At 53.5% G+C, this 63,165-nt stretch overlaps 2 protein-coding genes across 17 annotated transcripts; one reads left to right on the top strand and one right to left on the bottom strand.

The window, feature by feature from the left end:
• Window positions 1–5,085: 5,085 nt before the first annotated feature.
• CD300LG (CD300 molecule like family member g) lies at window positions 5,086–16,850 on the top strand. 8 transcript variants are annotated; one of them, XM_040497715.1, is made up of 8 exons: window positions 5,090–5,334; window positions 6,249–6,584; window positions 9,292–9,393; window positions 9,954–10,206; window positions 10,893–11,005; window positions 12,907–12,998; window positions 15,707–15,808; window positions 16,299–16,850. In XM_040497715.1, the coding sequence occupies exons 1-8, from the start codon at window positions 5,286–5,288 to the stop codon at window positions 16,410–16,412; spliced, it is 1,161 nt and encodes a 386-aa protein (XP_040353649.1). In that variant the 5' UTR covers window positions 5,090–5,285; the 3' UTR covers window positions 16,413–16,850. The 8 variants fall into 8 exon arrangements, with proteins under 8 accessions (XP_040353650.1, XP_040353649.1, XP_040353653.1 ...); XM_040497720.1 differs by having other exon boundaries at window positions 5,101–5,334; window positions 10,125–10,206; XM_040497717.1 differs by having other exon boundaries at window positions 5,169–5,334; window positions 12,907–12,959.
• Window positions 16,851–24,463: 7,613 nt separating this feature from the next.
• Window positions 24,464–53,048, bottom strand: MPP2 (MAGUK p55 scaffold protein 2). Of its 9 annotated transcripts, none has more exons than XM_040497725.1 (14): window positions 52,849–53,047; window positions 51,352–51,415; window positions 50,372–50,435; window positions 45,269–45,387; window positions 32,201–32,353; window positions 31,925–32,074; window positions 31,306–31,533; window positions 30,476–30,607; window positions 30,264–30,369; window positions 30,099–30,167; window positions 29,704–29,865; window positions 28,824–29,026; window positions 28,353–28,481; window positions 26,896–27,072 (listed from the first exon to the last, which is right to left on the bottom strand). In XM_040497725.1, the coding sequence occupies exons 3-14, from the start codon at window positions 50,400–50,402 to the stop codon at window positions 26,896–26,898; spliced, it is 1,659 nt and encodes a 552-aa protein (XP_040353659.1). In that variant the 5' UTR covers window positions 50,403–50,435; window positions 51,352–51,415; window positions 52,849–53,047. The 9 variants fall into 9 exon arrangements, with proteins under 9 accessions (XP_040353657.1, XP_040353659.1, XP_040353660.1 ...); XM_040497726.1 differs by having other exon boundaries at window positions 52,910–53,046; XM_040497728.1 differs by lacking the exon at window positions 52,849–53,047 and adding an exon at window positions 52,578–52,778.
• Between the last annotated feature and the right edge of the window lie 10,117 nt (window positions 53,049–63,165).

Consider the following 63,165-nt stretch of genomic DNA (forward strand, 5'->3'; position numbering starts at 1 on the left):
TTTAATTAATTTTTTTTTAATGTTTACTTTTGAGAGAGAGAGAGAGAGAGAGAGAGCAGGGGAGGGGCAGACACACACACACACACACACACACACACACACACACGATCCAAAGCAGGCTCCAGGCTCTGAGCTGTCAGCACAGAGCCCTACTCGGGGCTCAAACCCACCACCTGAGAGATCATGACCTGAGGCCAAAGTCAGATGCCCAACTAGCTGAGCCATCCAGGTGCCCCAAAGCTTGAAGATTCCTAAGACACCTAAATGACAGAGGAAGCTGAGTGAAAGTCCATGGTGGCCTCATTTATTTGCAGTTCACCCTTCTCCCAAAATGCAGCCCTTAGGAGTTCTAGCCTAATGTGATATTATGTATAGCTATGTATGATACCTAAGGGTGGGCAATCTGGTGGATACATATTGAGAGAGAGGGCCACAGACTCCTAGCTCATCTTCTTAGCTGCTTCTTCTGAATCAGTACATACTCTCAAGGACAAAAGCACCTTGAACACTCAGCTCATCTTTCTGGGTTTCGACTTGTAGACCTCGTCATAGTAATAACCCCTCACACTCTTATTTATTAGCTCTTCCCTGCTTGCTCTAAAACAAAAAACAAACAAACAAAACTTGTATTGTGAAACAATCTTAGATTTACAGAAAAGTTGCAAAGATAGCCCAGAAAGTGCCTGGATATCCCTCACTCCGTTTCCCCTCATATTAACATCTTACATAACCTGGTACATTTGTCACAACGAAGCAATTAACATGGGTACGTTACTATTAGCGGAACTCTAGACTCTATTAGCATTTCACTAATTTTCTTCCACTAACAGCCTTTCTCTGTTCTGGGATCCAATCCAAGCGACCACACTACTGCATTTAACTTCCAAAGTTTTTTGAGGTTTTAAAATCTATGTCTGTTTCATCCAGCTTCTGAGGGAGGGTGGTCCTCATCAGCTCATGTGCTTTGCTGCCCTCCCCCCAGGATTTCACAGCTACTCCTGGAAGTCAGATGTGTTTCGGAGGTGTTTCAGTGGAAGGGATTGAAAACTTCAGTTTGCGACTGGCTGGGGGTGGGGGAGCCACCGGAGGGCCAGAGAATGGGGTGTGTGTGAGGGAAGCAGACTTTGTGGTGGTTTAGGCTATGTAGCCTCTCTTTGTTGTAGCAAAAAACAAATTGAAGGGCTCAGTGGCTAAACACATCAAAGCCTGCCTCTCGCTCACGCCTAGTCCGCTGCAGGCTTGGAAACTAGGCAGGGGGGCGGGTGGGGGCAGCTTTCTTCCAAGCGGTGACTCAGGGATGCAGACTTTTTCCAGCCTGTGGCTCATCCATCTCAGTTGGGGGACCCCTCTTCCCTCTTCCTGATGTTTCTTTCCTTCCAAGAGGAGAGACCCCCAGTGGTGTTAACACCCTTGGTCTCTCTCCACGCCTTTATTTATTTGATTTGAATTTGGAAGGAGAAACAAGGCGTGTATCAGGCAGCGTGCTTTTCTACTCTTTCTCCTGGGAGCTGGCTCGCCTGCGGAGGGTGTGTTAGGCGCTGCCACTCCCCGGCTAGGGTGTGACAGGGACAGCCCGGCCCTCGGTGGGGGGAGGGCTGCAGTTTTCTAGCACAGTCTAGGACGGTAGAAAGTCGGTCTGATTCTGGGGTTCAGATGAGGAAGCCCACTCTGCTCTACCCAAAGCCTTGTGTGTGCACCTGTGCAAACACAACTTACACAATTTACACTTTTTTTGAAGAATTTCCTCTTTTTTTTAATTTTTAACGTTTTTATTTATTATTTCTGAGAGAGAGAGAGAGAGAGAGAGAAGGGCAAAGAGAGAGGGAGACAGAATCTAAAGCAGGCTCCAGGCTCTGAGCTGTCAGCCTAGAGCCCGACGTGGGGCTCCAACTCATGAACCGTGAGATTGTGACCCAAGCCGAAGTCGGACGATTGACCCACTGAGCCACCCAGCCACCCCACGCTTTTTTTTTTTTTTTTTTTCATCGATTCAGTCATCATCCAAGGCAGTGGCTCTCCACCTAGAGTAGTTTTTCCTCCCAGGGGGGCATTTGACAATGTCTAGAGACATTTTTGATGGTCACGACTTGGGGAGGCAGGGAGGACACTACTGGCATCTAGTGGGTAGAGGCCAGATATGCTGCTAAACATCCTATAATGCACAGGACAGCCCCTCATAACATAGAATTCTCTAGCCCAAAATGTCAATAGTTGTGATGTCCAGAAACCCTGATCTAAGAGGAAAAAATCTCTGTCTTAGATCAGCAGAAGCGGCTTATTCCAGGCACGTCCAATCCAGAGGGGAACCAGACCCGGTGACTGTCAAGCTGGGCTCTTTTCTGGCCAGATGTTGTCTGCCCTGCTCACAAGCCTTTCTAAACCCTGCCCCACAGCTGGAACTTCGGTTTCAATGAAGGTTTTCTCAGATGGCTCAGAGTAAACTTGAGAGTATCTGCCCCATTCTCCTTTCTCCCTAAGGTGGTTCTAAGTCCTGGAGGTCATTAATTACCATTAAGAACTAGAAAAATAGGGGGCAGCCTTGACCATTACCTACCTGTGTCAGCATCCGCTGGGCTCTCCACTTCCTGGGGGGGCTGTTCCTTCCTCCCCGGGTCTGCCGCCCACCCCATCACCCCAGCCGTGGCACCTCCAGGCTCACGGATGTCATAAGGATGTGATGAGGCTGCCACAGAGCCACAGATCCAGGAGCCCCTTTTCCCCACTGCTCTCCCATCCTGTGATGGCTGGGCACCTCCCAGCACTCTGGTAGGAAGCAGGACACAAGGGCTGCCCTCAGATCTCCAAACCCATCCGGGGCATCTATCTGATGCTCCTCACATCCCCCATGGGATAGGACTAGCCACAGCACCCACACCAATCTTCACTCTAGGCCCTTCTCCCCAACTCACGCACTACTTTTGGGCCTGAGGATCTATTTCTAATGGAATCCTCAAGCCTAGCTCCTGGCTAGGGGTGGGGCTGGGAGGGCAGAGGGAAGGACTTCACAATACGCATGCCTGGAGCAGGGACGATGCATATTGGACCCAAGACCATTTTCATAAAAATAAAATTTTTGTTAATGCCTCCTTTACTCCCCATAAATGACAACCATAAATAGTATGCCTTCTCATACACTTAATTTTTAAAAATCATAATACCGTATCTGTACCGTAACGGGGAGGGGGGAAGGAAAACAACTTGTAACCATATAACACATATTTCAAAATGTCAGTGCTCACGCCCCATGACACTGGAAAACATAATAAAGTGTCAGATGCTTGCCTCTGCTTATAATAAGTAAGTTCGGATTTAAGAAAAGTAAGAAGATCAGAATTTACTCTGTATAAGGACAAAAACAGGAAAGAGAGAGATAAAGATCAAAGGCTAGAATAAATATTATTTTAACCTGTGTTTTTATTTTATTTATTTATTTTGAGAGCGACAGAGAGAGCAGGGGAGGGGCAGAGAGAGAGAGAGAGAGAGGATCCCAAGCAGGCTCCAATGGGGGGGCTTAAACCCAAGAACCGTGAGATCATGACCTGAGCTGAAATCAGGAGTCCAAAGCTTAACCGACTGAGCCACCCAGGCGCCCCAGCCTGTGTTTTTAAAACTGCAAAAATTGATTACATTTTGTAGTCTGTACATGTGATGGGAGTCAGGTTCCCAGGTCCCTGCTCATTCAATGCCAGCCGTGCCTCCTGGTCATTGTGAAATTAAGACATGTCTCCCCACATTGCCAGAATCGCACGCACATACAGTCGCGGTTCCTTGAACCACTGAGTTCATGCTTCAAATAAATATTAACCCACCAAGTGAGAAAAATTCCAACCGTACGTGTGGCAGCATATATCCCAAATGTTAACCGTCGTTTTCCAGAGGGAATTACAGGAAACACGCCCACTCTTTTTTTACCTTATTTAACATTTCCCAATAAAATGTTGCTTGCAACCACTATGAAGTTTTGCGACCAAGAAACCCCCGACAGAGCTATCTTGAAGAACGATGTGCCAGGGCTCCCTCTAGTGGGCGTGTTTGTTTTTGCTCCTTTAAAGGCGGATTCAATTCTGTGATGAGACATTGTCAATTCACTTTGTTTTTTAATGTTTTTATTTTCTTTTTGAGACAGAGAGAGACAGAGCACGGGCGGGGGAGGGGCAGAGACAGAGGGAGACACAGAATCCGAAGCAGGCTCCAGGCTCCGAGCTGTCAGCACAGAGCCCGACACGGAGCTCAAACTCACGGACCGTGAGCTCATGACCTGAGCTGAAGTCGGACGTTTAACCGACTGAGCCACCCAAGTGCCCCATTAACTCACTTTTTTTTTTTAATGCCAAGATAACGCAGACGGGGAGCCCCGCCTCACAGCGCGGTCTGCAGGTGGCACCAGGTATCCCGCTCCTCCCAGTCCTTCTGCTTCCCTCAGCCCCTTCCGCATCGCCGCCCGGTGGCCAAAAGCGGTACTGCGTCCTCGGGAGGCGACGCAGAGGGAGGGGCAGTGGGCGCTGCCACCAGGACCCCTAACCTCGGTACCGTTGACCACTTAGTCTGGTAAAGCTTATGGACCTCCTCTCAGAAGAACCGTCTTTTAAACATGTAAGATCACATCCATATGCCTAAAAGAAAACCAATAATATTGAAGTGATTATCAAAGTACTTATAATTGTGTGATACAGTAATAAATGTGTTCCATCAGCGCTTTCAAAAATCAGCTCTGGTGGCAGGCCTAGTAACTCTTTTCCAAGTCCTGAGGGACACATACGGTATTTGGAGCTGTCGGCGACAACTTGATGTGCTCTATCTAGTGTCTGCCTTTTTTTTTTTTTTTTTGGTGACAGAGTCACAGGCACTGCTAACACTCACACTAGAAGGAAAAGATAAATCCCTTAAAGGTTAGTAAAAGTCAATGTGCAAGTTTTTTCCCATCCAAATTTGTGGACTCCCTGAACGCTACACTCAGACCTTCTGGGGTGCACGGCGGCGGGCATGGTTAAGACCCCTTCCCCCCCCCTCCCCCCAGGGGCACGGGTTTGGGTGAAGCGCCCCGGGGGGGGGGTGGGGGCTGGGGAGGGAGGGGGACGGTAACCCACGGGGCTGGCGCTGCACCGCGAGGGTCAGTAAAGGGAATGGCAGAGGCGCCTCCCCCTGGGCGCGGAGGGGGTGACCGACACGGCCCCTCCCCCCCTTCCGTGTCCTGATCTCGTGCCTCTGGAGGAAGTTAAAGCCCCGCGTGGCCCGGAGAGGAGCTCCCAGTTCCCGCGTGTGCTCCTGCACGTCCAGCGGCCACCATGTGGCCCCTCGTCCCGGTCCTGCTGTGGGGCTGCCTCTTGTTCCCAGGTGAGGGGAGGGGGGCGGGGAGGGAGTATGGTGGAGGGATGCGGGGCCCAGGCCCCAGCTGGCAGAGAGAGGACCTCTTGATCCCCCCGTCCCTTTTTGCGACCCAGCCTAGCCGCCTGATCCTTCCAGGTTCAGTCCACCGCACTAGCCCTCAGCCCGCAGAGGTTTGGGGGGGACGGGGCGGGGGGGGGGGTTGCTGTTTCTTAGAGCCGGGTTTTCTCCCTGCCCTATCCGTTCCAAACCCTCCCTGGTCAGGTGGCCATAAGGGAGGTTTTACCTCTCTCATCTTTCATTTCCTACTCCACACTCAGCCTGGAGGGAGACCGGATGCCCCCTATGTGGTTGCCATGGTAAACTCTGCAAATATGTCTAGAGACTCCGCTGGTGAGACATAAAGAAGTATCCGGTCTCATCACTTCACGGCCCGTCTTTTTTTTTTTTTTTTTTTTTAACTTTTTAACATCAAGTATCAGGATGCATCTTGTCCCCGATGACAATTGTTCGAGTGACGATGCTTTTTCTTAGTGGTATATAAAATTATGGTGTCTCTTCCATGTGACAGCGCCTTAATTTCAATGAAATAGGACGGTATCATCATCATCATCTGTAGATGAGAAAACCCAGATGGCCAGGGAGGTCAAGCAACTTCCCCCAAGGTCGCACAGCTACTAAATGGCAGTGCCGGGATTCAGACTCTGGGCTGTGTGAATCTAGAACTTCCCCCATCACCATCCTTCAGTACCCCCAGTTTAGGGGACCAGCAACAGCCCTGTCCTAATATCCCTTGGCGGGGAAGGGACTACCAGCTCTTAGAGGGCAGCAGCAGGAGGGAGTGAGAGAAGAGGCGTCTTGTGGTCTTGACCCTGGTACTTGCATCCAAGGGATTCCGACCTCCGTCCCTGCTCTGGTTGCAGGTTGTGGAGCCCTGGTGGGCCCCAAGGAGATCAGTGGATTTGAAGGTGACACCGTGTCCCTGCAGTGCACCTACAGGGAGGAGCTGAGGAAGCACAAGAAATACTGGTGCAAGGAGAGTGGGTTCTTTATCTCCCGCTGCTCCAGCACCGTCTACGCGGGGGACGACGGCCAGGAGAGGACAGAGGGCAGGGTGTCCCTCCAAGACAACCCCCAGGAGCTCACACTCAAAGTGACCCTGAGGAAACTCACCCTGCAGGATGCCGGGAAGTACTTCTGTGGGGTCTCAAAACTGGGCCGGGATGAATCTTTCCGGGTCTCTCTGCTTGTCTTGCCAGGTAACAAATGTCTCTCCTTCCCCGGATGGGGCATGGGTGATATGGAGGGGAAGAGGGACAGGTGGGCAGCTGATCGGTGCTGGACCCGGTTCCCCATCACCAAAGGGTGGAGTGCTCGCATAACCTCATCAGGGCGGGGCGCAGGCTGGGAGGGGGGGACGGGCGGGTCTCAGGGACTCGGTGAGGTGACACCAGGGTGGCGTGAGCCTCAGCGGCTGTTTCACAAGGTCACATCTCGCAGATCCGTCAAACTCTGTGCTCGGTGCCTTTCCTTTTTGCTCATATGTGGGAGAGAGATTGCCATGGGCTGGGGTGGGGGGGAGGTGGGGGACAAGGTGAACGTCCCACAGAATAAAAAAGCCTCCCTCCTCAGAGTCAGAGATATTCCTGAGGATTCCGCAGGCAGGACCCACCATCGTGCATCCCAGACGCACTCCACCGCACTGCCAAGCCATGGCCACACGGGCCTCGCCTGGCTTGTGGCCCCAGCTCTTCCTTCTTGCTTCTCTTCCCCAGATCTTGAAGTCCCAAAGTCAAGTGTGAGGAGGGCCTGGGAACCAGCCTCGGAGGAGCTCGTTGAGCTCAGGGACACTAGGGGACTGAGGCTGGAGTCATGGGGCTCCGGCTGGGGACTGAGCATTTCTCTGGATGCCCAGAATCCTACCTGGCTCTGCAGAGCTGAGAAGAAAGAAGTCAGAGAGGACCCAGGGAGGTGGGCAGCCCCCGTCCACTAGCCAGTGAGGGTGAGGCAGGTCTTTGCATCTTTTTTGACACATGGGGGGGGGGGGGCGAGACTGCAGAGATGGAATGATTTGCCCAAGGTCTCATGGCAGGGAGTGGTGGAACCAGGATTCCGATCCAGATTTTTTCCGGCTTTGGTGTCTCCTCTTGCCCTGTCCTGGCCCCATAGCTGAGCCCCATCCCACCCCCGGCCCCATCCCCACTGCCAGATCCTCGACATCCATGGGTCTTTATTTTCATTCAAGGAAATAGAAATGTGCTCACGAAATAATAACAGCAGCACCAAAACCACATTGAACCTGTTCTCCATGATTTACAAGATTCTCTGATTTCTTCTGATTTTCATCGGGATTCAGACCTCATTCTTACCTAGTGGTGGTCAATTTTATCTGTATTTGGGCTCTCTATTTTCAATTTTTACCTCACTTGTAAATATTCATTTGTGTATGATGTATGCATTATTATGTTACCCTGTGTCAGACGTGGTTAACCTTTCTCCGATAACATTTGGGATATAGAACATAAAGAAGATTGACGGCCGTGGCATGCTGGTGAATGACAACCGGCTGCAGAAGCTCTGATTTGCAATGTTTGCCAGTTTCTGTGGTTTAAATGCCCCTGCCCTTGCCAATTTCTAGCCACCGATAGTTTAACAACCAGCTCACAAAATTCCTGGAAAGGTGGACAGTCCGCTCTCCCGGGTCAGTGTGAGCTGTCTCCAGCGCACCACCGAGTACGGTAAAAGATTAGAATTTCTAGAAAGGTCAGAACAAGACAAGAACCCGCTCTCATTTCTTTTGTTCACCATTGCCTGGAGGCTGGAGGCAATGAAATGCGACAAGATAAAGAAGTATAAATATTGGAAAGGAAGAGATAAATACTCTCTATTTGCGGAAGGTCGGAGAAAGCTTGACCTTGCGTTAGACTAGAGGATGGTGGGGAAAGGGAGTGAGTCCGGGATGGCTTTCCAGCACAGAGGTGACTGAGGGGCACTGGGGAGTCAGGGAGCTCGGCAGCTCCCGGGGGATCGGCCACACTACGTTTCTGCCCACTGTGCTGGCAGAAGCTAGGCATTTTGTTCTTGAGGGGTCCTAGCCTCGCAGGGAGTCCCAGGAAACAACGTGTTGCAACATAATTGGGCGCAGGGTACTGTGGCTACGCAGGAAGAAGGGACTTGCTCCTTCTGGGGAAGGCGTGGTGGAGGAGGGGAGGACAGAAAGAAGGTGGTTTAGGCCAAGATGGAGAGGAGAGGCAGGGGACACGCAAGGCATAGAGGCGGGCGGGACACCTTAATTAGGCACAGAGGGCAAATAGTGGTGTGGCTCGTACACCAGATGGCAAAGACGTAAAGCCAACATAGCGAGCGGAGGTCTGAGTTTTAATGCTTATTTATTTTTTTGAGAGAGAGCACAGGCAGGGGAGGGGCAGAGAGAGAGGGCGACAGAGGATCTGAAGGGGGCTCTGTGCTGACCACAGAGAGCCCCCAGTGGGGCTTGAACTCCTAAACCGTGAGGTCATGACCTGAGCCAAAGTCAGCCGAGCAGCTGATCAACCGACTGAGCCACCCAGGCGCCCCAGGGTCTGAGTTTCAAAGACTTTGAAAGGCATGTTGCAAAGCTTGAGCTTCCGCTTATAGGCAATGAGGGGGCCATTAACTGCTCTAAAGCAAGAAGTGATGGGATCCGGTATATTTTTAGAGACGAAACCCGTATGGGTGCAAAGCGTGCCTTGGAAAGGGCAGGCTGGTGGGCAGCTGGGGACAAGGGAAGCCGAGGGTCTGAGCTGAGTGGGAGGCCGGCCGTCAGCTAGCATCTACCAACCATGGCTCCCAAGCGGCTGAGGGGAGACTGCGAAGGCTGTGAACAGAGGTGGGGGCGGGAAAGCCACTGGCTGCAACCCAGGCAGGAAATCTGGCCCGGAGCAGTGATCCTGGCCTCCCCTGAGACCAGCCTCTCCCTTTCCCTAGGTCCCTGCTGCCCTCCCTCCCCCACTCCCTCCTTCCGGCCTCTCCCTACAAGGAGCCTCCAGCCCCAGGCAAAAGCTTGGCAAACCCCGCTCCCAGAATTGAGTGAGTGAATGGTTTTTCTGTCTCTCCTCCATTCCTCTCTAAAGAAACACCCCGGGAGTGCCTGTCCTGGTGCCAGGCACTGCCTTTTATGGGCCCCCAGAGCCTGGGAGCTGTACTGTCCGTGGAGGAATCAGGGACTCGGCCGGGTTAGTTCAGGCGAGAAGCAGTACAGCCTGACCCCTGGACCCGTCCCTGTCGCCCTGCCCTGTGGACCCCGTGGCTGCTGAGGGAGGTCAAGGCCTGCAGAGGCATAGGTGGTGAGGGTGGGTCTGTGATGGTGACATGAGGTGAGGGCAGAGGTGGTAACTGTCCAGGACCGTAGGGGCGGGGTGTGATCACACAGGCACCGAAAGGGGCTGAAAACCACACACGGGTGTGGGGTGTGCCTGAGATAAGGCCTGCTTGCTCAGATGGCTTCGTCTAGGACACCCGGGGTGTCCTTTAGCTGGGATTGTTCTGAGAAGTTGGTCCTGTGTCCAGGGATCGAGGGTCAGAGGTCTGGGAAACGCTGGGATTCGAGGATCAGAGGAGGTGCTGAGGCATTGCTTTTGGACTTGTAGCTTCTCCTGGTCTCCACCAAACAGTCACCACAGCCCCGCGGGGGAAGACAGGGGCCGAGGCCTCTCCGTTCCCAGGGACCACTCCGTCCGGGCCCACAGGAGCCACCCCGTACGCAGGAACCTCTCCATATGCAGGCACCTCTCCTCACGAAGCAACCTCTCCTCATGCAGGGACCCTCCGCCCATCCACACAGCCGGAGCCCGCCTCGACGGAGGACACTCGTCTGGCCCCCAGTAGGACCTCCCTGTCCAGGTGAGCCCCAGGCGACCAAGGTCACCTTTCAGGCCATCCTCAAAGCATAAGGTGTCTTTGAGCAAGTGAGGTCCTAGCACTTCCCCCAGGCCGACACAGCCTCCTGTCACAGTGCGGAGGGCAGACGCGGTCCCCAGCCCCCTCAGGAGGGCCCTTGAGCAGTGAACAACCTACACGGCCGAGCCAGCAGCCCTGGTGCTGTGGACACACAGACCCCGCCCCCCCCCCGGTGAAGGGTCCACCGTGGCCCCAGTCCCCACCTCTCTCCCTGCCCCAGCCTAAGAGGCAGCCACCCCAGTTTTGCCTGCATACGTTGCACTGGGCCCTGGGCCAAGCATGAAAATATGGAACCCGACACCCCCCAAATTGGTTTTTTTTCTCACCCAAATGGAGTCCCAGCCTGAAGGATTGGTTCTTGGGGGTTATATATCATCGCGTTCAGTGACTGACTGAGGCTTCCTGCCTGACTGTTGCCAAGTCCAGACCTAGCTGAAAGTGTTTCCTGGGGTTGGTAGTGGGGGCGGGGGTCCCTTCCACTGGGACCAGACGCTGCGGTCCCTGGGGCCCTCTGATCTCCTGGGGAAAGTCAAAGGACATGGCTGGGAAGCAGACTAAGAATGCCACGGTGCACGGCATGCCACTGACGTCTGGTGACAGCTGCTGGGCTCCTCCCGCCTCACCCACAGGGTCTCCATCCCAATGGTCCGCATCTTGGCCCCGGTCCTGGTGCTGCTGTCCCTTCCTCTGGCTGCGGGCCTGGCTGCCCTCGGCAGCTATCTTCTCCGCTGGAGGAAGGAAGGTGAGTAAAAGTAGGGAGGAGAGGATGGGAGGCCAAGGACCTCACTGAGACCTGCAGTCCCCCCACCATTGCAGGGACACCTTATGGGTCAGTGTTTCCCTCTGAGATATGGGCATCAGGAGCCCCGCCCTTCCCTTCAGAGGGAGCCCCAGGTCAGTCAACATTAGGAAAAAGCAATTCAGATGTGGGAATGGGAGAATGGGAGCTCTTGGCTTGCTCCCATCTGTCCGAACTCATCAGTCACTTCTGTCCCTACCCATCCCAGCAAACCCCCGTCCAGCCTCCACAGATCTAGCTCCCGGTGTGACTGCTGTGGGGGCGGGGCGGGGCGCAGGAGGGCTAGGAGACTAAGCACTTGACCAGGATGGACCCTGCCTCGGGGTCTGGGGACGTGCTCAGCTCCCGTCAAGGCGTGGCTTCTGCTACTTTTTATCTGTGTGACCTTGGGGAAGTCACCTAACTTCCCCGAGCCACAGCTTTTTCAGATCACAGATAGAGGATACAGCAGAAATAGAACACAAGCCGCACGTGAAGTCTCAACTTCTCGAATCGTTAGCATGACAAAAAGTAAAAGGAAACCGGAGCTGTTAATTTTAATCATATACTTTATAAACGTGATATTTCCAAAACGTTACCCTTTCAACGTGGAATCAGTATAAAAAGCTTAGTGATACATATTCCACATTCTGCATTTTTTTCACATGGAGTCTTTAAAACCCGGAATAATTCAGAGTAGTCATGCCTGCATGACTGCGGCCGTCGCGGCTCGTGGCTCCTTTGATGAACAGCACAGTGTAAGAGGGTTGGCTGAAATGACGGTCACAGGAGCTGCTATGTGCCTTCTGTCGCTTCTGTCGCTTCTGTTGCTTCTGTTGCTTTTATCCCCTTTAATGCTCTCAATACTGTGGCATTAGAAACTTACTACGAGTGCCCCCGTTTTACAGGGGAAGAAACTAAGGCAGGGTGGTTACTCAGACTGCCCCGAGTGCACAGCCAGGACACGGTGGAGCCAGGAAGAAGGGTGCCAGAGCCCTTTGCAAATGAGCAATGTTGTCCTAGTGCAGGTGGCCATGGGGGGGATCCTGGCCATGGGAGGGGGGGAGGGGGGGATCCTGGGCCTGCCTCCGACTTCTTCTTGTGTGGCCCCCAGGAAGAAATGTCGGCTTTGCCCATGTCCCCAGGTCACCACAGAGGAGTCAGGGAGAGCACACAGAGTGGGAGCATTCCTGATCAAGACCTCAGAACTTCTTAGCACCTTGCCTCTCAAATTGTGGTCCCCAGCTAGCAGCAGTGACATCCCCTGATAGCCTGTTAAAAGATTCTCAGGCCCCGAGGCGCCTTGAGTGGCTCAGTCGGTTGAGCGTCCGACTTCGGCTCAGGTCATGATCTCAGTCTGTGAGTTTGAGCCACGCATCGGGCTCTGTGCCGACCGCTCAGAGCTTGGAGCCTGCCTCAGATTCTGTGTCTCCCTCTCTCTGCCCCTCCCCTGCTCGTGCTCTGTCTCTCTCTGTGTCAAAATAAATACAAACGTTAAAAAAAAACTTTTTTTTTTTTTTTAATAAAAAAAAAAGACTCTCAGGCCCCACCTCCAACCTGCTGAATGGGAGTGGGCATTTTTATAAAATGTCCCGGGATCCTGTATGCACACTGAGGTTTAAAAGCAATGACCTTAGCCCATGGAATTACTTCCCCAGCCAGTTTCCGGCCCACACAAGGGGATGTCCATGGACTGATCCCAAAAGGCTGGATCCGTGCTGAGGCACCGAGCTGGAAGGAGCTTCTCTGCACAGCCTGTCTGCCTGCTTCCTGTAGGGAAGGCCCTGCTCTAAAGTACAGGGGGGTCAGTCCACCTCTGTGGGAGCCGGTGCAGGCTTCAGGGTATTCCTGCTGGTCTCTTTCAGCTCAACTGGCCACAGAGACACAGAGGAACGAGAAGGTCCACCTCTCACACTTGGTAAGGAAGGCAGCTGGCCCAAACTCGGATCCCTGTGCGGTAGGACATCAGGATTCCCGGCCCTGCCTCTGCGTCTCCCTACCCGGTTGCCCATGACCGTCCTCCAGGCAAGGCTTGCATTCCATCTCTGGGGAGTGTGAGTGAGCCCCAAAGCCAGGTGCAAGCCACGGAGTGCCCCTCCTCACCCTGACTTCCCAGCGGGTACCAGGCAGGGGTCTTTCCCGGGGACCCAGCGCCCTCTTCCCCTCCCCCTCTTAGAACCAGACATTGTCAGAGCAGGATCCAGAGGAGTCTTTGGGAGGGCTGCAGAACCACGGGCTCAGGACACAGAGGCCACACCTGCCTCACCCAGCCCCCCACCCCTCCCTGGGCTGTTTACTGAGATGCCTCCTCTCCATTCTCTTAAACATGGGGGCAGGAAAGGGGGGCCGCCATTGCCTTCTTTCCTGGCACCAGCAAGGACAAAAGACTCAGGCCTGATTCCCGGGGAGGGGCTGGGCAGGAATGGGGTACTGGGCTTTGGCTTAGGAAGCAGCTGCTGTTGTCTCAGGAAGCTCGACAAGGCCAGAGATGGCGGACAGAAGTGAGAGAAGGGTCATGGACAAGGATGGGAGGGGGGCTGCCAGAGCCCCGCCTCCTGGCTATGCCTCCTGGGGTGCACCTTGCCTTCTAGAAGAGGGGCGGGGCAGGACGGAGAACTGCTGGGGAGGCCAGAGTGCCTGCATCAGCCCCTGTGCCCACACTGGGGAAGGGCTGCATGGGACTCTTCCTGCTCAAGTGGGAGGAGACAGGAAAGGGCACAGGGGCCGAGAGGCTGGTGGGTGGCTGGGGGACCCTTGTCGAGGGACGGATGAAACAAGGTCTCCCGAGAGGGTCCGAGGCAAGAACCTGTGAACATGACCAATTGAGAGCTTTCGGTTTTCTTTGGTTTATTTCCCTTTTGGCTTCTTTGCAGTTTTCCTAGCAGAGTCTGCGGGTGGAATTTAAAGGGCTTGGGGTTTTCTTCACCCACATTCCGGTCAAAGAGGGAAGGGGACACTCTGCCGGCTCTGCCAGAGAGCCCCAGGGGTGTGTAAAACTCAGAGGAAAGTATGAGGGGTCAGACCAGCATTTCCGCTGCCCAGAGAGCTATTGCAAGAGGTTCTCATCCTAGAGGGCAGTGCTGGGCTCCGATCAGGACTCGACTCCCACTTCCCAAGGCTTCCCTGATTCCTTGCTATTTTTCTAACGCCTGGACCAGGAGGCTCTCCTATGTAGCTTGTATGTTCAGCCACACGGAAAATGTCTCCACACTTGCTGGAGCGGGCCCGTGGCCCATGGCGTGGGCAGAGGGACCAACGAGAGACCCGCCCTGGACGTCAGGTGGTGGTCCTGGCCACTGCCTGCATGCATGTGTGGTTTAGTCTCTGCTCCATGAGGCTCTTTCCTCAAATTCAGTCACCCTTGAATAGGTGACACTGGCGTGGCTGCTGGTGGTCAGCGGTCAGCAGTGGCTGGGTTTGGGCCAAATCACAAAGCTATAAATACGGGGTTAATGGAGAATGGATATGACAATGGGAGTCCTCTGATCGAGCCCCAGCTATGCCGGGTCCTCACCATAGACAGGGCCGGGAGAGACCAGGGCCATGAGTGACAGGATTTGTGACTTCTCCTTCCCCTTCCCCTGTTCCCTTGTCCCCTCGTGTCCCCAGTCCTAGCCTGCCTGAGAAACTGTGCTCTGATTTTCATCTTGTCCTGTGAGCCTGGATGTGTCACCAGAGACGGCTCAGATGTCCGCCTCTGTCTCCATCCCCTGCCGCTAGGGCGGTGAGAGCAACAGGGGGAAGGGGACAGTTAGGAGACAAGGGACATGGAAACAAGAAGTGTGAGTCACGCCCTGCCAGGTCGGCAGGCGGGCAGCGTGGTATAGGAAAAGAACTGGGGTCTGAGGTCACATGGTTGTGAGTACAATTCCCAGCTCAGCTACTCAGCAGCTGTGTGACATCTGGCAAGTTACATCACCTCTCTGAGCCTCAGTGTCATTGGGTTGTGGTGAGGCACAAGTGAAGTGAGACACTCAGAAAACGGGGGTTTCTTTCTTTGTCTTTAGAGCCCACTGGGCCATGGGACTTACTGGCTGGGACACCTAAGGGCAGCTATGCCCTTGGGAGACTTGGCTGGGGGAAATGGGGGAGGGGCTGGCATTCCTGACCTGGGGACCTGTGGGGACCGCCAGGCCTGGTCACAGGATGACTCCTACTCATTCAGCCTTGGTTTCCTTATCTGATCGAGGAGGGGGTGCTCAGACTTAACGATTTGTAAAGAACTTTTCCTTTGCGGTTTGTTAATCGGTGAACCTTTGAGGTATTCACATTTGCTCCCCCTGCCCCCCCCCCCACCAGGGCCTGCGGAGAACCTTGAGCCTGTACATTCTTTCTGCCTCAAGGATAGAAATAACAATAATAAAAACAAAATCGTTCCAGGAGTTCCCAGGTGTTGAGCTGTAAAACACTACCATGAATAGTCATTACAACCCTGAGGGAAGAAAAATTCTTATCCCCATTTTACAGCTGAGGAAACTGAGCCTCAGAGAGGTTAGGAGGCTTGCCCAAGGTCACTCTGAGTACATCTCAGAGGAACAGGACGGAAGGACTCTGACTCCACAGCCTGTGTTCTCCATCCCCCCCCCCCCCTTGTTTCCCTCCCCTCGCTGTGGTGGGGGAACATTACCCCTGCCAAGAATGGACTGTTTTGAGTCTCTGTTTCAGTCGCTGGACTACGCCGTGATCAACCTTGCAGGGCCCCCTGGGCCTCGAGCCAGCCCAGAGCCCTCCGTCAACCCCTGCACAGAAATCCAGGGCCCCAGCCAGGTGTGAACAGAGGGCACTGGGGGTCTGGAGCCGCCCAGTCAGGCTCCTCTCTGACAATGCGGGGAAATTGGTGGGTGGAGGGGGGACGCTTTCTTCGGCATCCGCTCCCTGAACACTGCCCCCTGCATCCACCCACCTACGCCATCATAACTCAGGACTTTTCATTCAGAACTCAGGACTCTTGACCTTACATCCTCTTTCCCCCCCTATCCAGAAAGTTCTTGAATAGCTTGTTGGTAGTCACAGTTGCAAGAGCTCTGGGCTGCCAGAGGCTATGAAGATGCTCTCCCGAGGGGGTGGATGTTTGGGAGGAGGTGAGGGGCATGAATCAAAGCCTGAGAGGTCTGGGGAGAACTTGTCAGTCTCTGCCCCTTAGGTAGAGGCCCAGAACTGTGGAAAAGGCTAGGGTCGACCCCGCAGGCACCTGGGCCACCCCTCACCCTGCCCCAGCTGGACTCTGCGTTTCATTGCCTGACCGTTGTCTTTACAGACTTCAGAGGAAGAAGAAGTCTATTTCCAGGACCAGGAGGGGGACATGATCCCAGGGCCTCCCCTCCACATGTCTGGGGAGGAGCCCGGCTTCTCGAAGTTCATCTCAGTGTAGCGGCGAAAATGCTTACGGGGGATCTGAATGGCTGGCTATGCGCTAACCTGGATAAGTTTCCTGGTACAGCTTTCAGAGTTCACCTGCCAGGCTCTGGGGCTGTCCCCTGACCCTTTCCAGGCTCTCCTCCTTCGTGCCCCAGCCCGACTGGAAGCTTTTGTCAGCCCCGGAGCCTGCAGTGGGGGTCTCACAGTCCCAGCGGGAGCCTGGGACCTGCCCAGTATGTTCACATGCTGGCCTAGTCGTGCAGCCAAGGAACTTACGGCCCGTGGAGCTCGCCAGAGCCGGGCCCAGCTCCGGAGATCTGGTCTGACTTTGTATCTGTTGCAAGAAATCCCCTGGGCCTGGGCGCCCAACAACAGCCACCCCCTCCAGACCTCACCATCTTCTCTCTTCCTTCCTGACTCAGCACCACTGTCTCCTGCATAAGTGAGTGAGAAAGAAATCTTGCTGGGGACAGACGGGGTTCTGATTTTCGAAATGTGCCTGTAAACCACCTGCACCGCAGTCCTTCAGGAGGCTGGTGAAACATGTGATTCCCTGGGGGTGCCTGGGTGGCTCAGGCGGTTGAGCATCTGACTCTTGATTTCGGCTCAGGTCATGATCCCAGGGTGGTGGGGGCGTTGAACGTGGAGCCTGCTTGGGATTGTCTCTCTCTCTCTCTCTCTCTCTCTCTCTCTCTCCCTCTGCCCCCCCAATAAAATTTTTAATTTAATTTAATTTAATTTAATTTAATTTAATTTAAAAATATGATTCCGGGGACCTACTATGGGCTGGGCTCACAACCCTGCCTTTCTAACAAATGTCTGGTGACTCTAATACTTGAGTTTGAGAACCAGTGGGCCTGTTAAATTTTCGGGTTCATCCAGCTTAGAGCCTACATTCGGTGTCTGGGGACTCCCACCTGCCCCCCACCCCCCCCCCACACACACAGAGGCTGCTATGTCCATGAGAGGTGAGTTCAGGGCTGGCAGGGACGGTTGCCTTTCCCAGATCCCCACCCAGACATGCATCCCAGGCTTTGGAAGTAGGATGGAGAAAAGCTTGGCTCCTTCCTGGTCTGGAAAGGGTTAATTGCCTATGGATTGGGGCTGGGGGTGGGGGGAGGGCGGGTGGAGGTAGGAAACCACAGGGTGCAGGTGGGCTTCTGAAAGGCAGGAAGGAGAGGACTGGACAGGAACCTTAGAGGAACCTGAACGTGACCCTGAGTCTGGATCCCTGGGGAGGGGACAGGGGTGGGGGTAGAATACCAGAACTGCTATATTTTCTTTTTCCACTTTCTTTAAAAAATGAAATGAGGGATTGCTCAGTATAGATAAGTTAGGAAGACAGAAGGGGAGGAGAAAAAAACAGGTCGCCCAGATTCATTACTGCCGGAGACTATCATTGCTGCATTTTGTTGGATTTCCTTCCAGTTTTTTTTTTCTCCACATCATTTGCTGTTGTTCTCTTACAGACTCTTTTGGATATACAACTTTATAGCCTGCTTGTCATGTCCCACTTAATTCTTTTTCTAAAAAGATTTTTATTTTTGGGGCGCCTGGGTGGCGCAGTCGGTTAAGCGTACGACTTCAGCCAGGTCACGATCTCGCGGTCCGGGAGTTCGAGCCCCGCGTCGGGCTCTGGGCTGATGGCTCGGAGCCTGGAGCCTGTTTCCGATTCTGTGTCTTCCTCTCTCTCTGCCCCTCCCCCGTTCATGCTCTGTCTCTCTCTGTCCCAAAAATAAATAAACGTTGAAAAAAAAATTAAAAAAAAAAGATTTTTATTTTTACATAATCTCGACACCCAACCTGGAGCTCGAACTCACAACCCCGAGATCAAGAGTCGCAGGCTCCAGTGACTGAGCCGGCCAAGGCACCCCAGGAGAGATTTTTCTAAGTTCCTCCAGGAGGCGGTGGCTCATAGGCTAAGAGAAAACAGAAGCAAGAGAAGGTAGAAGGGGTCATGATGAGCTTTCAGGCACCTCCAGAGCAGGAGACACGTGCTCTCCACATGCAGCACTTTGCAGAAGTGACAGGTACCCAGCGCTACAGCAGGGAGAGGCATCATGGGGCTTGATCTGAGCGTGAGGCCCCCGAGCCTAAGCGCCAGAGCAGGAGGTCTACTCCTCTTGAATGGGTCACTTGGGTTTATCCCTTTTTTATGAAGTTTATTTATTTATTTATTTTGAGGGGGGGGGGGAGAGAGAGAAACCTAAGCAGCCTCTGCAATGTCAGTGCAGAGCTTGATGCAGGGCTCGAACCCACGAACCGCAAGATCATGACCTGAGCCGAAGTCGGACGCTTAACCGACTGAGCCACCCAGGCACCCCCCGAAACAATTTTTTTTCATAAAAATAAAAAGAGATGTTGAAAGCAGACATTCTTGCCTTGTCCCTGATCTTAAGGGGAAGGTACTCGGTCTCACCAAAAGTATGATATTGTCTATAGGGTTTTCATCTTTTATCAGGTTGGGAAGGTTCCCTTCTGTTTCTAGTTTACTGAGAATTTTGTTTGCTTTTTTTAATGAAAAATGAATATTAATTTTGTCAATGATTTTTCTGCAGCTATTGAGATGATCATATGTTCTTTTAGTCAAAAAACAGTCAAAGACTCTGTTCTTTGACTTTCTAATGTTAAACCAGCATTGTGTCCTTGGTGTTACTTTAGCCATGAAGAATGTTGGCTGGTAGTTTTATTTTGTTGTTAAGCAGTCTGTCTGGGTTTGGTATCAGTGTAAGCTGAGAAATATTACCTCCTTTTCAAGTCTCTGGCAGAATTTGTGTAAGTTACTAATCGTTCTTCTTTATACACTTGGTAGAATTCAGCAGGAAGGCATGTGAGCCTAGAGTTTTCTTTGTGAAATGGCACAAACTAAACATTGCTGCTGTTGTTTTAAATGTTTATTTTTGAGAGAGAGAGAGAGAAGGGATGGGGCAGAGAGAGGGGGACAGAGGATCTGAAGCGGGCTCTCTGCTGTCAGCACAGAGCCCAATTTGGGGCTCAAACCCATGAACTGCAAGATCATGACCTAAGCCAAAGTCGGACACTTAACTGAGCCACTCAGGCGCCCCTAAACATGTTGTTAATTGCTATTTTACATGGATGACACTGGCTTAGATTCTTGCATTTCAATTTTTCTCTCTCTTTTTTTTTTTTAATGCTTATTTACTTTTGAGAGAGAGAGAGACACAGAGCACCAGCGGGAGAGGGGCAGAGAGAGAAGGAGACATAGAATCCGAAGCAGGTTCCAGGCTCTGAGCTGTCAGCACAGAGCCCAACGCGGGGCTCGAACCCACCAACCGCCAGATCATGACCTGAGCCGAAGTCAGACGCTCAACCAACTAAGCCACCCAGGCGCCCCTTGAAAATATATTTAAAAAAAAAAAGCACACTGGTGCTTTGTTCACCACTTTGCCTGAACTAGATTCCAATATCCATTTTCCAGGCACTGTGTAAGTCCTTTCGATCTTTGTAGGACTCCGGGGAAGGGAGGAAGCCCTCCAAAACAGGAGTGAGATTTCATTTCTTTCTACTCTGATGAGCAGAGACTCAGGGAAAAATAAGATTCAAGTGAGAAAGAAAAGGAAGTATTTCTTACGTTGGCACATAAGATAAAATTCACAATCACCGGGTCGGAATAAAATAGAATTATTAAACTTAAATCTGTTCGGCTTAATCGTAAACTTTCCTCTTTGTTCTGAATTTCCTCGTATCGTCACAGATGAGATGGTCCGCAGACCAGTGCCTGGGCGCCTCTGCCGCACGTTATGAGGGCAGGTTTCTGGGGAGCTGCAGAAAGGGGAAGATGTGTTTCTGGAAGGAAGACGAAGCCCTGAAAAAGATGGGTGGGGTGGGGGCTTTAAACGCTTAGGTAATTTGTGAAATTGACCGGCACCGCGCCAACGTGCGCGGAGATGAAAAAAGAAGGAAAGAAATTGAAGCGACCTTCAGATGCTGCCGACACGGCCCTTCCCCCTTCCTGGGCAGGGATGATGGTCAGAAGGGCACATTCACGCCTCACACCTGCCACATCTGGTCCCCACGGTGCACCGTGGCTCCAGCGTGGTCTTTCCCAAAGACGTGTGGCTGCTCCCGTGAACTGGACTCCCGCCACGAAAGAGATGTCCTTGGGTAAGCGGGTTCAGAGGACTGCTGTAATCATCAGTTTTGTCTTCTGGCAACCCTCCAGAAGGTTGACCCCTCGGGGTCAGCCTCGTTTTCCGACAGCTTTTCTCCCTGGGACTTAGCATACAATAATTTTCTGATTTACCGGGCCGAGAGTCCTGAAAATGGCTCTCCACCTGTGGATGTCATGACTATTACAGTCATTATTGAAATTACTAAATACTTCGAAACGTCCCTGTAGCGGACGGGGCCCATCCCACGGGTGCAGCTGTAGCTAAGGGTGTCTGTGTTTAAAGTTTCATACTATTTGCCTAATTGGGCCCAAATTTACCTTTATCCTTTTGTATTGTCCCAGAAAGGTCATGCTTCAAGATGCTTCTAGGTCCTTCGTCACGAATGCATGCTGCAGGCTGACTAATGGTGACAAAGAGAATTAAGCTCCTGTTCAGAACTTATACAGGGCGCACCCATCTCCTCCATGTAAAATCGGGAGTCACGCTGTATCTTATAAGGCCCTTTCTTATGCAGAAGTTCAGAGACCACTGCCCAACTCATACATTTTTTAAGTTTATTTATGTATTTTGAGAGAGAGAGAGAAAGTGTGCGCTCGTGAGCGAGTGCATGTGAGTGGGGGAAGGGCGGAGAGGGAGAGACAGAGAGAGAGAGAGAGAGAGAGAGAGAGAATCCCAATCCGGCTTCACATTCAGCACGGAGCCTGATGAGGGGCTCCATCTTCCAAACCGGGAGATCATGACCTGAGCCGAAATCATCAGTGCTTAACCAACTGAGCCACCCAGGTGCCCCTACAACACGTACGTTTTTAACGGAAGAAAATCTCAGCAAGTGTACCTCGGATGGTTGTATTCACTTGTTCAAAGATGATTTGGGATTCATTATAATTGTACTAAGATTCGTGCCAAAGTATAGGAAAGCCCTTTTATAAAAAGGAGACCCTTTTAGCCCCTAAGAGTAGGGTAGAGGAGAGAGAATCTTAGGGTCAAGGGCAGTCCTTTCAAAGGAACGAATTTTGTTTTACAAGGCAGTCACGGGGTCTCCTTGGTATCAGTCTGCTGCCGACTGGAGAGCACGCCAGTCGGACCAGTGCTGCTTGGAGGGCAGGTAGGGGGTGGGGGGCCTGGGCTGGAAGGAGACCTGAGTGAAAGGGAGACAGACCAGGGTCTTGCAGGAAAAGACTGCAGAGTGAAAACCCTTCTCAATGAGTGGCCCAGTTGCATGCAATTCCAATTAGTATCCCCACGGGAAAAGGGCGTACTCCGACAAAATGATCCTGGAGTTCACTTTCTAGAAAAAATAATTACTGAGAAAAATAACACTGATCAAGAGAGTAGTTGAAAACTTTCCTTACTAGATAAGTAAAACATAGAAGTTTCTAAATAATTAAAACCTTGATCATAACAACTAGATTAGATACACAGATGAATGGAATAAGCTAGAAGTTCTCCCTGTTCCCTTGCACATCCTGCTCAGTCCCTCCCAGGGCTGTGGGGTCACCACTACACCCAGTTCTGAGGGGGGGGGGCGGGGCTGGGCGAGCTTTAGACCGTGGGCACCCTCAACCACCTGGCATGCCTGGATCTCTTGAAGAGTTGAATCTGGGGATGGCAAGGTAGCCCACACTTATGCTCATGGTCCCCTTTCTTATCCCATGTTCCTCCTCCACCAAGAGCACCCCACCGTGACTCTGCCAATCTGCCTCGATCTTTGGGAAGCAGCACTGGAAGGAAAGCCCCCAGCCTGAGAACCAGGAATCCAGGGGTCTGTTTCAGGTCCGCCAACGGCTTTCTGTGTGACATTGGACAAAGCTCATCACCTCTCTAGGTCAGTTTCCCAACTATATGATAAGAATCCATTCTGCCCCACTAACCATATGCTACTGTGCCAGGAGGGAAAAAGAATTTTTAAAATGGTGGCAGAATTCCTTTTAGAAATTCAACTATCTTGGGGCGCCTAAGGGGGTCAGTTGGTTGAGCGTCCGACTTCAGCTCAGGTCACAATCTCACGGTTCAAGAATTCGAGCCCCTCGTCGGGCTCTGTGCTGACAGCTCGGAGCCTGGAGCCTGCTTCGGATTCTGTGTCTCCCTCTCTCTCTCTCAAAAATAAATAAATATTTAAAAAAGAAATTCAACTATCTTTATTGGGAAAATAGCTTGAGGCCAATTCGGGGCTAAAAGGAGATTGCCTCCACCCCCAAAGTTATGGGGAAAACAGGTGAGCGGTGGTTGGCGATCTTGGCTACAGATTAGAATCACTTGAGGAGCTTTTAAAACAGGGCAGGGGCACCTGGGTGGCTCAGTCGGTTAAGCATCCGACTTCAGCTCAGGTCGCGATCTCGCGGTCCGTGAGTTCGAGCCCCGCGTCAGGCTCTGGGCTGATGGCTCAGAGCCTGGAGCCTGCTTCCGATTCTGTGTCTCCCTCTCTCTCTCTGCCCCTCCCCCGTTCATGCTCTGTCTCTCTCTGTCCCAAAAATAAATAAACGTTAAAACACAGGGCTTCCCAGACTCCACTCCCAGCCTGGCAGAGACTGGCTAGATCCCAGTTCCTCTTCCTGAGTACCAAGGAAAACTACATTTCCCAGGCTCCTTTGCAACAATCCAGGGCAACATGATGAGATTCTGGCCAATGGATGTGGGCAGGCTGACCTAGCCAATAAAATCCCTGAGTAATACGCTACACTTTATTCCTCTTCTGTGACCTCTGTGGAGCCTGTTTGTTAAAGAGGGTGGTGTCAAAAATGGAAAGAGGCTGGATCCCTGAGTCACTGCTAGGAGTGACACCCAATTTCTACCAGATGTGATGTGAGCAAGACATTAATGTGAGCAAGAAATTAACGATAAAGCAGTCAGCCTTTGCAGACCTTCCGATTTAACTGACCTGGAGTATGGTCCAGGCAATTGGTTTTTTGTTTTGTGTTGTGTTGTGTTGTGTTTTGTTTGGTGTTTTGTTTTCCACACTTCCGGCGATTCTAATGTGCAGCCAGAATTGAGACCCACTGGATTAGGACAAAAATACAAGTGTGGGGTTGCTAGGTATGGCAATGAAATATCCACTTTCCAAGGACGCCCCGGAGATGGGAAGAAGGTTGTTCAACAATGAGAGGAAGAGGGTCCAGCAACACGGAGGGAGGCGGGGGAGCCCAAAGGGAAAGGTTGACCAGAAAAATATTCTATGTGCTGGGAATGATCAGGGAACATTCAGAGTTGGGGTATTTAACATTCAATTCTAAATTCTCATCAGAGCCGTTAGGTGGAAGATGTAAGCCCCTATGGTTGCTTCCAAATCACCGGTAAAGTCAGCCCCCACGCTTGTCCTTGTGCGAGTGGATGCTTTGGGGTAAATGGAAGGAAGAAAGTCAGTTCCACATTTGGTTGTTACAAGGAGAAGGGAACAGCTAGAGCCCCCTGCCGAGAATCCCCAGTGAACATTCCAGGCTCCCCTGAAGAATGCAAGGTGGGAAGGAAGGCTGATGCCTTCACCCTGAAGGATCTGACACACACACACACACACCCATGGTGACATGTGGGTGACATTTCAACCAGCTCTCTATGGCATGTATGGTTGAGCACCTAGAACCAATCCCAGCATTAGCGCTGGGAGAGTCCATGATACTTTTACAGAGAACGAACCTAAGAGGTACAGGGGCCTGCTCCACACAGCAAGTTCTGGGTGAAGTGATTAGCCATGGAGTCCCTGGGTCCCCTGGCCCCCATGAATGTTCGCAGACCCCCAGCTCCGAGCATTTAGAACAAGCATTTTCTGGGGACGGGGCATGTGGAATGGTGGAATGCGAAATCTTAGAAGACATCACAGGACACAAGACGATTCACTCCAACTCCCATTCCAGAATCACTTGTGCTGGGTTCCCCCCTCTCACCCTGTCCAGAAGCCATCCACCGGGCCCCCACCAAAGACAAACAGAGCCCAGAAGCCTTTGTTTTCACATTTAATCAAAGGAAAAGAAAGAAAACTAGTCAGAGCAAAAGCTCAAGAATTGACTGAGGGAGGAGAGAAGAGGGGACAGGGCCACCAGGCTGGCACTGAGTGTGGACAGTGGGGGGCAGAGTCCTCATTATCCTGAGGTGCCTCAAATACAAGCGTCTGGGGCGAGGTGGCGGGGGGGGGATGTAACATGGTGGGCACACACCTGTTCCAACCCAGCCCTGGGCCAGGGTGGGGGGGGGTGGAGGGGGGTTGGGCAGGGGAGGTAGGATGAAGTTCAGGGAGGGATGAAGACAGGAGAGGAGGGACCCAGCCCAGCCACCCAGGCATCGCTAGAGGTGGCAGAACAGCATCAACACAGGAGATCTGCCCTAAAAGGCCTGGTGCCAATGCTCCAGCAAGGTGCCCAGCCTCCTATGCCAACCTCCCTCCACCCCCATCGGAGGATGGTCTCTCCATCAGGGCACTTTGGAGGTTAACCAAGGGCAGGGGGTTTGCACCAGCAGATCCTCGGGTGCCTCTACTCCCAAGTCCTCCAGGGGAGGCGGGAACTGGCAAAGGATACCGCTGATTGCCTCGGGTGTTTGCCTCCCACTCCTGGTCCCCTTGGGCTGTGGGTAAGGGTGATGCAAGGAAGAGCTGACTTGAGGATGAAAAGAACACTGGCCAAAGGGAAAAGGGGAGTGTAAAGGCGACTGCATAGTGGAGGCAGAGCTACACAAACGAGATGGGAGCAGGCTTGACCTTTGCATCTCATTTGCATACCCTCTGCGAATGCAAATGGGATCCCTACTATAATAAATATATTTCTAACTTTGTAATAAATATTCTGTCTCTTCTCCCTCCCCTTCCCTACGAAATGGGCACACAGTGGTTCAGGGGCCAGCTTGGGCTGAACCTGCAGCGAAGACGGATTAGACACTCAGCAGAACAGGGAAGTCACGGGGGGGGGGGGGGGGGCGGGGGGGGCGATGGGGTGGTCCCGGCAAGGACAGGCTGACCCCAGGCAGGATCACAAAGAAGGACGAGGGACAGATGCCTGGGGAAGTCTAGGACGGCATTATTTTCTTAAAAGGGATTCTCCTATTTTACACAATTGCCTTCCCCAAGGACTCGGGGGTGTCTTTTAGGATAAGGGAACAGCAGGAGAGGTGGAGGAAGACATCTGGGGAGGGCCAAGGCTCTGCAATCTGGGATAAGAGTCTCATAAGAAATGGGGGCTGATGGGGAACCCCCAAAAAGTGACCTCCAAAGCAAAACCACCCTTTGCTTCTTTTCTCCAAAAAACCAACACTGATACACACACACCAATGGCACACACACAGACCGGGTGCCACAGCATGAGGAACAGAAGCTGCGCTGAAACCGTGTGGATAGCGCCCCTTGGAGTTGCTCGACAAGAAGCTGGCTAGAGCACAAATGTCCTCCGCCCGAGCCCAGGCCCCATGGCCTGCTCACAAGGTCCCCTCTGTGCCCCATCCCCAGCGCCACCCCCCAGCAGATCTGATGCAAGTGGGCCACCTGGACCCCCCCAGAGAGACCACAATGGACAATGGTCACGAACAGGGAGCCCAGGTATGCCCCACCGTGGGTCACGATCAGTAGGAGCAGGCTCCCCGTCACTTGGCTCAGCCTTCAGCCCACCCCTACCCCTGTGGAGCCCACTCACCCCTGCTGGCCTTGCTCTGCGGGGGAGCAGAGCTGACCTGTCAGGGGCACGTTGGAGAAGTCTGTGGAGAGACTTTCGGCAGTGAAAAGCTGTGGATGAGGGAAGGACAGGGCGGGGTCCGCTTGTGGGACTCCGCCCCTTTCCACGGGAGCTGGGACGGCCCTGCTCCCCCCCCCCGCCGTGGGAGCTGTTTCAAGCTCGGGTTCCGCCAGCCTTCAGGACGGCACCAGGCTGCCACCACCGCCCAGGACTGCCTGGCTGCTGGGACCTGCACTCCCCGGTCTGGAAACAGTCCAAGGCCCACTCCTAGGCCACAGGTGTGAGAGGTGGGAGGAGCCCAGGAATTGGGTGGGTGTGGCTAGCCCAAGGAGAAAAGGTAACTGCAGAGAGGTGCCCTGGGGGCAGTGTACCTACTGACCACAGGGTCCCAAAGCAGCTTTTCTCTTCTCTGGACTGAGCACTATGGAGGTGACTCTGACACTCCTGGGCACAGCCTGGCCCTCAGAGAGGGACATCTGGTGGCCAGTGGGCATGGGGAGTGGGCAGCACCTGGGCACAGAGGTACCCCATGAACACCCCATCTCCTTGGCAGTGCATGCCTCTGTGCTGAAGCCAGATTAGGGCCCCCTAGGAGCCATCACCCAGGGAGAGCCAGACCACCAGGGATGAGAGCTAAGGATCATGGCTGGGGGTCATGGCTGGGGAAGGGGATGGGTCGCAACCCAGAGGGGTGAGGTCCACATGAACAGGCTCAGTACACCCAGCTGACAGGCACCCACTGGGGCTCTGTCCGCAGCTTCTCCATGGCAGCCTGGAGCTCACGAAAGGTCCTCTCCAGGTTGGTGTTGACCAGGCTGAGGTCGAAGTAGTGCCCGTAGCCTCTCTGGATGCGGCTGCTCTCTTCCACTGTCCTCCTCAGGTCTGCCTCCTGCTGGCACAAGGGGACCTCGCGGCCATCAGTGTCCCCCAGTCACCCCCATCATCACGGGGAATCAATCTACAGCATCCCCCATCTATCCCCCTGCCCAGAGCCCAGCCATATCAGGTACAGACTCCCTGGCTAGGGAGGCAGGAGCCATCACACGTCTCCGGGCGGCTCTCCTGCAACCAGGGACAGACAGATGGGTGAAAAGAAGGAAGGAAGGAAGGAAGGAAGGAAGGAAGGAAGGAAATAACCTTTAGTCAGTGCTGAGCATGGCACTAACTGCTTTGCAACCCACGTGATCTTCGCGATTGCTCTGCTAGGCAAGACTAATGATTCCCCATTTCCAGCAGAGAAAATTGAGGTTCAAAGAGGTCACCCAGCCAGCCAGTGGCTGCAGAGGGTCTGTCTGACCCCAAGGTCAGTGCTCCCTCCAGTGTGACCAGGCGCCTGAGATGCACCTCCCAAGCACGCCCCCACTAAGGCAATCCACGGGTGCCCCAGGCCACCGCTACCCCACACCTAATCAAAGCTGGCCAGCTGGCTGAGCAGGGGTAGGAAGGACACTTTGAATGCTGACTTAAATGAGCAGAGGTGGAAGCTCTAGGGCTGGCCCAGCTTTGTCCCAGTGACCCCAGTTGGCTATGTTTGTGGCCAGGGGACTTCAGAGGGGAGCCCAGCCCAGACAGCCTCTGACCAGGGGCCGGAGGACTGCAGTACCAGGCATGGCCAGCAGATGGACCCCTGAGCTCAGAGTTCTGCAAACCCTACATCCGGAGAAGGCGGCTCCAAGGGGTACCTGGGGGGGAGGTAGGCGCCCTGATGTCCTGTAACCAGTGACTTGAAGCTTCTCCTCCCAGCCTCCCCCCTGATGCTAACTCATCCCTCCAGCCATCCTTCCAGGCTCCAGCCCCCTCCTTCCCTTCAGCTTTTCCCTCCAGCTGTAAATGCCTGGCCCACTTCTGCCCAGAGATCACCCACCGGCCCTCCGGGCTCCCTTAAGCACTCTGTCCCCCCACAGTGGACGGAGTGGCAGGCCTTTCAAAACCTCCTGCACCCCAGGCTAGATGTATCCCTGACTCTATGAGACTCTGGGCACTTTACTTCCTTGCTCAGATCTCCGTTTCCAAACCGATAAAGTGGGAGTCAGGAGTCCAACCTCACTGATACCTTGGGTGGTGCCCTCTCTCCCTTCCCCAATGCCACCTTCTTCTCCTCATCAGCTCCAGCCTACCTTCTCCCCGGGCAGCCATCAGACCCCTCCCACCGCACCTCAGAGTCCTCACCGTAAGCTGCTTGGTGGACAGCCCACTCTCCAATGCAGCCCGGTTCATGGCCCGGAGGGTCTCGTAGTCAGGGGCCTCGATGAACACCACATAAGGGACAAACTCAGCTGTTCTCAGCACTTTCACTGCCTGCGGGAGCAGAAGAAGGGGGTGGGGGAGTATATCCCCACGGACATCCTGGAAGGGGGAGGAGGGATAGCTGGGGGCTACCTGGGAGGGTGGGGAAATGGAACCTGGGGACAATGGGAGAGAAACAGCTGGCAGGTGGCCGGGGACTGGGAAACTGGAAGAGGCTAGAGAAGGAGGGGGCCTGGGAGGGCGAGAAAGAGATTCCAGGTGGGTTGGGTCCCTAGCAGTAGTTGGGGGATATATGAGGGTGCTTGGGAGACCAGTGCCTGGAAGCATATGGGGAGTGCTGGGGGTGGGCCAGCAGAGTACCCAGCGGGGATCTCAGACCGGCTGGGACTTTACCTGGGGGTTGACATCCAGCACGCACACTTTGCCGGCGGCGACCACGCCCCGGATGGAGTCGATGCGCGTGCCATACAGGTTGCCCTCGTACTCGCCATGTTCCAGGTAGCGCCCAGCACGGATGTCCGCCTCCATCTCCCCACGGGACACAAAGCTGTAGCCCTGACCTTCCCGTTCGGAGTCCTTGGGCCGCCGGGACGTGTCTGGGGGGGAAGGAGGGGCTGAGTGAGCACAAGCAGGCTGTACCATCTCAGACGCGCACGGTCGCACGGTCGTGCAGCCTGGGAGGGGCGGCCTCCTTCCGCCTTCAAAACGCTGCCGCCTCCCCCACACCCGCACCCCCACCCTCACCCCTGCCACACACGCATTCGAGACTCCCACATTGACAGGACCTTCAGAGTTCACTGCGCCAACCTAGTGCTCACAGATGGGGGGCTGAGGCCCAGAGGGGGCGATGTGCACCCCAAAGCCACACGCCAAGGTCAAGGAGATCTGGGGTCAGCACTCAGGTTCCCGCCTCCAGGAACCCGGGGCTCTCACCACCCCAGCTGGTTCTGTCACCAAGAAGCCCCGTCTTCCACAAGGCCACACGCAGCCCTGTTTCACAGGGGTTCCCAGTAGGGCTTCTCGTAAGTGAAACTTGAGAGGAGGAAAGGCGAGGCCTTCCCGCAGCCCACCCAGGCCACCCAGGTTCAAAGGACAGCTTCCCCACCCCTCTCCAGCCTGCAGTTCCCTCTACCACCTACAGAGGGCGCACTCCCCCCACGCCTCACTCAAAAGTACCCCTTGACTTGGGAGTCCATGCAGATGCCTGCTCAGTGGACCCAGCCCCAGCCCCTGCTCCCAGTCCCCTGCCCACCAAGGCCCGGCTCCCACTCACAGGGCACGGTGGTGCCATAGCGATCTGGATCCCACATGATGAGTTTGTTCTTCAGGCTGCGCCGGCCCACACCCTGGGCTCCGATGAGCACCAGGGTTTTCCGGCGGAAGGGGGGCATGCGGGCCACCTCCTCATAAATGAGCAGCTCATGCCGGTCAAACTCTGAACACAGGAGATGGCGCCCATCAGGCTAAGCGGGAGGCGTGGGTGGGGCCGGACCTCAGGGAGGCCAAGGATAAGAAGGCTGCTGCGGTGGGTGGGGGGAGGGTAGCAGAGAGAGACTGGGCAGTTCTGGGGATGGGACTGGCAGCATCAGCACCAACAAGTCACTGGCGGGGGCGGGAGGGCGCATGCCATATCAGAGGAGGACAGGGAAGGGGGCCCCCAACACCCACCTGCATTCTTCGTAGTCAAATACATCATTCGCTTCTTTTTCTTTCCTGAAAGACTGCCACATAGGGTCCCTGGCCACAGGGAGATGGACGAGTGAGGCCAGGCAGGTTTGTGTCACATCCCAGATTAGGGGTCATGAGGCGGGGGGGGGGGGGGGACCCTCATACCTGAGGTGGGTGTCAGCTCCAGATCCCGTTTGACAAAGGCTTTCCGCTTCTCCTCCAGCAGCTGGCTGGGGATGAGCCCAGCGCTGCCCCCTTCGACGTGGCATGCCTGAAAACGGACAAGGGAGAAAGATCTGCCTGAGTGAGAAGACACCTCCCTGGGCGCTCACCTCCCCCACACACCACGCCTGGAGAGACAGACACCGAGGGCTCACCTGCCACCAGTTAGCATCGTCCTGGTTTACAATCTGCAGTAAGTCCCCAGCACTGAAGCGCAGGCCAGCTTCCTTGCAGGGGATAAGGCTGTCTCTTGCAGGGTCGTAGTCGAAGTGGCATTTCACAAATACCTGGATGGGGGATCAGAGAAGGGTCAAGGGAGGAAGGTAAGGCTGGAGGTCAGAACCCTTCTCAGACCAGCCCCCTACCCCACTTCCCCCTCTGAGGGTGGGGGGGCCGTCACGGGGTCCACTGTCTTCCCCAGGCCCTCACAAAGGTGAAAGAGGCTAAGGCGTGGCCCCCCTAGTAGGGGCATGGTGCCCCCAGGCCCCCCTGGTAGCGGCCTCCCTTTGCATCTAGAACAAAAGGACTCAGACTGATGGGGCCTGTGGTCAGGCCTGGGGCCTGAGGCGGCCACCCGCTGAGGAGGAGGCAGATCACTGGGTAAGGGACACAATCCTGGCTCTGGATCCCTCAGTCCACCCACAGCCGCCTCTTGGAACAGGGGGCTCTGGCAGATGGCTACGGAGCCAGTAGGAGAGTGGACAGAACGGCCACACCCCCACCTTCCACCAACCAGGAGGCAGCTGTACAGGGCACCTGGCAACTCAGCATCGCGCATGCGCGCACACGGTACACAGAGGCCCGGGGCTGCATCGATACAGATTGCGTACGCGGGTACAAACGCGCGCGCGTCCCTTGCACATGCGTACGAGTGCCCAAGACTCAGGCCAATGCACGTGTATGTGGGCCTGTGACCCTGGCGGCTGGGAGTCCCGGCTGCCCCTTGGGCCTTGGGCTGGGTGGGGAGGTAGGTGGAGGGACCCACCTGGCGGGGCAGATGGGGCTCTTGGTAGCTGGGCAGGATCTTGAGGATGACGCTGCCGCTGGCACTGCGCAAGAGTTCCTGCAGCGCGCGGGGGTCGCTGCCCACTGGCTGCCCGTTCACCTCCTTGATGATGTCGCCCACGTGCAGCAGGCCTTGCTGAGCCACCATGCCGCCGTGCAGAATGCGCGCGATCACCAACTCGCCGCCCTCCACACGGAACGTCACTCCCTGGGGGGTGGAGGGCGGGTGTGACAAGGCCCCAGCTGCTCCAAGGTAGAATCTTCAAGTGGGTTTCCTAACGGCCCCTCCATTCCCACCCTCACCCCTTCCACCCCGGACTCACAGAGTCCCCCTCTTCCATTTTTCTGCCCCAATCCTTCACTTACAGGGCCGCTCATGGAGGGAAGGGGGGCAGAGTGGGGAGGGTCCTGGCACGCGGACGTGTGCAGCTCAGGTGCGCGGTGTCTGCGGTCTCCTGGGGCTGCACGGGCCTGGCCCGGGGGCAAAGCTGGAACCACCTTCCCCTTCAGCCCTCTCCGGGCCAGATCCGGCCTCCACTGCTTACTCTCCACCCCGCCCCCCTCCGGATCCCACCCCCAGCCCTGCCCCGTGGCCTCACCAGATGCTCTCCAGCGGTCTTGCGGATGCCCACCATGCGGACCGCGTCGGGAGGCACCGGCTGGTTGCTGAAGGTGGGGTCCAGGCCAGGGCTGGGCGGGGGAGTCTCATAGGTCTTCGAGGCCACAGAGTCGTGTGTCTCCAGGAGGGACTGGGGAGGTGGTGGAAACAGGAGGGACCGTGGGACAGTGCCCCGTGGCTCTAACTCCCCGCCAGCCCCTCTCCCAGGGGCCGCCCCAGCCACCACCCCAACTCCCCACCCCTCCGGGGCTGGAACCTGGAAGTGAGGCTCTTGGAGGATGCGGGCCAGCTCCGCGGCTGTGCTGCTCTGCTCTGCCAGCTGCGCCAGATCCCGAAGGATCTCCTGCACCAGCTCCAGGTTGTTGTCCCGCACGGCCTCCAGCTTGGTCTCCTCCAGCCGCTCGTGGGCCTGGTGGGTGAGGGCGGGGCAGGTAACACCTGAGGCTCCCCAAGAACCCCGAGCTACCAAACACTGCCCCGCCGCCCCCCCGCCCCCCCAGCGCAAATCCTGACTTCAGACCCCGCCCTTGGCACCGCTTCTGACATCAGCTTCAGACCCTCACTCACCCAGCAGCGAGCACACTCCCACCTGCACAGGCACACCTTGCCTTCTCCTTTCACCCCCAAAATGGTGATTAGGACCCAATTTAGGGAAGGGAGAGTACAAAGGATAAACCTTCATCCTGTTGCCACAGAGGGCCATGAAACTTATCACGCTGTCTCCAGCCCCCCAGGGACCCTATAAGCATGTGAGTTCAAGGATAACTTATTCCACCCAACATCATGGTCTTGGACATCCTGTAGCCCAGGATGAAGAAGCCGGGGAGGTGGAGTAACTTGCTCAAGGTCACAGGGACCCAAACTTGGATCTCCAGGCCTTCAGCCTAGTGCTCCCAGTGAGGGAGGGGACGAGAAACCGGTGCAGTTGACCTTGAACGACACGAGGGTTTGCCACACCAACCCCGGCACAGTCAAAAATCCACATAAAACTTTTTACTCCACAAAGACTTAATTACTGATAGGCTACTGGTGACTGGAAGCCTTATGGGTAGCAAAGAGTTGGTTGGGGTGCCTGAGTGGCTCAGTTGGTTGAGTGCCCAACTCTTGATTTCAGCTCAGATCGTGACCTCAAGGTCGTGGGATTGAGCCCCTATGTCAGGCTCCGCACTGGGTGTGGGCCTTCTTGGGATTCTCTCTCTCCCTCTCCCTCTGCCCCTTCCCTTCTCACATGAGTGTTCCCCCCGTCTCTCTCTCTCTCAAAAAAAACAAAAACAAAAACAAAGAGTTGGTTAACACATATTTTCTACGTTATATTATTATATACTGTACTCTACAATAAAGTAAGCTAGGGAAAAGAAAATGTTAAGAGAGTCATAAGGAAGAGAAAACATTTACAGTACTGTGCTTTATTTATTGAGAAAAGTCCACAGACGAGTGAACTCGCACAGCTCAAACCCATGTTGCTCAAGGGTCAAATGCACATGGCACCAGGAGAGGACCTTGCACCTGCTTGTTGATTTATGGACTCTGGGCTCCATGTGCTCTGAAAAGGGGGAAGGAAGGTTTTACCAGTGACCAGTCCAGCAAGGAGAGTTATGTTAGTTGGGTCAGGAAGTAAGGAGTCTTATTTCAGGGATATAAATGAAGACTTTTTTCTCTCTGAACCATTTGAAAAATAGACCTAAGTCACTTCACCCCAGACTACTTCAGCGTACATCACCTAAGAACAAGTAGGAGGCCAGCTACATAAACTATAATACCACCACCACTTGGAAGAAGTTCAACGTTGACACATTGATGTAATATCTGATAGACAGTCTCTATTTAAATACTGGTTAGTGTCCCCAAAGTATCCCTTATAGTTTTGGGGGGTTGTTTTTTTTTTTAATTTTTTTTTCAACGTTTATTTATTTTTGGGACAGAGAGAGACAGAGCATGAACGGGGGAGGGGCAGAGAGAGAGGGACACACAGAATCGGAAACAGGCTCCAGGCTCCGAGCCATCAGCCCAGAGCCATCAGCCCAGAGCCTGACGCGGGGCTCAAACTCACAGACCGCGAGATCGTGACCTGGCCGAAGTCGGACGCTTAACCGACTGCGCCACCAGGCGCCCCGGTTTTTGTTTTTTTCTGATCAACAATCTCATCAAGGACCATGTGTTACATTTGGTTACACAAAGGCCACATCTTTTTATTCCCCTTTAGACCAGATCCCAGTAACTTCTGGCCTTTCGGGACATTTTTAAGTTCAGGCAAGTAGTTTGTAAAATGCCCCACAACTGGATTTCTCTGATTGTTTTGCCATGATTAGACTCAGGTTAATCATTTTGGGCCAGAGTTCTACATAAGCAATCTTGTGTCTTTCCCACATCTTGAGACTGTGACTATTCTGTTCCCCAACAATCTTCCATTGATGTATTTAGCATTCATTTATGACCCCTGCCTAAATCAGTTCTTAAGTTGGGGGTTGCAAAAGAGTGATTTTTCTAACTCCGTTATTCCTTCTACATTTATTAGCTGGCATTCTCCTGTAAGAAAGAGCTAGTCCTTTTTCCCTCCCACCCCACCTCCCTCTCACCTAAACTCCCCTCTCTGTATCACTATGGATTCTTTTTTATTCTGCGTTATACCCCACCACCATCGCTATCTTCGTGGTCTCAATTTATCCCAAATTTTGTTCATTGGGAGCTCCAAACACACCCGTGTCCTTTGGACACGGTTCCCATCAGTCCTCGAGCACCCTTCTTCCCTCTGCCACAGGCTCATCTCGTACTTTCCCTGCCCCACGTCTGGGCTCAGCAATTTCTCCGAGGAACTTGGATTCCTTTTGGCAGGGAATGGTACTTAGAAACCAAGATCTGGGGTACTCAGTGCTCATTGTTTCTGGCATGTCACTTCTTTAGCAACCGTTAGTTGACCGTGATAGTTCCAATTAAAATCTAACGCTGCAAAATTTTCCTCCTCTGCTCCCATTCCGTATTTGTACCCGGCTTCTCCCTCAGTGAGAACTTATTTCCCCAAAATATGAATATATCTGCTTATCTGTTCCATCCTTCAAAATTCAAAAGGATTTCAAAATTGCTAAACTACTGTGACCACCTATCACGAACTTAAGTAAAAGTCAAGATTTCTCTGCAGTCCCTTTTGTCCTCAGAATAGTCTAAAAGCACTTACAGCATTAGGGAGATGCTCTGTATCTGTGCTGGCCAACATGGCAGCCATATGCGGCCATCAAGCAACGGGACTCGTATGACTGAAAAGCTGAATTTTTAATTCTACATCAGCAGTGCAGTTTATTTAAGTGTTTTCATTTTAATTTAAGCATTTAAATAAATACTCACATGTGGCTAGTGGCTACTGTATCAAATAGTACAGCCTTAGACTGTATCTCACTTAGGGTATACAGTCAGAATACTGTGAGCAAAAGTACTGGAATTAATTCCCTTTTCTGTATAGTTATGCTAATGATTTACTATGTGGACAGATTCACTTATCTGCACTTGATCTCAGAGTTTGCTTTTTTCATTCTTTTCAATTCATTTGTATTTTTTGAATATTTACAACACTTACGTGGTTCAAATTTTAAATCTAGGGGCACCTGGGTGGCTCATCCGTTGAGCATCCAACTCTTGATTTTGGTTCAGGTCATGATCTCATGGTCCTGGGATGGAACCCCACATCAGGCTCCATGCTAAGTGTGGAGCCTGCTCGGGATTCTCTCTCTCTCTCTCTCTCTCTCTCTCTCTCTCTCTCTCTCTCTTTCTCTCTCCCAAAAAGATAATTTAAATCTATATAAAAAGTAAACCTAGGGACACCTGGGTGACTCGGTTGGTTGAGTGTCCAACTTCAGCTTAGGTCATGGTCAGGGTTCGTGAGTTCGAGCCCTGCATCGGCCTCCCTGCTCTCAGCACAGGGCCTGCTTTGGATCCTCTGTCCTCCTCTCTCTCTGCCCCTCCCTTATTTGCACTCTCTCTCTCTCAAAAAGAGATTTTAGGGGCATCTGGGTGGCTCAGTTGGTTAAGCGTACGACTTCAGCTCAGGTCATGATCTCCTGGTTCGCAGGTTCGAGCCCCTTCTTTCTTTTCACAACAGTAAGTAAATATTTCTCTTTCTTTTTTACATACAATGTAGAACACTATACACACACACTCTTTGCTTCCTTTTTGTTTGATTGTTTGTTTTTTAATTGGCTTGGTTTGCTGTTTGGCTTTTTACTGAACAGTATGCCCTGGAAATCACTCTATGCTGCTACATGGAGATCTTCCTTTATTATTATTATATCTTATTTTAATTACTGCGTTTGAGTCACTGCGCGACCGGAGTACCATAATTCATTCGACCATTCTCAGGGGTATTTAGGTTGTTTCTAATCTCTTACTATTGCAAACAAAGCTAGAGTGATTAACCTGGCATAGCTGTTGTCTATTGGTAGAGAAGCCTTCCATGTCAATTCCTGGATCAAGCAGTAGATACACTGTGTTTTTGTTAGATATTGACAACCCCCCTCTCCATGGGGCTCGGGCCGCTTTGTCCTCTCACCAGCTTTGGATGAGAGACTTCCCTGAAGCCTTGCCACCGGAGCGTGTGATCAGACCTTTGCGTGTCTGCCAATCACGTGGATGAGAAACAATTTCTCAGTGGGTCTTGATTTGCATTTTGCTTCTGGAGTGAAGCTGAGCATCTCCTCATATGTTTAAAGGCCATCTCTTCATCTTTCTCTGCAAATTGCCTGTTCACGTCTTCTGCCAATTTTTCTATCAGGTCTTGGGTTTTTTTCTTTGTCCCATTTTTCAAATGTGCTCTGTGTTGGAAAGATAAGCCCTTTATCTGTGCTATCTCTTGCAAATATTTTCCCCCAGTTTGTCATTGTCTTTTGATGCTGCTTACGGTTTTCTGTCAATGCAAAGTTTATTAGTACATGCATCTGATTTTTAAAGCATAGTTTAAAAGGGGGGCTTTCCCAACACACAGATCCATGTTTTCATCTAGGATATGTATGGTTTATTTTTCACATTTACATCTCCGATCTGCTTTGAGTTTATTCTGGTGTACGGTGTAAGTACGGATCTGCTTTGATATCTTTCCAAAGGACAATCCAGGTATCCCAATGCCATTTATTAAAAATCTATAGGAAATTTTGTTTAATTTTCTATGTGTGACAATGGTAGTGTGAATATATTTTTAAGAATCTTTATCTTTTAGCTATATATGCTGAACTACAGATAAAATTATGCCTGAGATTTGCTTCAAAATAATTCAGGAGAGGGGCGCCTGGGTGGCTCAGTCGGTTAAGCGGCCGACTTCAGCTCAGGTCACGATCTCGCGGGTCCGTGAGTTCGAGCCCCGCGGCGGGCTCTGGGCTGATGGCTCAGAGCCTGGAGCCTGCTTCCGATTCTGTGTCTCCCTCTCTCTCTGCCCCTCCCCCGTTCATGCTCTGTCTCTCTCTGTCTCAAAAATAAATTTAAAAAAACGTTAAAAAAAATAATTCAGGAGAGAGGGATGTAGGTGGAGGTATGGATAAAGCAAGATTATTCATGGGTTGTTACATGTCAATGTGCAGCAATGAATGATGCAGGTTCAGGAGACATGTTTTTCAAGCCCAAGAGAAGAGATTTTAATAACACCTCATAGGGATACCCTGAGGATTCGGGGAGATGCACACAGGGCCTGGCACACAGTAGGTGCTCAGTAAAGGCTGGCTCTTTCTATCTTCTCTTCCCCAAACAGGCCAGGGGAACGGCATCAGCAGGGGGAGGCACGTTAGCCCCACAGTCACTTAAACCAGCCTCTGGCAGGTGAGAAGCATTTCAGACAGACGCCCACAGCCTGGCGGGGCAGAATGTTCCTGCGTGGGAGAAGCAGACAATTGAAGGGGCAAAGGAGTAGCACTCAGAAACCACTTATGCCTTGGGGCACCCAGGTGTCCTAGTCAGTTAAGCTATGGACTCTGGATTTCAGCCTCAAGTCATAATCTCACGGTCATGAGTTCAAGCCCCCACGTGGGGCTCCTCACTGAGCATGAAGGCTGCTTGGGATTCTCTCCCTCCCTCCCTCTGCCTTCCCTACCTCCCTGTGCATTCTCTCTCCCTTCCCCCCCAAAAAATAAATAAACATTAAAAAAAAAAAGAAGAAAGAAAACAGTTATGCCTTGATGTTCCTTGATGTTCCCCAGGCGCTCACTGAGGCATGTCTCTGAAGGTTCCACCAAAACATATGTGCTCTTGTCATTTAGCTCAGCACAGCATGCCAAGCTTTCCGGGCCCTGTTACCAGCGACTAGAACAATGCCTGGAGTTCAGAGCCCAGGAACTGTATTTCAAGAATGAACAGTGGCACTGGGGCATGGAACCATCTCACAATGGCCACTTTAGCCGGTCTGTCTCTTCAGCTTAGCAGGGGAGAACAAATTTCCCCAGGAGCCCTCACTAACTGAGCCGGAAGCCAGGGCCCCTCCCAAGCTGCCTACCTCCCATCCCTCCCTTAATGACACCTCCCTGCAGGCTGGTCCATTCATCCTCCTGTGGCTGCCCCGGGCGTCTCACCCACTGATATAAAAGCACAGCTCTCCAAGCTGGACCTTCACGGCCCAGCTTGGGCTGGGTTGAATCCAACCCAGAATTGGATTCATCCTATCCTTGCTCTGTGATACGTTCTGGTCATTGGTTTGGTTTGTGCATGGCTCCCTTTCAGTTTGGTGGGCATTGAGTTAGACATTTTTATAGTAATATAACAAGGATCGAAGAACCCACCATTCAAACCATAAATGAGGATCTTGACAATATCCTACATCTAACCACATGGCCCAGCCACCCATCCACTCCCAGAAACCGCCATCTTGATTCCCTGTCATCATCCTGCCCCGGCTTCCATTTACCGTTTCATTGTCTCTATGCATTATACATATTTCTAGAATTGATATCATTTTTAATTATTCTTACCTTTTTTAAAAAAGGGCGAATTATGCTATATATAATGCCTGGGGGCCTGATTCTTTTCACTTAACATTATTAAGTGAAAAATTATTTTACCTACTATTTTTTTACCCACTATTATCTTGCTAAAATTTACTCTCACTTTCCATATTAAGAGATAACATTTTACTTTGTTTCACTTCTTATTTTTCACTTAACATTATTCCTCTATGATTCATTCTTTGTTCCCCCCCATATCACAGTTGTTCATTTTAACCATATTATATTCCATTGTGTGAATATGCCACATTTGATTCATGCCCTCTCCTTGGGAAGCACCTGGGTCATTTCAGGATTTGGGCATCGTGAACAGCACTGCTATGAACATTCCAGTCTGTATCTCCTGGTGCACATGCAAGAGTTTCTCCCAGAAACAAAATTGCTGGGCCATGGGGTATACGTACGTTCAATGGTAAAGCAGCACATTTACAAAATATCTCATTTAAATGTCATACCAGATGGGTGCACCTGGGTGGCTCAGTTGGTTAAGCGACTGACTTCGGCCCAGGTCATGATCTCACGGTTCGTGGGTTCGAACCCTGCATCAGGGCTCTGTGCTGACAGCTCGGAGCCTGGAGCCTGCTTCGGATTCTGTGTCTCCCTCTCTCTCTCTGCCCCTGGCCCACTCATGCTCTGTCTCTGTCTCTTGTCTCTCTCTCAAAAATAAATAAAATTAAAAAAATAAATAAATGTCATAATGACCCTGTGAGATCAGTAGTCCCAAGGCCATTATCTGAGACTTGAGTGGGTGAAACGAATTCCTTCGGAGCCCAGAACTCATCTGTGTACATCAGGGACTCCAGTCAGTTTCCTGGGCTCCTCCACGGCTGTGGTGCCACCATCTGGGCAGCTGTTTTGAGAATACATGCAGTTGAGAGGCACTAAGCCCCACTACCAGGAAAGTTTTGAGTTTATGTGGTAACCATTTGTTGAATTCTGCTCTGACAATCATCCTCGGCACAGCAGGGGCTCAAGCTTATTACAGACCAGAAGCCTGGGCCAAGTATACAGTTAGCTAACGGTGCAGCTGGTACTTGAACCCTGATCTGTCAGCTGCTGGTCCAGAAGCAGACTGCAAAAGCAGAAACGTCACACAGCCATTTCTCTGTGAGTTTTTCCCCCTCTGCCCTCACACTCCGACATCTCTGATTGTGGCAAGAGACAGGGAATTCTCATTTGATGCCTATGCTCATAATTAAACAGCTCAAAAACCGAAAGAAGTCCCAGAGGGTGGTGTGCCAGAAGGTAAAGTCGCTCTTCAATCGTGATTTGATGATGTGATTTGCTTTGGTCGGGGGACATTAGCAAATATGATGCAAAAAGAGGCTTCGAGGCTTGTCCTCCCTTGCTGCTGAGACCGCCACGTGAAGAAACCTGGGCTCTCTCCTAGAGGGTGAGGGACCACACCATCCTAGACACTGCAGCCTTCTCAGCTGAGACACCAGATGTGTGAATGAAAACATCCTAGACCACCCTGCTGAGCAGCCCAGACCAGAAAAACCACCCAAACCATCCAAAAAATCATGAGAAATGAATCATGGTTGTTTAAAGCCACAATTTGTGGGATAGTCTGTTACACAGCAGAAACCGACTGATACACTGAGCTCCCCACCACCGTAGCTTCCACTTGTCATGTCCCTTGGTCAGAGTCTCTATTTCAGTGACACCCCCCCCCCCACCGACTCCTTCATTCTTCTAGGACTCTCTCACCCCAGCCTTATTACAGGAGTGGAGTCTCCCAGTGAACTCTAGTCAATGGACAAGACTGCATTGTAACAACTCTTTATGGTTTGAAATGCACTTCTACATCCATGACTTTCCCCATCCCTACTACAACTCTGAAAGAGAGACATCATTATCCCCACTTTTCCAAAGAAATAACTAGAGCTCAGAGAGGTTGTCAGACATACTAAAATCACACAGCCAACCAAGGACTCTTCTGACTCCAAACCCCATGTTCTGTCTACCTTGTCTCATGTGGATTAGATCACAGGCCCCCCAGCTGGCAGATGTCTCCACTGGTAACAGTTTGCCAGAATTTCTGAATGTCAGCTGACTTGGATTCCTCACCTTCGACTTGCCTGCTGTTGGAACACCTGCTAGGGATCCAAGTCGGCCCTCCCCTATGTCACCCGCCTGCTAAGGCTGCCACCTGTTGTCTGCAGCCAAGCCCCTGGATTTATGACCTGTCGGCCAGATTTGATTTCCCTCCAGAGCCTTTACTCTCTGGGTTCGTCCCCTCAGGCCCCGCCCCTCCGTCCCAGCTCTACTCAGCCCAGCCCCTCCCAGGCTGTCTGCCACATCCCCAGAGGGGACAGGCAAGCCCCACCCCATAGGGGAAGGGGCGGGGGCTTAATAGCTACCACACGAAGTTCCAGCTTGTTTATGGGCCACTTTGCCAAGAGAACCAAGTTTTTACAACTGGATCTTTGATCCGAGCCCTTTTGTCTGGTAAGTTGGAAATGTATCTCTGTATGCAAGGCCATTAAAATTGTGAGAAGGAATAAGAAATAGGTCCTGTTGTCCAAAGCAGGTCATGGGGTCAAGCCCAGACTGAAGAATGGAGAAACTCTGCCACTCGATGAGACAAGTGACAAAGTTCCATTGCAAAGGGTCACACGTACAGGGATGGGAAGGATTCTTACTGAGCTCAGACAGGCCTTTATGGAGATGCACTTCTTGTCTGTCTCACAGCTCAGTGGAGAGAAGTCACAGGGTCCTCTTGGCCCGTCAGCCTCGTACTGGGGGGTCTCAGAGTTGAAGAAAGGTCCACCTTATTCTCTGTTGTGCTTTATGCATCTGGAACCATCCTGGGAATCTCTTGGGAGGAAATTCTGACCAGCTTATCCCCCCAAAACAAGTCTGGAGAATATGTTTCCAGTCTGATACGGTTCGTCGGTAACTTCTCAGGTAGGCTGTACTGTGACACCCCAGGGCGACAGACTTGGACTCCATCTGGAGAACAAACTATCTGACCGCTCACTCCCATAGCCCTAGCACTGTGCCTGGTACTCGGTAAGCACGCAATGGATATTCGCTGTATCAGTGATGGCTGACCGGGTGAGTGATGGGAAATCATACAGCCAGCCGTCTGTATGGCCGTCTGGATCGTCTGGAGGGCCGTCTCGTGGATCAGACAAAGACACCGAAGAAGGACGCTAGCAAGGGCAATCATGCTTCAGAGGGACCTTCTAACCCCGAGATTCTCCTATCCTAAAAGCTCTCGATTTCATTGGCTGTCTCACTGTAGAAGCAACAGCTAACGTGACCCAGAGGGGACAACGGTCTAAAAAATCCAACTCTGAAATTGGCTTTGGCAGGTTACAGGTGTTGAGGGTCAAAATGTGCATATTCAGCAATGCCACTGCCAAGTGTCCACCCTAGAGAGACTCACGCATGTGCAGAAGCAGCTGAACGTGAGGACACGCACCGCAGCGCTGTCCTTAGTAGAAGAAAGTCAACAACATCACACCTTTTCTCAGTAGAACCGATAAATAAATACACCAGGCTCTATCTCATAAACTGGAATACCACACAACAGAGAGGGAGACACAGAATCTGAAGGAGAATCCAGGCTCTCAGCTGTCTGCACAGAGCCCACACGGCAGCGCTTGAACTCACGAGCTGTGAGATCATGACCTGAGCCGAGATCAAGAGTCGGACACTTAACCGACTGAGCCACCCAGGGGCCCCTACGACAACATCTTATTTCTTGGAAAGAAACAACAAGCACTAAAGAAAACAGGGCCAGCACTCACGACCTGGAGATAGGTACTTACACAGCTGTTGGGTTTAACTCCTACACCCTTTGTATTCATTCATTCAGCAAATATTTAGTGACCACCTACTGTATGCTAAGGGCTGTTCTGGGCTCTGGGGATGCAAACAGAAGGACACCCCTGCCCTCCGGGACCTCACATTCTCTTTGTTGCAAACATGCGTGATGCCTTGTTTTTATTTTTTTCAATGCTCATTTATTTGTTTATTTATTTAATTGGGGGGGGGGGAGGGCAGAGAGAGACGGAGAGAATCCCAAGCAGGCTCTGCGCTGTCAGCACGGAGCCCGACAAGGGGCTCGATCTCACGAACCATGAGATCATGACCTGAGTCGACATCAAGAGTTGGACGCTTCACTGACTGAGCCACCCAGAAGCCCCTTCCTGTTTTTACTTTTAATACACGAATACAGTCCTTGACCATTGAACGAAAAGCAACCGGCCTTTTCTCCAATTCCCCCCAGTCTGCTCACTTTTCTCCTCCCCAGAACATCCCACTACTGACCATTTCAGCCCTTGCCCCCTCCGTGGTTAGCAACCTCCCCAGGTCTTCATACGGAACGTTCCCCATGACCAGGCTCTGTCCCCAGGGCACAGTGTCCCCTGAGTAGCTCTCTCCCTCCAGTGGGGCCTGGTCCCTCCCACACCCCATGCTGGAGCCAGCCACGGCTGTCCTGTGTCAGAGTCCCCATCCCTACCCTGAGGAAAAGCCACCACCTGGCTGTACCGCCCTCTACCGCTGTCTCAACAGCATCATTGCCACACTCCTGGTCACTCCATCGCCATTCCTTGAAACCCTGGGCCTGCCTCGGTCTTCTCCCACCCCAATGCCTGTCGTACCCTAGATTCCCACCCCACCCCCACACAAACCTTTCCTTTCTGAGCCTCTTCAACATCAATGACCTCCCCATCCACTGCAGCCACATCCTAAACTGTCGTGTTACCCCCTAGAGCTGTGCTCCTTGGAAATCTTTCACCTCCCGCCTCCCTCTCTCTAATCTCTGCCTTCTCTTCCAGTTATGCACTCTCTCTCCAAACACTCTATGACCTCAGAGAGCCCCCAGGCCTCCATCTTGTCCCTCCCTCCCCGCTCTCCCAGTCTGGGCCCCAGAAGTGATGCTCTGAGTCCCTCCCTCTCACTGGTCCCCTTCACACTGCCCCCCTGCATCCCAGCCTCCACAGCCCACAAGACCTGGACCAAAGCCACCCCCTCTCCTCCTGGCATCCCGGGACTGAGCCCACCCCCACCCCGAAAGTCCGGCATCTGCCACGGGCAGTCTGGGGCCCTGTCAATCCTGCTCCCTGGCTTTAGTGGGGACCCCTTGCCCTCCCTTCAGCGATTAGTCAAATCTTCATCTCCAAATCCCCCTGCTCCATCCAGATCCCTAATTTCCAGCAGACCACTGCCCCCCGCTTCTCTGAAAACCCTGAGCAATCACACATGATTCTCTGCAACTCTGCTACCTCTTCCCCAGGAGACGGGGCGCCCTTCTACCCCCCCCCCCCCCGACACCTCAGCTGAGGGCACCACCAGCCTCTTACTTCCCTTATGCAGAATCCTGGGTGCCTTGCAACCTCCACCCCTCACCTTCCACACCCAAACACCAAACGCTGTCAATTCACTTCCTCAATAATTCTTTCCTCTTTCCCTCCCTCAAGCCCTGTTACTAGAGGTCTAGTTCACAGCCATCTCCAACTCAGGTCTTTCCAGCTCCAGCCTTGACCCTCCAACCATCTTCCACATGGCTGCCAGAGGGGATGCTCCTAAAATGACCATGTGCCATCAAAACACCCTTGCTTAAAACCCACAAAAGGCCCCATGTCACTCACAGGACATCACAGGACGAGGCCCAAGTCCCCAGCACAGCCCCCGGGGCCTGCCACAACCTGTCAGCATCTCGGCAGCTTACACTCTCTGTCTTGCACCCGAAGCTCAAGCCTCACACCGACACTCACAGTCCCCCGCATACTTCTGGCTTTTTCTCACTTCTGTTTCTGCTCAAGCTCTTCCCTTGTCCCCAGATGCCCTCTCCCTCCTCTTTGTTCTTCCAGACTCAGCTCAAGTGGCCCTTCTTCCAGGAAGCCTTCACTGGCTACATCGGGCCAGGTTAGGCATCCGTCCTTATATTCCCCAAACACCTAGTGCATCTGCCTCTATCACGGCCATTACCAACGCGTTTCATGACTTTCTCTCTTAGGGAGTTTCTCCCCCACCTGATGTGTGGCAGGTGGCTTTAAAAAAGACACCTGCACAAAATGCTCGAAGGCAGGGAGAGACAGGCAGGATGAACTCTGGAGATTCCAATGCACAGACGTGCCCACCCCTCGGCAGACGCACCCTCCACAAGCTGGCGGTCACATCTGCCCACGTGGGCCTGTCCACGCTCTCACCAGCCAGGCACGACACAGCCCCCTCACCTGCAGTCATGCAGATCCATCACCTGGGCACCATCCTCATGCAAGAGCCCCTCCCAGGGTCTTCTAAGTGCCACATGCCCCATTCCCAGGCACCCCGTGGCCAACACCCCACAACCTCCCCAGACACCGTGCTCTTATGCCCACCTCCCTGAGGCACTATACCTTGGCCAGGGATCTTACTATGGGACTTTCCATAATGCCTCGAAGGAAGATCAGGTCCAGCTCCGCGGCCCCCGTGGCATTGGGGAGGGATCCCAGGTTGTCCAGGACTTGCTGCATGGCTGGGAAGAAGGGACGGGCAGTGAGACACAGGTACCAGCTGGGCACGGGAGGCCAAAACACACCACAGCAATCCCACCCTCCTGCTCTGTGCGCCACAGAAGACAGCCCCTCTCCAGCAGCAATTCCCTCAACGCCCAGCACCGACACTCCAGGCCCCTGAATGTGCCTGGGGAAGGGAGGTGGGGGGACGCGGGCAGTTTGCTTGGCCTGTTCTCTAGGCCCTAGGTAATGCCAGCCGGGGCAGGTGGGAGGCTCCTGGAAGCAGAAAATGGACTCGAGGTGTGAGGGGGGGAGAAACGGAAGCGGTTGTCAGGTTCTAGGTTCTGTCCTAAACCAGAGAACCACAGATTCCTCACTCAAGCTCTGGATGGGCTGGTCCCGGCACTCAGCCACCTGCACCTAGAGGGTTCAAGGATAAGACAGACAGTACTTGGGGTGTCCCTGAGTGCAGGCCCAGAGTCAAGCAGGCAGCCATGCAGGCGGCCAGAGCCTCTACAGTACCCAGTACCAACAGTATCACTAATTCAGTGTGATTTTTCAAAAGTCTCGGTCCCTCGCCGGCCTCGGTCTTTCCCTCCTGTAAAACGGGTGGGTGCAACTGTGTCTCCAGGCCCTTCAGTTCTGGCAGAGAGTGATCTATCACCATTGAGAGGTTAACAAAGAACACAGAGAGCCAAAGCTGAGGCCCAGAACATTGGCAGGAGCTGGGGAAACGGGCACCCAAGGGCAGAGGTTAGACCAAATCAGCCCAGGGATCAGCAAACCCGCAGCCTGGCGTGGGACATAACAAGGACGTGAGAACACTGACACTGGGCCACCACAGTGGCTGCTGAGATCTGAGGTAGGGGCTGTCTTCACCCACCCACAGAGGTGGGAGCTCCTGGCCGTGGCAGGTTCTAGGGGGAGGAAGGGAGAAGCAGAATGTGCCCAGCCGGGGGCAGAGATGGGCAGGGGGTATCATTACTCTGCCACCCAGCCACCCACGCCTGCATCTACATAACAGCACTCAAGCTATGGAGGAGGGGTGGATACAGTCCCTGCCTCCTCTCACCACTCTTATCAGCGCCCCCTCCTCCAGGCAGGAATGGGGACGAGGAGGAGGGGGCTCTGAACTGGAGAAGCAGTCATGGCTCAACGACCCCCTCTTTCCCTCCTCCCCCCCACCTTTTCCAGAAACAGCATCCAAGCCAGCCCTCTAGACCCCTCCTACTCAGGCCCGGGCTTGGCATTGATCAGAGACCTGCAAGGCCTTTAGTGGCCTCGGAAAGAAGCCAGGGTAGGGACTCTTCCCGCTCTGCGAGGGCATCCTGGGATCCACCCTCCCCGGCCATCCTCACGTACAGGCTCACAAGCCTGTCAGCCTTGGAGGAGGACAGAGGCAGGGGAGTTAATGCCCTCTGTCCGGGCCAGCTCTCCTGACAGGCTGTGCCCCCAGACCTTTAGGCTCCTGAGAGCCCGCTCCCAGGACACGCTCTCCAGATGCCCAAACCCCTAGGGAGGAGAGTAGATTAAGGGTCCAGCTTTCCCCCCAGCCTCCCGCCCCGCCTTTCCCTACCTTCCCTCTGGAGATCGGCTTCCTCAGAAGAGCCCAGGGATATACCCTCCAAGGAGGCCCCGCTGCCCGGACTGCCCGCCATGGCTACCCCCCACCCCCGGCTCCGGGGCTCCTGGAGTAGCCTCCACGCAGCGGTCGCTGCCTTCCCTGCCCAAGGAGGGCAGCGCTGGAGGAGGCGGGACTCGGGGAGCGCCCTCTGCAGAATCAGCCAATAGCTAGGCTCAGACTCCCTGCTCGCCCTGCTGATTGGCCAAAGCCCGACTGGAGCAGCCGGGTGGGGAGGGGGCGGTGGTAGGGTGCGAGTGGGGCGGAGGGAAAGGGAGTCCTGGTCTTCCTGGTGCCCGATCACCCCCCCACCCGTGTTCGCACCAGCGGGGGTGGGGAGGAGGCGGCAGAGAGGAGGTTTGTGGGGCAGGGGGTTCAGCCTGCTGCCCCTTCACAACTGAGGCGGTGCTCAGAGACCCCTCCTCTCACAGTCCAGCTGCAGGAAACCTAAGGCGGGGTGGGGATTTGGCCCCAGCTTGTTCCCGCCCCCCTTTTCTGGAAGTCTCTTCTCCAATCCACCCAGGCCGCTTCCTCCTCTGGCCCTCAGACTTCTACTGTATGTTCCTTCTCCAGACCCAGTCTCCTTTACGATGACCCCCTCAGGATCAAAGGAAACCCCCAAGAATGACTCTCAGTACCAGGGGCACTCTCACTGCCAAGGGCAGTGGCAGTGGCAGTGGCATGGGGCAGATACCCCAAACCCCAAATGCCTCCCCCTACCTGCTAGCCTTGGGGGAGTGGAGGGGGGTGCAGAAGAGGTGTGTGTGGGGGGGGAACAGGGAGGAAAAGGAGGGGAAGGGAGCGCTATTACTGCGGGCAGGGGAGGGTGCCTCAAGCCCTTCTGACCCCACACCTCAGCCGCAGCCTCTCCCTCCCCCATCAGGCATTAGCTTCTCCCCTTAGATTAGGGATGATGCCTGGTGGGCAAGTCAGGCATCTGGGAAGGGAAAAGTGAAGGTGCATCCTCGCAGCAGGGACACAGGTGGGCAGGAGCAAAGGACTTGGCAGTCACCCCAGCCCAGTGCCTCCATTCCTCTGATACCCTGTACCTATGAGGCCACCTCCAGACACTGCTGCTGCCACCAGCCAGCCAGCCAGCCAGCCATTCCCTGAGGAGTGGCACCAGGTCCTAACGCACCCCTGGTTGCCATGGCAGCAGGAGGGATTACACACCAGGACATTAACCCAGGGATGCAAGAGAGATTTAAAGAGACAGCTCCACCTCAAAACAGCCCACATCCCAGCCTCGATTCAAAGACAAGGGGGAGTCAAGTAAAGAGGGAAGAGAGGGTAGGGCTGCAGGTCTGGAGACTCCAGGGGTAAGTTCTCTAAATACCCAGCCCATGCCATAACCCACATATCTCCCAACCCATCCCCAAGGGGGCCCTCCACTCTACTAGAAGTAGAGTTGGGTCTCTCTGCGAGAATCCCACTCCACAATGACAATGGCCATGTTGACCCGTGGGGAAGGGTAGGAGGACATTGTTAGCTTCACTGTGCAGATCCCCAGGCTGGGATCTCTCGGGGAAGGGAGTGAGGAGAGGGAGGGTGACCCTGAACTCAGAGGCAGGGGCACTGCTATCTATCAGGCCTGTAGAAAGTGTAATGGCCACAAATGAGAAGAGGCAGATCCATCATTAGATTTTTGAGGCCAGGGGCCAATCCAGCCTGGGGCAGGCAGAGAGGGCTGCCTGCAGGAAGGACCGAGAGGCTCATGGTCTCAGGGTCTCACATCACCTCTTTAGAGAAAAGGAAACTCAGGCTCCAAGAGGTTAAGCAGCCTGCTCCTGTCCTCCTTCCTTTGGATGTGGGAAGGCAGAAGTAGCCTATGGCAGAACACCAGGGGATCAGGGTCCCCAGGAGTCCTCAGAGGAAGCAGACTGTACCCATGCCCCTAGACTCCCCTCCCTGCCTGCCCCCCACTGCACCCCCACCATGCCCCCATCAACTGGCCTGCAACAAAGAAGTCAAATTCCCCTCCCTCTACACCCCTTCCAGGCACTATTAATGGGTTTACTGGGCAGCCCCAGATTGAGAGGCCTTTAATCACAGGCTCAGGGATGGGCTTAATTAACTCCCAAGCAGCTTACAGTGGGGCCCGGGCAGACTGGAGCAGAGGGGGAGCAGGCTGGACAGGAGGTAGGGGCACTGAGCCCTCCAAGGCTGTCAAAGCTGGGGGACGTTAGTACAGTGCCTCTACTACATGGAGAAAAGGCCTTTCTTCTGGGGACAAGGGTGTCACAGTTTAGGGTCTGGCCTACTCACAGCATCCTTCACTTTCCTGGCTCACTTTCTCAGAGGAGAGGGACAGGGGAGTCGTTCTAACCAAATTGGGAGGCCTGGAAAGTCTTGCAGAGGCAAGGGAAGGGGCTGCATGGACAGGAGGTCAGATAGAGCAGATTACAGTGTGAGGGCCCCTAGCCTCGAGCATAGGGAACTTCACCTGGCGGGCCCCTGAATGCACAAGGGGGTCCATGAACCCCTGGGGTAGAATGCAGATTTTGTACATAGAAGCATTGGTCTATGATGAGGGCCCACAGCTGTCATCAGATTCTCACAAAGGGATTCAGGACCAAGAAAAGTTAAGAACACTTCTCCCGTCCAATCGCCTCATGTTACAGACGGGAAAACCTAGGTCCTAAACAGGACTCAAGGTCACAGCCTAATTGAGGTAATAACCCAGCAGCACAGCATAACAACTGTGAATAGTCCTATGATGGAAATATCATCATAGCCTTTGAATTTCACATCAACCTCTTGATAGAAGAGGAGACGCAGGCCCCAAGAGGTTAAGTAATTTGCTCCTGAGGCTTCCGAGCTCATCTGGGCGGCTCACTCCCTTGCCCTAAAACCTCTTACAGAACCAGGTCCAGGCTTCCTGAACTGGCATTCCCCACACACAGGTCCTTACGTCCCAGCACACATAGACGCACATGTCGCTGGCACATGCTGGTTTACTCCACCTGTCTGGTGGGCACCGCACTGTGGACTTCTCAGCCCCAGGCTGTTCTGCTATAGTCCCTCTACTCCCAAGCCATCCTCCAAGGGCCAGCTCCTAAGGGCCACCTCCCCAACCAGCCTGGCCCCGTGCCATTGCCCTCCAGCAATACTGTGGATCGTCTCCGGAGCGCACAAGTCCCTGCCCTCCACGGAGGTGAGCTGTGCCACGTCTCTAGCCCCACCCTGGGGCAGACGCAGCAGGGCCATAGAAGCAGCTGGAAGGAAAGGCTGAGTGGCAGGATGGAGCAGCAGTGGGGGCCAGTTTATCCTTAGAGGTAGCCAGGTAGCCGTGGACGTGCCCGACTGCTGCTCTCCAACCCCAAGCCCTTGCCTGGCACTCTCTGAACCACTGATACAAACTGACATCCTCAGCCCCTTCTTACCAGACTCAGAGTTGGTGGCAGCAACTGGCATGGTGAGGTCTGCAAGGGCTCTGCAGTGTCTCTCCTGGAGGAGGGGAGGAAAACGAATGAGAAGGAACGATGGCACAGCAACGGGGAAGGAACGGCGGGGGGGTGGGGTGGGGGGGTGGGGAGAGGGGGTTCCCCTCAGGATCAGGGCATTACCCAGAGACTATATGATCCCACAGGAAGGCAGGAAGAGCACGTATTACATGCCCATTCCTCCAAGGAGGAGGAGATGAAGGATCAGAGAGGTTCGTTGCTTTGCCTAAGGTCACAGAGCTAATATAGAGGGCTACAATGAAAACCCGGGATTTTAACTGTTTCTGCCTGCCATCTGTCCTTTATTCATTTAATTTTTTTTTGAGGGGGGAGGGTAAGAGTCCAGAATTTGAGGCAAAAGCAGGAAAGATGGGCATTCCCAGGCTGTAAGCTGCGTGACGTCAAGAACTACACCTGTTTTGTTTTGCTTCTGGAACCTAGACGTAGCCAGTGGAGATGCTCTACAATCGTTCGGCTGGCTGGCCGACAGACATGAAGTCATGCCTTCCCAAGCCCTCTCTGACTTCCTCTTTCTCCCTTTGCCTCTTTTTAGCCCAGAGCTGGGGCAAGGAAAGCAGTGGGCTCCCCAGTCTCCAGTGGGGGGCGGGGCGTGTGCCAGGGAGCCACCCACTACCTTTTCCTCCCTTCGCCTTCCTGGGCACTTGCTGCTGGTGAAAACCCTAATTCCCAGTTGCCGTGACAACTAGAGGCAGTGAGTGGCTCCCAGCAGGGGTGGGGGAGAGGAGGGAAGCAGCTGGCAGTGCCCACTTTAGGACTGAATGCCTGCTGGGCCCTGGGCGCAGGGAGCCACACCTTCACCTCCCCCTAAAAAAAGGACTCTCCCCAGAGGGACCAATACCAGATTTTAATACAACCCTCCCTGGTCCCATGCCTGCCACCCCCAGGCCAGAGCTGGTCACCTGAGCTCAGGTAGCAGAAATTACAAAGACTCGGGGAAGACTTCGCTTCCTCCTGGATCTGCCCCTTAAAGACATGGAAGAAAGGAGTTTTAGGGGAGAAGAAGGGCCCCCCCCCCCCCCCCCCCCGAGGTTAGCACCCAGGCTGGGAGAAATGCCCAGCATCTACTGTGCCAGCCAGTGCCCCCACGCCAACCCCTGCTGTCCGGATTCCTTCCCTCCTCCCCCATCCAAAGTCCTGACCACCTGGAACCTGGGGCATTCTCCTGGCTGGTGCCGTTCTCCCCGACAGTTATTGGCAGAGGGGACTCCAGACATCTTCCTTCCTTAGAGAGCGGAAGGTGAGAAGAGGCAGGGAGGATCCTGTCCCCTGGAGTCTTGCCCAGCCTGCCTGGGTTTTTCTCTGGGTAATCCGTTCCCACAGCATCGGCTAGCTCTTCCCCACCCCCACCCAGGCCTCTGAGAGGGCGGGGCCTGGCTTGTGCCCACATGAGAACAGCAGTGCCAGGCAAGCCAGGCTGGCTCTGGGCCAAGGTCCGGGGCCCAGGCTTCTGGGAACGCGCTCCTCGGCTTCCAAAAGCCTGCGCCTAGGTGTCCTCTCACCCCTACCTCCAGACCATCCACACCACCCAGGGTCAGTAGGTGATGCGGACCCCTCCGTCAATACACATACAAAGAGATGTTGAGGAGAAAGGTCTGACAAAGGAGCTTTGAAGACCGATAGATCTGGGGAGGGGTAGACAGCCTAAAGGATGGGGGTCTAGGGACGTGCGGACCTGCACGCACCGACAATCAGAGAGCCCCAGCCCCACCGGCTCGGCCCTAACCCGCCGGGCGCTAGGACCTGGGGGAAGGGGGGCGTGTTGCGAGCCATCAAAGAAGGCTCTTTGCAAGCGCGCCCGCGGGAGTCTAGGGGATGAGGTCACTGACTGGATGCCCCCCGCCTCACTCCCCCCGCCCCTTAGTTGACCTAACTTTCTGACCCCGGCTCCTCGCTCCTGGCACCGATCCCCTCCCAGGTCTCCAGGCCGTAGCCCTGGCCTTCGACCCCGACCCGCCCCCGCTACAGCCTGGGAGGCGAAAGAAGCAGCGCGCCCCCCTTCCCAGGACCCCTTCCCAGGGTAGGTTGAAGTGTTGACCTCCCAAGGGGGTCTGAGGGGCCACGGGGACCCACGCAACCTCTGTCTCGCGCCCCCACCCCCCGGAAGCGCTAACAGCGCGGTTCTTACGTAATGCCCGGCTCCAAAGTCCCCCGAATCCGCACGGCCCCCGAAGAGGCCTCGCGGATACCGGAGCCTCGCTCAGCTCACCAGCTCTGAACCCGATGTCACTTTACAGCCCTAACCGCGGGGGCAGCCTCACGGGACACCGGGCTTTGATTTCTCCCTAGGAGCCCCCCGAGAGAGGAAGGGAGGAGGGAGGTGGAGAGGGAGGGGACGGACCCGAGGGAAGGGACCCGGGGAAAACCGGACCCAGAGAATAGGGCCCCAAGTGCTGTACCTGCACGAAGAGGAAGCAAGGACCTTGGGGTGAGCGCTGGCCCAGGGGGGGGGGCGCCTACCTGCGCCCCGGGGAGCCCGTAGCTCGGTGCGGCTCCAGTGCAACCCGGCTCTCCGCGTTTATTGCTTGTCAATCGTTACCCTGGCTCTTAAAGCGGCGAGGCCTCCTCTGCGCGAGGGGGCGGAGACGGAGAGGGGAGAGGAAGGGAGGGGGGATACGGACGTCGCGGGAAAGGCCGGAGAAAGTAGCCTTCCCGAGCGGCTGGAGGGTAGGCGGGGAGGTGGTGGTTTGGGAGACACCGCACAGCCCAAGACCCCCTGCTCTCTTTCCACTCGGGGAAGCACAGGCTGGGACCTGTACCCACCCGTGTCCCTCGGCGCCCAGCGATCCCTTAAAAGGGCGATGGTGAAAGATTGCTCCCTTCTCTCCGCTTAGACCCGCGTTCCAGTTTCAGGCGGGCCTCGCCTCTCCCCGCTATCCTGCTCCCCGCTTCGGAAAAGGGATCAGGAGTTCCCTTTAGGGAGATTCCCCAAGGGGCAAGAGACCCATCCCCAGAGGGTCTCGGGCTCAGGGGCAGCTTCCAAGGACTCGAATGGTGGATAGCTGGATCCCAGCCACTCTGGAAGAATTTGCAAAAATGGGGGAAATGTCTTCCAGGAGTAGTTTGAGATCTTATTTTAAGTCTGGATCGGAGAGCTAGTCCATACCCTTCCTACGGAATAGGGAAAGAAGTAACTTGCTATCCGTCTTCAGAGTTCCATCTCAAGAAGTAAATAAAGTGTTAAACCCAGTTAGTTGCCTGCCTTAGCCCAGCCTCTGGCTCCACCCCAGACCTGCTTGTAAAAGATAGTGTATGGCCTTGAATACTTGGAAGTTCAGCCTGGAGACCATCCTTGGTTCAAAGGGCTGAGCATTTGGGGCCAGCCACAGTACCTTTCTGACTTCAGTGTTCTCCCACCCCCTCCAATTGCCTTCCGGAATATGCAGAGATTATCCCTCTTTCTTGCTAGCTGGGATCCTAATGTCAGAAATGGAACGAAGCTCCTGGCTGTCTCCGTGGTGGCGCTTGCGGCTTTTGATCTCTGGGATGGAAGTTTAAGTCCCACTTTGAGTGTCAAAATTATTATTTTTTTTAATCTTAAAGAAGAAAGAAAGAAAGGGGTGCCTGGGTGCTCAGTCCGTTAAGTCTCTGCTTCTTGATTTCAGCTCAAGTCATGATCTCATGTGAGATCAAGCCCCAAGTCAGCTCTGCGCTGACAGCTAGCTTGGGATTCTTTTTTTTTTTTTTTTTTTCTCTCCCCCTCTCTCTCTCTCTGCCGGTCCCTGACTTGCACGTGCACGCTCTCGCTCTCAAGATAAACATTTTAAATGAGAGAGAGAGAGAGAAATGGACCACATCCTGGAATCTTGCTTGGAAATCTCAGAAATGGGCTTGACTTGCGATTCCATCCAGGGAGCAGGAGACTGGCCCCAGGGCCCCAAGAGACTCAGTTCACCCCAATGAGCTCTGGAGGGCTCTTGGTTATATAGGTTTAGGGAAAAGGCATAACACCAGGCCAAGCTCTGCTGAAAGCCATGAGCATCCATGCTCTCCACGCTTACTGAGGGAGGAGAAGAAAGGTAGTTAGCGACCCCAGATGGTGAAGACTGGAATTGCAGGCTTCAGTTGCCAACCAGAAGCTTGCTGGAGCACAGTTGTCAACCCCCTCCTCAGCCCTCAAACCAGAAGATCCTCCTAATTCAACTCAGAAAAAAAGTCCCCTTCCCATTATGAAGGCTACCCTCCACCATCACCTGTCCACATCTCATTGCATTTGGTTGGGAAGTGGAAGGATCTTGAATGCGTCCGAAATATTACTTACTTCTTTTCAATCAGGCAGCTATTATGCCATAGCAACCCATAACAAACCTTCAGTTCCATTCAGGATCCCCAAGACAAGGTGGAATCCCAGACTCTGGCCCACGAGGGAGGTGGAGCCCAATTTGTTATTTTTACCGGCTGCTTTCCCCCACATACACACCCCAGTAGTCAGTCAACAAGTATCTTTCTAAAAGGGACTTACAGAATGCCAGCCCCTCACATCTTTTTAGGACCTTACAACTGATAAGCTGATTCTCACAACAGCCCGGTGAGGTTCTGGTGTGGGGAGAAGAATTTCTTGATGCAGGGTAGGATGCTCCTATTCTGTTTCAGACAAGGGGCCAGCTTCCATCATACCGAGTCAGATGCCAGCTTGGATGCCAGGTTCAGTGACTCCTGATCTCCTGGAGCTCACAGACTGGGGTGGAGATCGGGGAGGCGGGTGGTGCCTGGTGGTATAGTTGAATGTCATAACAGAGGTGCAGTAAGCGGTCCCCAAGGAATGAGAGGTACTACTGGTGGGAGAGAGAGTAGCTGAGAGGGAAGCCGGTTGGAGAGGTTCACAACGCATCCCATGCCAGTCAGTGGCTGCCCACCGTGCTGGGAAAAGGGGGAAAGGGCGAGGGGGATAGAGTCTTCTCTGTGGTCTGTAATTAGTTGGGTCTTCCAGCCTCCGCAGGTCACAAGGGTGCAGGCAGTGTCTCTGCTTCCCCTAAAATCAAGGCTTTCCTCTGGTGGATGTTCATCCCGGGGCTTTGGGAATCAGGACACTGAGAGCGGCTGTTGTGAGTTTCAGGCAGCTCTCCCGCGGTGTAGAGTGATGTTACACTCCCGATAATGGCCAGCAGGGGCCGCCAACAGCTATCCCAAGTCTGTCTACACCCACCCGCTTCAACTTCTCACCTCCCACCGCTGCAACTTGCCAGTCTTGTTCTAGAAATCTTTCCTATTGGCTATATCTCTCAATAAAATAAATAAATAGATAAATAGATAAACAAACAAACAAACAAACAAGTTTGAAACTCTCACTGCATATATATATGTGGGTGATGTGTGTGTCCCAGGCCAGTTACCTCTCTGGGTCTCAATTTTTTTCATGTGTACAATGGGCATAACAGCCTCCACCTTGGGAGAGGACAGATGTAAAGTGGCTGCCACAATGCAAGGCACACAGAAAGTGCTCCGAAAATGTTCCCCTTTGGGTCTGGGTCGAAGAGGCTCTAGCAAGGTGCCCTCTGGGCAGTGGATGTTTAGTCTCTGCCTCTGGATATCTGGTGTGCCCATAACTGACCTCAGGTCCTCCAGGGCATGGGACGTCCCAGGGCTTCTGGATCCCCAGGTATTTGGTATGGATTGTGTGTCCTCTTCCCGCTGCCCACACAACCATTGGTGGCACCTTGCCCAGCCCTGTCTGTGCCACCCACTTCTCCTCTTCTTCCTCCATTTCCCCTACCAGGGAGCCGAGGGCTTTGCTGTGGACACCATATCAGGGGGCCAGGAATAAGTAGCCCATCACCAGAGTGGGGACGAGCTTGCAAAAGGCAATGCAGACCTTAAGAGTGGGAGGGAGTCTTGCTAGCCACCCCAATAGCCCCAAAACCCGATATCCATTGCTGGCGACCCTCGTAAACCGATTATGCCTTGGACTGCTCCTGTAGACCTGGACAGGCAGGGATGAGGGGCCAAAGGGGGAGAGAGTGGAGGGAGGCTATAGACAGTGGGAATATACGTATGCCCTGTGGGCTGTGTGAGGCACTTGAGTTGTTGTTTAGAGACAGAAAGAAAGGAGAGAGGGGCGTCCCTGCTTGAATCGGTGACCTGGAAGAGGGCTGCGTGTGCGGGCGTGCATGCACGCACCCACACCCTGGGCCAAGGGAGCACTTGCAGAGTGGGGCTGGGGCAGAGGCAGAAGGGACGGGGGCCGTGGAGATCATTAGGGCGGCTTGCTGGGAGACTTCAGGCAAGACCAGTTTGGCCTGGGCTGGGTAATATCCATCTCACAGGCTCTGTATAGACTGGAGCGGGTGACCCACGTCAAAGTGCTTTGTGAACCATGGCAATGTTGCTCAGGGCATGCCCTGGCCATGGCCCCTTCCCGGGAATGCAGGGAGGCCCCAGGCCCCGATCCGTTTTCTGCCCCTCCCCTGACACACGCAGCAAAGGCTCTTCGCCCCCAGCCCTGCTTGGCTCCAACTGCTCAGCTCCAAGCCTCCCCACCACCATCGTCTCCTGCCCTCCGCATCGGGGTTTAGCCACACTGGGCCCACGATGTGCACTCTCCTGTCTGAGGTCACCACTTTCGGGGTCACAGCTGACACGCAAAGCCTGCTTTGCCCCGAACTGTCGCTAGTGTCTGCCGTGAGAATTGAACTGTGACAGCACCGGAGTGCCCCAGCCTCCTACTTCCTGGGCCAGATGGCCAGATGGGCCCTCTTCCATGCTTCCTGGGGGAGGAGGAGAGATGGTATGGAATTAGGAGACGTAGGGTAGCTCTTTCCTTTCCACTGTGTCTGGGGCATTTGCCTAGTCACTTCACCCCCACTGCTGAGATTTGCCTCCTTTTAATTTTCAGAAAGCTTACTCATAATTCAAAGCTTTATCCTGCACTCGTGGGCTGCCGCTCCGTGCTCCAACCACGGTCCGCACCACAGCGGCCGTTTGTGAACCCTCAGCCCGCAACAGTTCCAGTCCCTTCACCCGTATACATGCCTTTGGTCCTCATAACAACTCGTGGAGAGGCGGACTACTATGACCCCGTTTTACACATGAAGGCACTGGGGGCCACAGAGACTAAGAAATTTGCCCAGAGGCATTCCACTGCTAGGTGATGGAGCGGCGATTTGGCCCCAGGTCGTGCGGCCTCGGGCTCCGCCGTAGATGCTGCGCCTTACTTCATAGGTACTATTTCTGGCTTTCATTTCTTCGTAGACGAAGAAATGAAAGGTTAGACGAGTTCAGTGACTTGTCTGCCCAGGATCGCACAGCAAGCAAGTGGCAGAGCTAAGCTCCAGCAGGTTTTGTTAGTAAAGAAACTTGCTTAGTTTTCTATAAATTGTCCTCCAGTCTACAAAAATATGATAACTCACAGAAACTGCTGCACTTACATAACATTTCAATGCGACTTAATTTAAGACAGTGCATAAAATTATCAGCATTACAAGAAATTAACTTCTAGACACAATTTGTAGTCTTTCTAGCTAATCCTTCGCTGTTACCCGTCACAGCTTAAAGTAATCTTGAAGTTGTCTAGGCTTGATTAAAATACTTTGGCGAGTGGGTCCTAAATCTTTTATTAACTTGGCATCCGACCCTGGGCTTGAGAACAGCTGAGCAGTTCTCAAGAGTGGCTAGCAGTGAAGCCCTAAGGCAAGAACCTTCTGGCTTTTAGAGACCCCCTTCCTCCTCGAGTGCAGAAAACCTGGCTACTTGGCCTTGGCTTTTCTCATCTACAAAATGGGAGGTTTGGGAATTGGAATCCGTTTCCTGAATTCCCTTCCCACTCCATCAAAATATGTATCCAAGCTGACAACTTCCCACTCTGCTCATAAAGGGGCTAATAACCTTCTCTCTCTCTTTTTTTTTTAATTTTTAAAAAATGTTTTAATTTATTTTTTAAGGAGAGAGACAGAGCATGAGTGGGGGAGGGGCAGCGACAGAGAGAGACACAGAATCCGAAGCAGGCTCCAGGCTCTGAGCTGTCAGCATGGAGCCCGATGCGGGGCTCGAACTCACGAACCGTGAGATCGTGACCTGAGCGGAAGTCAGACGCTTAACCGACTGAGCCACCCAGGCGCCCCCCAAAACCCTCAGGCTTCCGGCCCCAAGTCCCCAACAGGGATTTCCAAGAGGTGGTATCTTGGCAGATCGTTCTTGAACTATTAACTAGTCCATTCGAGAAGTACCTACTCCCACTACTGTGAGGTTCTTTGAAGATAGTGACTATATCTCATTGACTACTGTTAACTCCAGCACCTAAAGCCCTGCCTGCCATCAGGTGGGTGATCGATTACACGGTGCGGACTCTGGGGGCAGGACCGTATAGTGGTAGTTGGAAAGTCCTCCGGGTCATTCCAGTGTACAGCCAAGGGTGGGAATAGGTAAGGGATCATCATCAGACGATGGGCCTGGCGTGCGGACGGGTGAGGACTGCCAGGCTAGTTAGTGGATATCTGCCTCTCGATATCCGGATATCCTCTCTGCAGAGGAGCCAAGGACCCCGGGGTAGGGCAGGGAGGGGACGGGGGAGGCTTCGCAGAAAAGGAACGGCCAGGAGGGAGTCCCACCTGGGACTGTGCCGGGCAGAAGAGTGGAAGACGCTCATTCCAGATAGAAGGGACAAGCAAGGGCTGGGGTACGAAAGTGCAGAGCTGTTCGGGAGGCCACTGGAGTCTTAACAGGCAGAGGGTCGGACAGGTACGTTGAGGGAAGAACCTGCCCACGAGCAGGTGATGTGGCTAAAGAGAGTGGGTGGAAAAGCCAACTTCCAGGACAGGGGAATGATAAACCGATGGTCGGTACATCCTCATCCAGGGACAATTCTACTCAGCAATAAAAAAAAAAAACAAATGGCCGATGTGCCTGGCAATACAAGAGAATGTCAAAAACGTTATGCGTGGAAGAAGCCAGACAAAAAGAACAGACTGTTTGATGCCATTTATACGAAGTCGGAAACAGGCAAAACTAATCTATAGAGATCAAATCACTAGTCATTTGGGGCCAGATGAACTGGAAAGGGGCAGGAGCGAACCAGCTCAGGCGATGGAAATGTTCTGTGTCTTGACTGTGGGGGTGGTTACACATTTGTCAAAACTCATCTGCCTGTACACTTCAAACAGGCGAATTTTATTGTGTTTAAATTATACTCCTATAAAATTGTGTTTGAAGGCTTTGTGTGTTTTTTTAAGTGGGCTGTGGTCACATTGTGAGCGACCTCAAACGTCATGCTAAGAAGTTTGGGTTTAATCCAGGAAATAATGGAAGGCTTGTTAGCCAAAGTTTTTGTTGTTTTTTTTTTTCAGTTTGCTTTGGTTTGGCTCGGTAGCAAGTAAAAATCCGATTTAAGACCAGATGAAGCAAAAGACGGGGGTTCTCTGAAGGGTCCTGGGACAACTCACAAAATTCAAGGAAGACTTGGGGCCGGAAGCCTGAGAATCCTTCTCTCAGCTTCGTCTCCCAATAGCCCCATGTCCTAGCCCTGGTGTTTCCCCCGTAGCTGAGGACACCATGATCAGAGAAGCAAAGCGACTTGTCTAGGGACACACAGCCAACGAGCGATTATGCCAGGCTTGGAACCCAGCTCATTCTGATACCAGTGCCTGTGTCTTGACCACCAGACCTGGAGGAACAGGGAAGAGTTTACTCAAAAAGGCGTCTAGGAGAAACAGAGCCAAGCAGATGGAAGGAGAATGGAAAGGGGGGGAAGGGGCGCAGAGCATGGCGAGAAACCCCACTCAGAGTCAGGAGTAGCTGACAGGCCAAGGGACTGAGAAGTGATCGAGGGGAACTCCGAACTGCAGATGGCCTGAATCCCGAGGGACAGAGACAGGGTGGCTTTCCAAGAAGCTGGGACCGCTTCTCCAGATCTGAGACAGTCCTGAGCTTGCGTCTCAGCCCCACTAGCCTTGGGTCGTCTCATAAGTTCTCTGAGTCCGTTTCCTCAAACGCAAAAGCAGTTGATGATGCCTGCAGGCGTCACTGAAATTAGAGACGCCGCATCAGAGTGCTTCTCCCGGTACCCGGAACTGAGCAACTGCAGTGATTATCAGTTATTAGTAAATAAATAGATAAGATACTAGGCAGGGCTATGAGGACTGTGATAATATTTTGTGCTTGTGATAATAATATTCAGTGCTTTCTGCCTCCTTGCCCAGCCTGCTCACCCCATCAAGCATTTTCTCTTCTTCTGCCAGGAAGGAGGGTAGAGGAACACCATCCCTCAGAAACGTGACAGTTCCTGGAATGAGTGAGTGAGTGGAGAAGAGTGAGGGACTGAGAGTGAAAGCCCTGGGGTTTGTAAGGGCAGTTTGGGTCCTCAAAGCCAAGGCTGTACGAGGACACATCATTTGAGCTCTTTCAGGCACGGGGTCATCAACAGTGGGCTTGTGCCTAGATGAAATAAAAGATAGCCTGTTTGTGGGCACCCGGGTGGCCAGCCAGTTAAGCATCCAACTCTTGATTTTGGCTCAGGTCATGATCTCACGGTTCGTGAGTTCAAGCCACTACTTAGGAGTCTCTCTCTGCTCTGCCCTCGCTTGAGCAAGGTCATGCTATCTCTCTCTCTCTCTCTCTCTCTCTCTCTCAAAATAAACTAACTTAAATATATATATGGTCCATTTGTTGGGATTTGATATCTACATCTGATACCTACATTTGATATCTACACTGATATCTACCTCTCTCCTCCCAATCTGCACTATGGAATTTTATCATAGGAGCCTCATTTCTTTTTCTTGAGAGTCTTGGCTCTGTGGGAACGCAGTCCCGTCTCACTTGGCTGCTGAACCATCGCAGAAACTTCGGTGACATTGACATTGAGTTTCTCATCCCTTCCCCCAAGGGAGAAGTGAGGATGGGGGCAGAGGGTGCGTCCCTGAGTGGAGGGGCTCACATCATTGTGTGCCAGAAGCTGCCCAAGGGCTTCAGCTACATCATCCTACTCAACTGCTCACAACAACCCCAAGGCTATAGGTGTGGTCAGCTCCATTTCACAGGTGAGGATGCGGACGCTCAGGGGAGATAATGCCCCTTAATCAGGGTCACACGGCCAGGAAGTGGTAAAGTGAGGATTCCTGGGGCGCCTGGGTGGCTCAGTCGGTTGAGCATCCGACTTCGGCTCAGGTCACGATCTCGCAGTCCGTGAGTTCGAGCCCCGCGCCGGGCTCTGGGCTGATGGCTCAGAGCCTGGAGCCTGCTTCCGATTCTGTGTCTCCCTCTCTCTCTGCCCCTCCCCCGTTCATGCTCTCTCTCTGTCTCAAAAATAAATAAATGTTAAAAAAAAATTAAAAAAAAAAAGTGAGGATTCCTACCCAGAAGCCCCTGCTCTTCCTACTGTGTCCCTTCTGGGGGGGCGGGAAGCAGGGAGACAGGGACTTTTTACAGTCCCGGTGACCTGAGGCAGCTCAAGGCCTGAGTTCATCACTGAGGCAGCCAAGGCCCACCACACTTTAGAAAGTTCTGCAGGTCTCCCATCAGGGTCTCCAAGGTGGCTACACAGGCCGTGAAAATCTCCAGGATGAGCAGTAGGGCTTGCAATCCTAAAGGCAGAAACTTTAACTTCACCCATGCCCCTGCCAGCAGCCCTGAAGCCAGGAGTAGGGCTGCTGAGGCCCCGGCTGGAGGGGGTGGGGGGGAAGCGCACCTGGTCTCTCAGCACAGCCCCCTCCCAACCCCAAGAACAGTCCCTGGGCAAAGCTCAGCCCCTTCTCAACCCCAGAGACTGTCCCTCCCTAGAATCTTTAGACTGGAAGCAAAATATGACCCTCCTCCCCGGTGCCTCCCGCCTCCGCCGCCCACACCTCTGTGCCCCTGGCAGGAACTGTGCCCGGGGTCAGGACAGCTGGCAGTCCATGTGCTTCCACCCCCGCTTTCTCCCTGTTCCCAACTCCCAGGTTAAGACACAGGGGTGGGAGGAGGCCGAGCTGGGGTGGGGGGACCTTAGCGGGGAAGGGGGGCATGGATATAAAGAGCCCCGGGGGATCCTGGACAGATGCCCTTCCACTGTGCCGCTCTGCGCCTGCCCAGAATCATGGTAATGTCTGATGGCCAAGTCCGGGACCCCTGTCAGCTGTGCTCTCCAGGAGCTTGGGGACGGAGGCTGGCACCAAGGGCCCTTCCCTAGGCACTAAGGGCATGAAGGAGTGAGGCCAGGGCAGCCCCTTCTGCCAATCTGATGGCCAGAACAGCTGCCAGGGTCTCCTGCCCCTGCTTTGGGCAGGGAGGATGAGGGGCGTGCCTGTCAAGAGAGGGCTGAGGGTCCCAGAGGCCCTGGAAGGTGTGTATTAAGTGAATGGGCATCACAGTCTGTGAGTCACCAGACGTGCGCGTGGGTCGTCAGCACAAAATTCTCCGTGCACAGCTGGGGGCATACGTGGGGATCCCCGGGCGGGCTTTCCAGGATGTGGCCACATTAGGCATTCACGTAACATGTTTTATTGAGCACCTGCGAAGCGTCAGGCACTGTTCCAGGTGCTTGTGCTACATCCGTGAGCAAAACAGGCAAAAGGCCCAGGGGTGATGGTGCTTCCACTGGCCGGGGGCGGGGCGTGCCTCTTGGGAGAGATGAAGACAATTTTTAAAAGCACAGAATATAAAGGTTAAAGGTGAAATGGAGGGGGAAAGTAGAACCAGATGAAGGGATGGACTGCAATTGTAAACAGGGGTAGGACCCATTTAGGAGGTTGATTTTGAGCTGATGCCCGAGGCGGGGAGGAAGTTGGCCCTGCGGACCCCTGGAGGAC

Source organism: Herpailurus yagouaroundi, unplaced genomic scaffold (genome assembly GCF_014898765.1).
Source record: "Herpailurus yagouaroundi ecotype Mexico unplaced genomic scaffold, PumYag 189, whole genome shotgun sequence".
Taxonomy (NCBI): Eukaryota; Metazoa; Chordata; class Mammalia; order Carnivora; family Felidae; genus Herpailurus; species Herpailurus yagouaroundi.

Excerpts from the sequence above, each read along its gene's own strand:
- CD300LG (XM_040497715.1), top strand. The coding sequence starts at position 5,286 with ATGTGGCCCCTCGTCCCGGTCCTGCTGTGGGGCTGCCTCTTGTTCCCA. Across the intron at positions 10,207-10,892 it reads AGTAGGACCTCCCTGTCCAG|GGTCTCCATCCCAATGGTCC; the intron begins GTGAGCCCCAGG and ends CCTCACCCACAG. Across the intron at positions 11,006-12,906 it reads TCTCCGCTGGAGGAAGGAAG|CTCAACTGGCCACAGAGACA; the intron begins GTGAGTAAAAGT and ends GGTCTCTTTCAG.
- MPP2 (XM_040497723.1), bottom strand. The coding sequence starts at position 47,025 with ATGGCGGGCAGTCCGGGCAGCGGGGCCTCCTTGGAGGGTATATCCCTG. Across the intron at positions 32,354-45,268 it reads TAGTAAGATCCCTGGCCAAG|GCCCACGAGCGGCTGGAGGA; the intron begins GTATAGTGCCTC and ends CTCACCCACCAG. Across the intron at positions 30,608-31,305 it reads AGCCCCATCTGCCCCGCCAG|GTATTTGTGAAATGCCACTT; the intron begins GTGGGTCCCTCC and ends TCCCCCATCCAG.